Here is a 60,061-nt window from a genome sequence, read left to right as displayed (position 1 = left end):
ACCGATAGTAAACAGTGCTAAAGAGGGTGCTGCTTTAAAAAGTCATCAACTCAAGGCAAGTGCTTCATCAGTTAAACACACCATCAAGAGAGCTGGGCTTTGTGTAACTGGATGGATTACACCTTTGTCATACATTTAATCACAACCCATCTCCTTAAAGAGCCATTCAAGCCTGTATTACAAACTGGGTCTAGAAGAATAGTATATTTTAAAAGTGCATGTAAAAAACATTTTCTAAAATTATTTTGAATATAGCAGAAATCATGAAACTGTGTACCAAGTGCATGGAGTTCAGCTGGTTTAAGCCAAGAGAAGACATGCACAATGTCTCCCCTCTGCATGATCGTGAGCCAGTTCATCTCATGGCTCTATCCATCAAAAATAGCAATGGAGCAGCAGTTCTACAATTCATCACTGCATGTGGGAGTGTTTCAAAAGTAACCTGGGAAGTAGTAAACTCATGGCGCCTTAAATACATTTGAAGCTGTAGTTGGAAGCTGCAGTTGTAGGTGGCTTCTAAAACATCCACACTGCAGGTTGAAGGCAGGGTGCTGAGAGGCTGCAGTTGACAGCTGATACAAATAGCGGTGATGGGCTGTAGTCAGATGCGGGGGTGCAGATGGCTGTCAGAGGTAAAAAGCTGAAGTAGGGACACAAGCTGTCCCCAAAAGATGGGGATGCAACTGGCATGGATGTGCTGGGCAGATGGTGGTGTTAAATTTAGAAGCAGCAGGTGGACACTGAGGTCAAAGGTGGATACCACTCAACTGCATGAAAACACTGTAACTACTGCCAGTGAAGGCTGTATGTGTATGCCTGCAAAAGACCATTAAGGTGGTCGCTGGCTGGTGTTGGAGCTGCAGGTGACTGGTGAAATTTGCAGGTGGAAGCTGAAGTCGGGTGCCAAAGGTGAAAAGTAGGGCCGGAAATCGCAGCTGTAGATCGACACTGGTCTTGGCAGTGGGGTTGGCTGGGGCTTAAACTTTTTCCATAAGCATACAGGCAAAAGCTTATGGTCAGAGCATGCTTGAAACCAACTTGTTTGTAGTTTGTATGAAAACGTTGTTTGACTACATCCTGAGACAAAGTGCTTTGGGGGAGGGGGTTACTGTCAAGTCCTTCATTTGAAGCACACTGATGCCGTGATACTGCAGCTGACTTGCTGTCAGAGACTCCAAACTGATACGAACTGCTGGTTTGTTAAATAGTAGCATGTATTGTGTTTGGTTACATTTTGTTCCAGTTCATTCATGTAATATATTTGTTTATAGTTATCTATTTGTTTATTTGTGCATGTTTATTTATTGGTGTCATTTGTATCTGCACTATGCTCAGTCAAATGCATCGTATAAATATGTCGGTTCAATACAGAAAAAAACTGCTTGACTAACGACCAAGCTAACGCTAGCTTTAACTTAGCCTTAGTACTTCAGAACTAAAATTAAATCTGAAATTATGAGTAACAACACATTTAATTCTAAAGGCAACAAACAAAATCTAAAAACGAATAACGTTACTTGCTGACGTGTAGTCAGTCAGTCAATCAATCGGTACAACGTTCGTTGCTACGGACGCCTGACTCGTCGCTAACGGGAAAGAAGGGAAACTACTTCCGGATCAAGAAAGCAACCAGGCGTCCACGTGAGTTATCAGAGGTTGCTAAGTAAGTAAAGCGTTCATATTTCTAACACATTGTGTACGAACAATAAAAACAGTCTTTCTCGTCTGGCGGAGTGATTAGCATGTTTCTTCCTCCGTTTGACATTTTGCTTGATATTTAACGTCAGCTGCTGTTAACTAGCTAGCATGGTTTACCAAGAGTGTGCTATGAATAAACTTGGTCAGCTTCTTCTGCATGAGACGTGTTGTCTCGCCTCGTTGTCATTCATGAAGTTGTCGGTACTCTGCAGGTCTCAAGTGTAGGTGCCGCGGACACGTTAGCTCACTTATGAACATTGTATTCGTCTCATGTTTCACGCGGATTCCGACGAGGACGTGATCTTTGGTACTGAAAAGTGTGCACCTAAATCTAATGAGATCTCCTTTTGACCAGGTAGTGATTTGCAACATCAGATATCCAACTTTTAATCGGAAGTATTTGTGCTGACCGGTAGACACATGCAAGGCAGATCTAGGTGTTTTTCTGGATTCAGATCTAAGCTTCAAGACCCAACAAGGTGACGAAAACTTGGCTATTCCACCTTCCACACATAGCTAAAGTAACTACGACCATTTCTAAATCAAAGAGATGCTGAAAAACTGATTCATGCCTTTATTTCAAGCCGACTCGATTACTATAAAGCCACTGAGAGACCTCAGCTCATTCAAAACTCTGCAGCTCATATTTGCAATTGAATCTACTATCAAAAGGTACTGGCGTGCAGTAATTGTATTTCTCTCACCAGACAAGCCAGACATCTGTTACTGTGCAGAGGCCGGAGGAAAGGGTGAGAATGAAGATGGAGGAAGACAAGAGTGTGGAAAAGAAAGAGAAGAAACCTAAAAAAGGAAACACCTCTCTGACTAAAAACAAAAACTGTACTGCTGATGATGGGAGCCTAATGGAGGTGAAAAAAGAAAAGAAGAAGAAGTGCAAAAAAGTTGATGTTGTGGTTATAGAAGAGGACTGTCGGGATGGAGGTGTTGAAAAGGAAGAGAAGAAGAAAAAGAAGAAGAGGAACATTTCTGAATCTCTGAGCGATGCCAATAGTTCTGATGTCAAGAATGAAATTGACAACGAAGTCAGCCAAAAGAAGAAGAAGAAGATACCACTGGCTGAGCCTGAGAATGAAGAAGAAACTCCACAGAGTTCAGTAAAAGAAGAGGAGAAGAAACAGCGAAAGAAGAAGAAAGTAACAAATGTAAAGATAGAGAAAGAGGAGGAAGAAGAACAGGGTGGAAAGGATAAAATGTCAGAGAAAGCCAAGAAGGGAAAAAAGAATACTTTATTGGTAAGCACGGAGGAGAATAAAGAACAAGTTGAAGTAAAGAAGAAAAAGAAAAGCTCTGATGAGGAAACCACAGACGCTATGGATGGAACCAGTGTAAGAAAAAAGAAAAAGAAAACTAAAACGAAGGTGGCAGAGAATGGTGTGGAGTTAGAAACACTAGAGGGAGAGACGGGTGAGGTTAAAGAGGTGAAAAAGAAAAAGAGTGTGACAATGAAGAAAAAGACAGAAAATGGAAATGAAGTAGCAACACCTCAGGTCATAGACGAAAACACAGAGAGCAAAGCAAAGAAAGACAAACCCACGAAGAGCGAGAGTGTTACAGAGAAAGCTGAGACGGAGCTAAAGAAAAAAGGACATAAAGAAAAGAAAAGGAAAGCTTCTGTGGAGGTCAGCGAAGTAGAGACAGAGCCGAATAAGAAGAAGAGGAAAAAGGCAAAATCAAAGGGAGAGGAGGAAGAACCACTATCACTCAAATGTAAAGAAGCTAAGGAGCAGAGCAGGGAAACTCTTGTCACAGCAGCTGAGGTGGAAACGCAGGCGGAGAACCCGAGTTTTGAAACTGGTGCAAAAAAGAAGAAAAAGAAGAAGAAAATTAAAGAAGAGGTGGAGGAGCAGCATGTGAGTGTGTATCATCAGGGGCGACTGACACTGTGCCCGGATGCTGTCTTTTATTTGTTGCATCGGGATTGAAACTTGTTTGTGTTTCAGGAGTCGCCTCAAGTGGACGTGGTGTTCCTGTCAGAGAAATCTGGAAACACTGATGAGGTCACCATCAACCAGGTAAACATGGCTGTCATTATTACTCCATCACTGTGGGTGTGATACTTAATGTTTATCTTAAGCAGATTTAACAAAGGAGATGTAACCTGTCAATTGGCGTATTTCCCAGACTGTTGAACTGTTCCTTTAATGAACATGTAATTGTCTGTTTTTTTCCCCAAATAACTTGCATTACAATGACATGTACAATGTATGTACAGTGAGTATGTCTGCTTTCTGCAGCAAAGCTTAACAAAGCGTGTTTTGGCTTGTCACAGGAGAGGAGACAGGCTTTACAAATGGAGATTGACCGGGCTTCTCAACCTCAAAAAGCAGCCAAAGCAACGGTCAGTATCAGTGCCTTTCACTGTATTAGTATTACACTGACAAAATTGGGGGACTTGCAGCTGACAGATTAAAAAAAAAAAAAAAAAGTCAAGATTGACGCACCGGAGGCTGCGAGATCCTGACATTTCCCACAATGCAACTCAGTAGCCTCATTAGACCCACCGTGCTTGCGAAATGTCCTCGTCCACAGACATTATGCAACTGTTTTCACAGACTGAGTCACAGTCCCTGTGGCGAGTGAACTGAGCTTTGTGTGTAGAACCAGCAGAGAGGTCCTTTAATGCACCAAATTTCTCGTATTTGTCTTCATTCCTCAGGGTTTCGGCCAGTGGAGCACCGCCCAGTTCAACAGCTCCGACCAGCAGCAGAAGTTCCTCCGGCTAATGGGCGGCTTCAAAAAGGGTTTCCAGCCTGCTGCGGGGAGCGCCGGAAGAGCAAACATGGCACTGGGCAAGGACGCACAGCAGCAGTTGCAGCAAGGTCTCCTGGGAGAGTTTGAACGTGCTCAGTCGCGCAGAATGGACTTCAGTAACAGGGGCGCAGGACTGGGATACGCCGCACCGTCCAATAAGAAGTTCTCCATTGACATCAGCGCATGCCGATCAGTTCGCTTTGATGATTGATCGAAGTGTGTGTGTGTGTGTGTGGGGTCTTCAAGAGATGTGTGTATTTATTGTATGTGTTGTTTTTAACCGTAGATGTGCACATGATCACTGAACTATCAAAAACTCAAAACAGACTGTAAAAATAGAACTGGTATATCAATGAATATCAGAGAACGAGCGCATAATAATACCATTTGTACATACTGTGATTTAATCGTCCTTCGCTGATGCATGTAAAAACCATAACTGACTCAGTTTTGTCATGTGATTTCAGTAGGTCACTGTTTACCCTGAGTTGGCTCTGCCAGTGCAAATAAACATGCTTTCAGTCCCAGCTTTTAAGTGAGCCAATGCGTCCACAGTGCCTACGCCTGAATGAAGACACGGTGGGTTAAGTTGTCAAACACTTTCCTGAGTTTTCGCAAGTCAGTTTTCTCTGTTAAAGCAGTTTCAAAGAGTATTTTTCATGAAATGAATGATACTAAGGATTTTAAGTACTGTGTGCACACCTCTGAGGCTAAAATCCCAATTTATCTCAAAGTCTCATTACTGAACACGAGCACATGCAGTAAATCAGTGTGGATAAAAGGAAGAAACACACTGATGGTTCTATCAGTCATTTTATACCAACGTTGCACATGAATGGTGTCTGCTGTAAAGTAAAAGAACAAGGAGAATCAAAGTACATTTTACTTCAGATGAAACCGGAACATTTCTGCTTGCTTGTAAGCTCATAATTGTTCAGTTTTAAAAATGTGCTGGAAAACAAAAAAGAAATGTTCCACTATCACATGTACTTCAATATTCTGTGCATGCTGGCAGTGTTGTAATTCAGATCGAACATTCGGCTCCTTTAGTCATATTCATTTTCCTTTGAAATTTGTCCAGTAGTTTACTTGGTACTAGAGAAGTTGGAAGGGGAAAAAATGAGCCTGAGATGAAAATGGCTTTCAACTAAAATGTTTTTGTCACTTCTCTGGACAAGGTATTAAAAAAACAGGTGAGCCTCCTTCATGACATCATGCAAAAGACACTTTGAGGTGCAGCGTCACTTTTTGCTCCTTATTTCAGACCAAATACAGCTGCTGCCCTTTGAATGATCTCTGTTACAAAATGTAGAGTTGATTTTTGTCTTTACATGAGATGGAGTCTGAACCTTGTCTGAACCAAGTCTCACATTTATGCACCCAGCAACGTGCACCGACTGCTTCATCCTGCATGCGACCTGATGATCTGCCATCAGGCCACTCATTAGCCAAACTAAGTGAATCCTGCATCTGTGAAGAAGGCCTTTCTTTGCTAGCTGCAAGATTCTGATACATTTAGCTTATCAACATAGTGGTCACTGAGGAAGTTTTGGCAGCTGCAATGTAACGTCCTGAGAGAACTTGGTTAGTCCTAATCAGGTTTCCATCTGGCAATTTAAAGGCAACTTTAAAAACCCCACGTTCCTGCTGCATGCACTAAGTTTAGTTTAAAGGGTTTTCACAACAGTCGCCACATTCTTTAGAGGACGTCTTCACAATTTTGCAGTTTGGTCTGACGGTGCTTCTGTGTGTTCAAGCCGGCACAACCAAATGATGACAATGTGCAGAGGGAAAGCTATTTAACAAACACACAGAAATACACGAGCCACAAGTAGCCAGTCATATGCACAATGTCTCTCAGAAAGCGTCGAAATAGATTTGGGTAGCTACTTGATGACGAGGAGGGAGGGGAAGCTGTGTGTTCCTTGTGGAAGAAAGACGTTTCAGGGCTCTCATGCCTGTAGATACTCCGGTTGCACTCGCGCCACTTTGCGGAACTCTTTGACGTGCGTCTGCGGGCACTGCATCTCACACCAGCTGATGGGAACCATCTGGACACCTGATTCACAAAAGCAAACATGACAGAGATGTGATACAATGGAGACAAGTAACATGACTGTACGGTGACAACGGTCTACAGGAGCCATTCTTTCCTCTTCAGTTATCTGGGCAGTTACTCTGGCACCACCCTGTGTTCAAACAGGATACTATCAATCTGTGCAGGGCTGTGCTCCAATCCTCTTGATGCTTTACATTAAAAAAGTAAACTTGTTTAATTGTGCATTGAGAGTTACCTGATTCACTGTGTGCCACCACCACCCCCAGTTCATTCTCTGCTGTTGTCAGCAGGTAGTTAGACTGCACGTCACCGAGAGAGATCTGACATCTCAGGTCAAGGAAGACACAACATATACCCACACCACAGAAGTGCATTCAAACTAATTGAATGGTAGCAGATGCATGAGCTGAATTGTTTTCGTAGTCAATGAATTGTTCATTTATTTGGTTATTTGTCAGGTGAAGGATACCACTTTTGCCAAGACGATGTCGCCAGGTCTGAAGCTTTTGTACGTTTCCACCTGTAACAATAAAGAGAAAAGCTTTACGTCGAGCATGTGATCAAGCATTAGTTAGCAGGATCTGCAGAAAAAGCTGCTGATAATCTGACTGAATATGTGGAGTCAAACACACCTTGTCTTTCTCTGTTGCCCGCACATCTTCTTTTCTGTGGAGTCAGAGGGAGTGCGCTCAGCTTTGGGAATGACACAATATGACATAAAAGTACTGTTTCACTGCAGACAGTTTCTTTTGGGGTTACCTGATTGTCCCTCTGAAGCGGTCCTTCAGCGGTGTAGAGCCTACATAAAGGATGTGGACCTTGGCGAACCTGGGGTTGATGCTCGTCACCTGTACAAGCAAAGAACACAGAGGTTCAAGGCAAACCAAATCTGAACTGATCACTTCATCAGATCAACCAATTCCAGAAGAAGGATAACGGATTCCACTGCATACCTTACAGGTGACTATTGCTCCTACATCTGGTAGTAGTTGTGTTTCTGTTTCCCTGACCACTGAGATCACTGGTAACTAGAAAGAGACAAAAAAGTCAAGCATATTAGTATGCGCGCACACACACACACACACACACACACACACACACACACACACACACACACACACACACACACACACACACACACACACACACACAGAGGTCACACAAAGTAGAATGTGTATTTCATCACAGGCGCTGAACAAATCTATTTTAGTTCCATTCACAAATGTTGCGTAACACCCTCACCGCGGCACTCCTACATGCCTGACTGCTGCTGCAGCGTTCCCCGCCCCACCCCTCACCTCCTCTCCCTCGTTTTTCCTCAGCACATAGCCTGCTAGTGACGAGTATATGTAGCCGTGCCGCGGGTACACTCCTGTGCCGGGTATACAGTCTTCTACACTGCATAACTTGTCACCTGGAGACAAACAAGATGAGAACGTAGTGATGAATAGTTGTACATGCTACATATCAGTGTTATGTAGTGGAGGTGGACTGTCTCTGCTAAAAATCTGATTAAAATAACACACTTTGGTGATATAAAACATTAACGTTTGGAGTAAAAGACCATCGGCTCTCTTTCACCCACAGAACACCTCGTATTTATGAGTGTGGCTTTTATTCAGGCTGCCGTCTGCTGAAGATCTGCTCATGGGACGAGTTACAGAAGGGTGGATTACGCCTCAGCAGTACAGTTTCTCAGGGTATCTCTGCACACATTCCCAGACTTTTAACAAGATCAGTACACAGCCGCGGACTGGGGACAGGCTCATACTCTGAAGAACATTATTGGGACGTGAGGAACGAAGGGGGAACTTACCCGAGCCACTGTCCTGTCTGCACAGAGAACATGATTTAGCTCATGGTGCTTCATCTTAGGAGGACAATGATTACTCTACACTCACTTTCCTTTAAGTGATTTAACCTCAGCTTTTACGTGGCATGAAATTGTAATCCTGCCAGATCTGAACAGACAGACTACCAGCAAACCGTGTTACTGCTGCTAAGAACAGGTGTTTCTGTGTAACTTCACTATCACTGCTCAGACAGCTGTTCGGTGACAGGTAGTTTGTTGACATTTCCTTCTGCTCCTCACACAGTAATTACAAGCCATGACTTCTGGTGGGTGAGTCAAAACGAGTGAGACAAGGAATGCTGCTGTCCTGCCTGGGGCGATGGGCAGGGCTGGAGATGAAACCTGCCGTGGAAAGTAAAAGTCCATAGCTTCACAGCCCTGCACACGGACGGTACTTACCGCAAACACAACGACAAGTAAAATCCCTGAAAACAGCTACACCTTCTTATATTCACCTGATACAACTAGCCGTTTACTAAAAAGTAACTGAATGTGACGCTAACTTTGCTAGAAGCCCAAAGCCCACCTCACGCATGGTAGCTGGGACTCGCTTACAGGGTTTCACGCTGTCAGACTACAGAGTAACGACACTTTCTAGCAATACAGCGACGACTACAGAAGCCAACAACAGCACAAAAGGGAACAACCGGTCTAAAGTCTGGTTTAACTCCATCCTAAGTACGAGGAACTTCTATTTTACGGTACTCACCAGGAACACACAGCTTCATGGGCGACATGTTTACGAGAAGAGCAGCTTGTTATCCGATTGGCTGTGACGAAGGTATTAAATCGATTCTGATTGGTCGGTCTCAAGCTGAGAGGAAGTTAAAGAAGGAGCGCTCGTTCCGCCATATTTGTTGAGGCACACATGGGCACATGTGCATTGCACAAACATCCACACACAATTTAACAGGTTACAAATGTAAAATTACTTACTTCTGCTTCTACAATATCATCAACAACAACCAGCAGTAGTAGTAATCTTTATCATCACAATGGACTGTATTAAAATAGATATATTTATATCTAGCCTTACCTACCACTCAAAGCAATTTACAACACCATCCTGCATTCACACGCTCATATATCAGTGGCAGCGGCTAACATGCAAGGTACCAGCTGTTCATCAGGTGCAGTAACCATTCACATTCACACTCATGGCATGGCTTCAGCAACAATTTGGGGTTCAGTGTCTTGCTCAAGGATACTTCAACATGTAGACTGCAGAAGCCAGGGATCTGACCTATGACCTTCTGATTAGTGCACGACCACTCTACCTCCTGAAAGACAATTTATTGATTCTAAAAATAATTATTTAATTATGGAAAATGATCAAATCAATTAGATGCTAACTGGGCCAGGGTTTGCCTATTAAGTATCAGTATTTGCTGGATGATGGAAGGTATGTTTTATAATCTAGTGAGATATTGTCTTTTGTCAGTATATTATGACATGCATAGCATTAACACCTATAATCAGGTTGATGGAGAAATAATTTTCAACTGCTGAAGTCATGCAATAAATCAACACGGGAGAACGGCATATGTTGTACAGTTTAACAGTTTACAGTGATCTTGTGGTACTTTCAGGTGCTCACTCTGTATTTTTAATCCCATGTGGTGTAAGTATAACATCGCTCTAAAGATACATTAAGACACAGTGGACAGTTATGCCAGAAAATGATGTCAGACACTGACAAAAGATTTCATCACATAATAGTTCACAACATTTATTATGTTTCTCACAATGCCACAGCAAACACAAATCAGCAGTGCAGAGCACATCAACTTGCCCCTTTGACAACAGCCAGTGTTACCTTATAGGTCATACTGTTCCCACTGGATTTCACCTACATGATCCTAAATAGGAAGGAATACTTGGAACGACTCTGCTGGGTTAGTGTGTGTTTGCTCCTCTTCACTGGTCCCTAATTTTGAATTTTGGTCAGTGCTTAAACTATATTACAGCTGATATCCAATGTCTAATGATGAAGTATATATTTCAGAATACCACAAGTTGAAGACCAATCAAATCAAATTCTGTGTGAAAGCTGGATATTATCAAAATAAAGTGCACATTGAGTGTCTGTGTGTGCGAAATTCTGTGATGACAGAAACAGTACTGATCTATACTCTATCCATGGGTAGGCTGAGAGGGGTCTATTTCTTGGCTTTGCCCTGAGCAGCAACAGCTTCCATGGCCTTCTTAACGGTCTCCTCATCTCCTAGGAACTGCATGGGTCCTAAAGGCTTCAGGTTCTTGTCCAGCTCATACACGATGGGGATACCTGTGGGCAGGTTCAGCTCCATGATGGCCTCCTCTGACATACCTGGGAAGCAGTAACAGACATGCAGAGTTTTAAACGCATTTGCAGAATATTAATTCTCTATTAAAACTCAATGATTTAGTGCTAAATCAAATAATCAACAAATGCAAAATTTTCTGAATTTAACATGAGATCAACACCCTGAAGTCTCCGCTCTGTCTCTTACCCTCAAGATGCTTGACGATGCCCCGGAGGCTGTTTCCGTGGGCAGCAATCAGCACCCTCTTTCCCTCTTTGATCTGTGGGACGATCTCTTCGTTCCAGAAGGGCAGTGCCCTGGCGATGGTGTCCTTGAGACTCTCACAGCTGGGAAGCTGATCCTCGGTCAGGTCAGCATAACGTCGGTCCTACAATGAAAGCAAAGCTTAATTTTGTCAGTGCTGGCTCACACTGACGTAACAAACACATCTGAAAGACACAAAGCCTCACCTTGCTTATGGTCTGATAGAAGTCATGCCCCTCATCCATGGGCGGGGGAGGAATGTCAAAAGAGCGCCTCCAGATTTTGACCTGGGCCTCTCCATGTTTAGCTGCTGTTTCGGCCTTGTTGAGCCCAGTCAGGCCACCGTAGTGACGCTCATTGAGGCGCCAGGTCCGATGCACAGGCAGCCACATCTGGTCGATGCTGTCCAGAACAAACCACAGGGTGCGGATGGCCCTCTTCAGTACTGAGGTGTAGCAAATATCAAATTCATAGCCAGCATCTGCAATGACGAGTCAGAGCATGAAAAAGGCGGTAGGTGTAAATATTCAGCAGCGTGCAATTCAAATGCAGTTTTTGTTACAGACAGGAAAAAATACATTACACTCAACCCAATGAGTATCTGCTTTTTTATTGCCTCCCTCCCAGTCCATATATTCAGTTGCTTTTGCTTAGTCAGTGGCAGTGCTACATCATGACACTCTGACAGACTGTGGGCTCTGCAGAATGTGTCGGCAGAGGATTTCTGGGTCACACAGAACCAACAGGAGTGTGTGCATGATGGAAAAAAACACGTCAAATAATGTGGAGGACTGAGAGGCCCTGGCCAAACGGTAGCTTTTTAAAAGTTGATCAAGTATTTTTCTTTTAAACCTTTTCTTATCTTATCTCAGTCATTTCCACTGATAACAGAGGATCTCTGTCTGTCTGACTCCATCATTCCTCAGATCTAAATGACACGTCTTTACATTTATCATCCCTGAATGTAGTGAGTAAGTTTTGACAAAATCAACATTTTATTCTCCAAATAAAGATAATTTGCTGTTTGAGTCCTGACATTTTTTGCATCAAATGGCAATATGCAGAGTTTATCTTCTGATGGTGAAGTCGTGGCTGAATCTGTGGGCTCATTCACTTTTTGTTCAAGCCATTACATCCAAATGAGGAGCTGAGGAATATGAAGATCATGGATATCTCTGCTGTTAAATCAACTTTACAAATTCACTACACAATTATATCATAAATGAAAGAGACAAATCAGGATTGTTGTCCATTTCCCTGAAGTGGAAATGGTTGGTGGAAGGAAAACCTAAAATATGGAGTGTGGATCATCAAGGCTGGTGGTGGAACTGACAGATGTCTGATCAAACCATTTGCAGCATCTAAATTCTCCTATGAATGGGATGCTACTCAAGTTTTCAGTTCAAAAGCTAAATGCAACCTAATAAACAATGATTTCTATAATAAACAATGATTTCATAAAGAATCACTTCAAGCCTTCTCTCTCCCTGCTGCTGGCTTGTCTTGTGTCGCAGTGGGCCGACTACCTGTTTCCCCATCCGGCAGAGTTGCATAAGCTTGCAACGGCTTAATCCAATGACCGAGGGAGAAAGCGCGATTAGGCCCTGAGCCATTATCTGGTACCTTTCAGCGCCTGTCCTCCTCTCTTCGCCTCATGCTCCCCGGTCTCACTCAAATCCGCGTCGAACCAGCCGCAGAAGCGGTTCTCCTGGTTCCAGCAGCTCTCTCCATGGCGGATCAGGACCAGCTTGTACGCAGCCATCCTCACACCGATGCCCTCTGCGCTGTATTTCCGGAATATCTGGAGTGAGTGACTCTTCTTCAAGCGCGGCAGCAACGACCGCAGGTGTGTCCCGATTTCGCCGCAACCCCAAAGACTGCTACAAAGACACGGGCGCAGTATTTCTGGGAGCGTGGACGGAGAGTCTACCGCAGCTGCAGCTTTGAGGAATTGGCCGACCTGCCCGAGCTTGACAGATCTCACGACCCGAGCTCTCTTCCTGCTGGTTTCCACCAATCAGAAGGCGAGCTGTGTGCGCCGGAGGAGGAGAGAGGCAGGAGGATGCGCACAGCGGCACGTCCGCAAGCTCAGCAGTGCGTCCTGCAGGCGGGCGTCAGAGCATCATGCGGGGACGTCAACAAACCTCCTGAATGACCACATGAATCACTATGGTAAGTGGAAAAAAAGTACTAGCATGCACATCTTCAGAAACCAATCAATCACAACACATTTTGGCAGAAACCAATGAAGGAGGACTGAAAATAATTCCAACAGGAAGTTTATTGTTGGGCCAATAAAGGAGAAACGCCATTAAAAATTTGAAAGTAGCATATTTAAACTTGGTATCATTTATCATTAATGGCCAGACACCTGAAAGACTAGCTTTTATTTTGCAGTTTGCTCATGAGGACTTATGAGGACCTCATGGACTTGACTGGCGGTGAGGTTTTGCTTGAGTATGAAGTTCAGATTTTACCATCCCTGACCTTTGATCTTCCAGTGAAGCACCTGCACTTCTGTTCTGTTGATATCTACAATGCCTCTCGACAGCCAGGTACACAAAGTCCAAATTTGATGTGGCTGCAAACAAAGCAATCTCACAAGTGTCTTTTGGATTGATATTATTTAATCAATGGATAATTACATTGCATTTTACCTTTGAAAAACAATACTCTTCCTCTACGGTTAATGAAGACATGGGCTAACTGTTGGCTGAGGCCTAATTACTAACATTGAACAAAATAGAGTAAGACACTTACTTTGGCACTGGACAAAATGTATTGTTATCCACTGAAAAATGCTGAAGTTAAATGTGCATTTGTCAACACAGTGTGTGTTTCTCACTTGTAGGTTAATTTTGAAGATATGATTAATTTGTTCTTTCACAGGAAAGCAAGTGAAAGAAAACTCTAATTTCAAATGAAAAACACTAACAGAACAGAAACATGTACATTACATTATTTCCAGTATATTGGTCCACTGATTTTTGATGTTGACACTGACAAGTACAACCACTCTGTCATGTGCTAATCTTAACATTTTTTGATTACATTTTGTCAAATTTAATTTGTGAACATTTTATTATGTGGTTTAAAGGCCTGTGGAGCTGAATTTGGCTTGCGTATGCCTTTAGGCCGACACAGCGCTGGGCCAACCGTATTTGTCAAAGGCTCTATATGAAGTTAATTGATTGGGTTAACTACTGTGTCATGTGTCTTCCGTAGGCGGAGTGATTCTGTCCAATCAACGCTAGATATCAGGTTGTTGACAGGGAACGTTGAACGCTGATTGGTTAAAGATCAAAACACTCAAGAGGTTCCGCCTTTTCCCGGAAGCTGACAGTCATCTGACTTTTCTTTTTTTTTCCTGTGTTTCCTTGTTAGCCAGCGTCAGTACTAGCCAACAAAACAACAGTCCCACTTTCTTTCCCTCTTCTTTTTAGTCTTCTTCTCTCTTTCTTCGCTCTAACCGGGAGTTAAAATAACTTCTCTTCGCCCACCTCCAAAACAATGGACGAGACGAGTCCGCTTGTCTCTCCCCTCCGGGACTCCGGTGATTTCAGCTACTGTCCCACAGAGCCCACCAGCCCCCGGGGCGCGTTTGGAAGCACACCGGGCTCGGTGGTGCGCATCCCGGCCGGCAGTCCGGGGCGCAGCCGGGAGAGACAGCCGCTTCTGGACCGGGACCGTGGGAGCTCGCCGCGTGAGCCCCACAGGAACGAGTTCCCGGAGGATCCCGAGTTCAGAGAGATCATCCGAAAGGCCGAGCGAGCCATAGAGGAGGGAATATACCCGGAGAGGATCTACCAAGGATCCAGTGGGAGCTATTTTGTCAAAGATTCACAGGGGGTGAGAAGAGAAGCTGCTAACTTTCACCTACCGATTACCAACCGTTGTTGTACTGCTAAAGAGTCCGTGAGGTGTTTCATGACTGGTCTGTGAAGTCTGAAGTGTGTGTGTGTGTGTGTGTGTGTGTGTGTGTGTGTGTGTGTGTGTGTGTGTGTGTGAGAGAGAGAGATGCAGTGTCTGCAAGACTGTCTTGATATTGTGTTAGTCGCTTCCAGGAAGGGCCTCTTCTAACTAGCCTGTGTGATGACTTGGCAAATAGGCTGTCAAGCATGTTAAAACATGACCTTACATTTTCCATTTTCAACTAATTAACAACCAAGTCGTAGTCGTATTATCCGTCAAGTATTTCACACGTTTTAGTATTTTTTAAACTTCTTGATCCAGTTGCTCAGCTCCTCCTAAAACACTTTCATCATCAGTGTGACTGAGGCTGTGCTGGCAGGTAGTCTGTTAGTGAACATCCGCCTCTGGCCAGCTGTCACAATGATGTCACAGCACAGCACAGGCACAGATAAGATGCTTGTCACCCATTATTTCAGGTAGCTTTCCTGTATTATTGCTTTCCACATGTATTGGAAATCAGAACATAGAACAAAGTCTTAAATATCAATCAAAGAGAAGATGCTGAGCGCAGACATCTGATTTGCTGCAGCACTTGTAATCACTTTATTTCTGCAAGTGTTCACGAAGTGCAATGACAAATCAAGCAATCATCACGTTGACCATTATAGAGCATTTCTTCACTCAACGACGTCTCCTGACACTCTCAGATCACACCAGATTAATGACTGTAAACTTTGATCAGCACTGCTGGAGCCAACCAGGAAAAATCTTGAGCAACCTGCAGACACTGTCCACCCCCCGTGCTCCCGTCTACAGTGTTGCGTTCAGTCCATATTAAAAAGCAAAAAAAAGGAAGTGCGTCTTTGGACTTTCAGGGTGGATCCTTACAAATTTCCCTTGTTGCATTTTCAGTCTGTTCAAGACAACATGGTCCAGACTTTTTTATGTGCCACTTTCTCCACTAAAGGCTTACAAACCAGAAATAAGTATTCTAAGCTGAGTGCATGAGGTTTTTATCCAAGGACCCACTGCCTCCCCCACCTCTCCAGTTTCTTTAGTTAGTCACCAGTGTGCTTAGTAGTCATGTGCTAGCTCCCTGTGAGGATGTAATTCTTTTCGATGACCAAGTTTCACGTTGTAATCGCTGTATGTGTGTGTCATACTAGCATTATGTAACATATGAGTGAGACACCACACCCATAATCTATCTTTTGCGTATCAAATGCTCATCCCCTACATGCTGTAAAGACTGTTTGAGGTTTCACTTCTTACAATTTCAATTCACGGCACCATGGATTTTAATAGTGAGTAAAGTAAAGTTTTCACTGCATCAAAAGTGTCTGCCAGCATGGTCCACCTTTCCACAGCCTTGAATTTTCAAGTTTATGAAGGAGAACATTGCCCTCAAATTTCAATATTTTCACCCAACCAAACCTTTATTTCTTCTCTGTTCCTAAACTTAACTACAAAACTCTCTTTGGATTTTGAACTTCTCTGTCTGCTCTCTCTCTTTCCTGATTTCCTCACTTTACCCCACTCTGCCTCTCGCCACAGAAAATAATTGGCGTGTTCAAGCCTAAGAATGAAGAGCCCTATGGCCAGCTGAACCCCAAGTGGACTAAGTGGCTCCAAAAACTGTGCTGTCCCTGCTGCTTCGGCCGCGACTGTTTGGTCCTGAACCAGGGTTACCTCTCAGAGGCCGGGGCCAGCCTGGTCGATCAGAAACTGGAGCTCAACATTGTTCCCAGGACCAAGGTGCAGACACGCTCACTATTGCCTCCTCATTACTAAAGCAGCAAACCGTCTGGTGTATACCCCCCTCTCTGAAACAACCTTTTGATTTCTAGGTGGTGTACCTGGCGAGTGAAACCTTCAACTACAGTGCCATAGACAGGGTGAAGTCTCGAGGAAAGAGGCTAGCCCTGGAGAAGGTGCCTAAAGTGGGCCAGCGTTTCCATAGGATTGGACTGCCACCAAAGGTAATCTGATGAATCACTCGGTTACACAGGTGATGGCATTCAGTGGTGAATTTCTGTGTGACATTGACCAAATAGGCACAATTCATCCTGTGACTGGGAAAGGAAAATGTCACCCTCAAAGGTCTTGCCATTAAAACTACTGGCTTTTCTTCTGAATGACTTTCAAAAATCTCAGAAGAAGATGGATGAGAAGAGTTACAAGCATGAAATGTGTGATATTTACTGTTGATAACTAATTTCTGGCATCAAATATCATTTAAGCTTCAGCAGAAATACACAGACCTGCTGTCACAATGTTTGAGCTGTGATCAATATGAAAATACACTCAGGTTTAAAGGTCATTCTTAACCTTAAACAATGGTTAAAACAAACTAACCACAGGCCCAATGTAGAAGCTTTTCTGGGGCAATGAATCAAGAAACTACACATCAAAGCAACAAAAAGTCCCAGACATCTGTGTCTAACATAAATCTGTCGCTCTTCCATCAGGTTGGTTCCTTCCAGCTCTTTGTTGACGGATACAAGGATGCAGATTTCTGGCTGCGGAGGTTTGAAGCGGAGCCTTTGCCTGAAAACACCAACCGTCAGCTCCAGCTGCAGTTTGAGCGGCTCGTAGTCCTCGATTACATCATCAGGAACACAGGCATGTAGTCAGTCTGCTCGGCACAACGTTTGCACCTCTGCTTTGAGTAGGATTTTTGAATTCGAGTCTGTCTTTTGTTTGCCGGTTTATTCTTCTAGACAGGGGAAATGACAACTGGTTGCTGAAGTATGACTGTCCCATGGACCCTGTTGGGAATAGGGTGAGGACACACAGACATGCACACAGACAGTTTTTTTAAATGCTGGCCCCACTTTGTCTTTATTTTAACCTGTTGCTTTCGTTGTCTCTGTAGGACACAGACTGGGTGGTAGTGAAGGATCCCATTATCAAGCTGGCAGCTATAGACAACGGCCTCGCCTTCCCCCTCAAACACCCCGACTCCTGGAGAGCCTGTAAGCACCTACATTGACTTGTTTTTAACCAATCATTGCATTCTATTTTGATTGCACTCAACGATTCTCCCCCCCACTGTTTCTTCGTCCAATCACCAGACCCGTTCTATTGGGCGTGGCTTTCACAGGCCAAAGTTCCTTTCTCCCAGGAGATCAGAGAGCTGGTGCTGCCCAAACTCTCCGACCCAAATTTCATCAAAGACCTGGAGGAGGACTTGTACGAATTATTCAAGGTGCGGAGGGACTCAGATTGAGTGTTCAGCTATGTTTCAGTGAAGGATGAAGTGGTAATTATGTGAAAACCAGTCTGGCTGAGAAATGGATGCTGAAATTGAAATATGGGAAAATGCGAGATGGAGAGGAGGAAGACTCAGTTCTGTGCCTGTGAATGATGTGTCTCACTGGTGTGTATTGTATGCTGTGTCTCACAGAAAGACCCCGGGTTCGACAGAGGACAGTTTCACAAACAAGTAGCTGTAATGAGGGGGCAGGTGAGTTTTCTTTTCTCCCAAAAGCAGCTTCCAGGTCTGAAAAGTAAAGCCAATGTGGAAATGCCTTAAACCTGCATTCTTTCTAATGGCCAGCAGGGGGTGACTCCACCAGTTGCAAAAAGAAGTTTGATTATATGTAAGCTTATGAGAAAATGACTGTTTCTCACTTGATTTATTACCTCTGTAAACATTTCCAAATGAGTTCATGGTCTCAGTCGCTAGTTTCAAGTCTTCCTCCGCACAGCATGATGTTCAATGAGTAAATTTTGGTCCCATTTAGAGAAAATGGACGATAAAGCAGGGTGTGCTGTTCATACTCCTGAAAGCAGTTTGACATGCCTGTCTTTGTCCCGTATTATCCCAAGATCCTGAACTTGTGCCAAGCCTTGAAGGATGGTAAAACACCCCTTCAGCTGGTCCAGATGCCTCCAGTAATCGTCGAAACAGCCAGAGCGCCTCAGAGGGCCAACAGTGAGTCGTACACACAGAGTTTCCAGAGCAGAAGACCCTTCTTCACCTGGTGGTAGGCCCAACTCAGTGAAGAGGAAGCGGAGGAACAGCAGGAAGCCAGAGGACTGGACAGAATCTGAGAGCACCAGTGTCGATCCTGGAAATGGAAATATCCACCCCACCCCCCACCCCCCCACCCCCTCATTGGATATTTTGGTTACACAGAGTGAGTGAGTGGGTGGACAGATGAGGCCAAAAGAGGAGGAATTTGATAACGTAGCTTCCCTGTCTGCCTCTGTGCCTTGTGTGGATGTCAGTGAAGAATTAACACCTAAGTGATGAAGATTCTGTACCTTCCTGCGAGAGCGAAGGGTTTCAGGGAGATGTCAGGCTTTTCTTTTGGACTCCTGGGTGCACGTTATGTTTGCTCACAGTCAAAAGCCTCTCACACTTTGTTTTGGATGAGAGATGTTCCATTCCATGATGTCTTTTTTTTTTTTTTTCTTCATACCTCTCTGCCTTTTAATATTCACCCCCCCCCCCCCCCCCCCAACAAATGCAATTCAAAGCCCCGGTCAGCATTTTAACAAATAAGAGAAGTGTTTATTTTGGTTAAGTCTTGAAGATTTAGGAACTGGGCACTCAGTGGTGAGTATGTCTTTATATGTGAAGCGGTTTCACAGTTCCTCACTGCAACTGCTTAGATTAGGATCTGCAAGTCATCTGGGGTAATGTTGGAAAGCAGACGCACTTCTGATCAAAAACACAAACTCTTTAAGCTTATGACTGGCTCGCCTAATTCTTCTTTCACTGATCAGTGAAATCATGGCGAAGAAGACAAAATTATCCCACCTGCAAACCGGCAAAGGGGGGCTGCTTGTCTCAGCCATATTGACTTCTATTCATGTTCTGGCTTGTGGGGTGGAGCTAAGTAAACAACAACGTAACTTCCTGCTGTACTGAACTGACATGAAATGTATTGTGACAATGCACTGTATAATTTGTATGTAATATTTAATGATAGATTATAATTAAAACATATTACATTAATACAGATGGTGTGTTTGATTTGACAGTTAGATGCAGTCACACTACACTCCAGTGCTTTACTGTAGTCTGTCCATGTGCACTGGGTATAATTACAACGACAGGTAATTTTAGAAATCTTACAGTCCAACAATAATATGATAACAGTCAATTAAAGCAGCTGTCATTTACATCTGTTTTTATATTAATGGATTGAAGGTGAAAGGAGCTGCTTGTAATCACAGTTTGTTCCAGAGAGATTTACAACATTCTGCATCCTCAAACCCTCGATATGGCTGTAGTTCCTTTCAGGTCATTGTTTTGGTTTTATGTATATGTATATTATTTATTTATCATGATAATATATCATGAGTTCTCTGGTGCAACACAAACTGTCCTTTACTCTTTAATGGATCCTCATTAGTTTCCACAAGGTGGTTGTGTGTCTCCTTGGGGTCCTCAATAACACAACAACAAAAAGTACAAATTAAAATTATGCTGCATCAATAAGACGAAAAAAATGCCGATCATAAAGGTCAGAAAACGAATGATAACTGTACACATGAAACAACAAACAACAGCAAACCATAACAGACACAAAAGCAAAGATTTTTGAAAAAATCTGGCAGCTCTGTTTTGTACAATTTGAAGTTTATTTTCTCAGATATTTTTCAGCAGCACTTGACCAGGCGGTGCTCCAGGTGTGACAGAACAAGTGACCTGACAGCATCGATAATAACAGAAAGACATAAACATATGCAGAACATTTCCTTGAAGTAGCAGCAGCATCTTAGTGTCTTAGAGGCCCTTTGTGTGTAATCAATGTGGTCAGGCTAAGACAGCATGTTATCTAATTTAACACCCAGTAATTTGGTTTTTGGTGATCTGCTCTACTGATATCCCATCTGTGGCATTAGCAAGAACATTCCTACCAAATATAATACATTTAGTTTTGGCAATGTTCAGTGCTAATTGTTCATTTTCACACATTTAGTAATGGCATGCGACTCACCATGTGGATCCTCTGTCAGCTCTGCTAAAGTATGTGACGCACAAAGCAAAGTTGTGACATCAGCATACATAACCATATCAGCTTCTTAAAGACATAAAGTACATCATTTATAAAAATTGTCTTTATGCTGGGGTCTAACAGAGTACAAGTTAGCCAAAGGCGCTAACAGTGGTACTACAGTATGTCCTTTCATGCAGAATCAGTCCGGTATTTCATTACTTCAGCGCTGCATTGCAACCACAGTGTGTTGATCAGAGCTCCAGTCTGTTTTCAGTGGAGGATGCGGTGAAGGTAGCGTTCAGAGTGTCTGGCACACTCCTGTCTCGCCACATCCAACCTCCATGTGGAGGGTTTAAAGGGATTTTGGTTCTCCGGGATGTCTTCCTCAGTCGCTGGCAGAAATTCTCCCTGACTGGCCTCTATGTTGGCTTCATCATCCTCAACAGCGTAGCTGGATAATGGCTCCTCAATCCTGGAAGACAGAGAAGCAGCTGTGGTTTGGCTGAGCGATCACAGGTCTAGTGTACATATCATACTTTGAGGACATTACACTACCTAACAGTACTTTGCCCCTTAAACATACTGTTGTTGACTAGTTAATGCTTAAGTTCAGGTTATGAAAATTATAAACCCTTTGACCCAGAGAACATCAGACAAACACAGCACCAAGTGTTGTCTTGATGTTATTAGTGTGGAGATTAAGACAAAGACACAAATGCATCTTTACAGCCTTAATACCCCTGATGCAGTACTGCACTTAAGAACAAATGAAAGGTACTTGTACTTTACTTGAGTATTTCCATTTTATGGCACTTTGTATTTCCACAAACTTCCACTACATCTCTGGGGAAAACATTATTATTAATATTTTAAACTGCACTTCATTAAAAACATGTGAAGACTATGATGCATTGCTGTAGATTAAACTACCCAACAAAATATAAAGTCGTTAAATGAGCTCGTCTTTAAACATTTACAGCAGGAACCATTTGTATACTTTTACTTTCCATACTTAAAGTACATTTTCCTGACAATACTTGCATACAGCACTTTTACTTAAGGAAGGTTTCGAATTCAGAACTTTTACTTATAATGGAGTATTTTCACAGTACGGCATTAGTACTTTTAATTAACTCACGAATCCAAGTACTTCCTCCACCACTGCACTAATATAGAAATGGCTGTTGGAGAGCCGGTTGGCTGACAGTTGAAAACGACTCTACAAATTTAGATCTAGATCTCTGGCCAGAGCTTGCAGGAGGCAAAAGAGCCATCTGTGACTCCACCACAAGTGGTAGACTGAGCCTCACGATGGCTGGGGCTCAAGAGTGGCACAAGAAGAGACAGAAGCCAGCTGGACACAAGCTGACGTCTGATTAACCTTTGCTTGGTTGCCTGGAGTATGATGGGTATGATGTTGAAAGACCTGAAACACCCAGTGATTCCAAGATCACCAATGAAAACCATACAGTAGGATAGAAAAAGCTCAGCCTCTCATTATTATACAACAAGACTAAGAGTCTGCAGCCATGCTAGCAGCTGTGAGGAGGCCCAGCGGTGCTTTGACCTAAATGCTCACACGTCTCTTCGTATGAATCGATATTGTACAAGAGAAATAACTCAAAGGAAGAAGGGAGGTGAAAGTTTCAAGTGCAGTTTGAAGTCACTGTGGAGATATCTCAATGCCTAAAGTCAAGCAAACTGCCTTGCCTGGAAAACTGAAGGCATAGGATTCAAGGACTATAACATTAGTAGGATATACTGTAAGCTGTAGGTGGGTGATTGAAACATTTTGACCCAGGAAAAAAAAACTACACTGATCATTTGATCTTGGCAAAATCATTGCTGAGAACATAAAACCTTTTGGAAGGTCTCCTTAATGTGTCTGAGAGGGAATTTGGTGAATGTCTGCACCAAATTTTGTGGCGATCCATCCAAAAGTTGAAATATTTCAGACTGAACCAAAGTGGCAGCCCACTGACCAACATTGCCATCTCCAGTTCCGTGCTGCTAGCTTTCCGTGCCGTTGCACCTCCATTTCATTATTACTACACCACCATTCACTAATGCAACAAATCCAATTTCATCTTAGTGAGGAATGTCGAAAGCAAAGCATGACAGTTTGTGTGTGTGCGTGCGTGTGTGTGTGGAATGCAGCGAGAGGAGGACACAGTCTTGTGAGGTCACGCTGAGTTTGTTAGGGACATGACAATTTACACACTGCATTTCAAGACTCAGAGGGAATCTGGACCATGAGGGTCAACAAGCTCAGCTGAATGGTTACACAAACACTCAAAGACAGTAAACAGAGAACTGCTCTGCCACTAAGACCAAGGGATTCAAAGAATGTTTCATCTTTTCTTTTCCTTTTAACAGCCCAACTTTCATCACTTTTCACATCCATTCTTGACTTTTTACTGGCCTCCCGCCATTTGACACTGTCACACCTGAGATAGCCTGATGCTTTGAGCCACTTGAGGTCTCTGTGTCCCTCTGCTCTGATGCCTGCTTTGTTCCTGGCTCGGACTCGGAGCCCCACCAAGGCCTGGGCCAGGCCCGCCTCATCCTCTCTCTCCTCCCTTTCCTCCTCCCTCGCCTCCTCTGCTCCCTCCATATCTGCATCCATCCCTCGCCACACCAGCTTCGCCCGATGTTCAGCATCTCTGTCCCCCGCTGTTCTGAACAGCCTGTGCAGCTGGTGCAGGTTAACTCCTGTAAAGATGTTGGAGCATCCTGACTTCCTGCTTTGTCGATTGGAAAATTTCCATTGCACAGGCAGACCCTCCTCAGAGGAGGTGGATGCTGGGGCCTCCGCCATGTTACAGGGGTGGAGCGCTTCCAGGTGGTGATATAAGGACAGGAGGGCAATCTCAAGGGGGAAGGTAAGGTAAGCTGAGAAGGCTTGAGAAAGGAAAGAGAGGAAATTGGTCAATCTAAAGAGATCACAGCCTCAGGAAAGCATTTCCATGGCTGCAGCCAAAAAACCTAATTACCTCAGCCAGGGTGGCTGAGGTAATTAGGTTCCCGTGTGATAAAGTCTCATCTCATTATTTATAAGACTGCGCAGTGAGAGCTACCACACATAATGAACAAACACACTGGTGTACACAAGCAGTTAAGGATAATTTTCATTACTGATTAAACTGTCAGTTATTTTTTGGATTAATTGTTTGGGCCATAAAATTTTAGAAAATGGTCAAAAAACATCAATTGCAGTTTTCCAAATCCCAAACTGTCATAATGGATTTTCTTGTATTGTCCAAACAACAGTCCAAAACCCAAAGAAATGTAATCTAATGTCATTGTAGACAAAGACAACAAGAAAATATTCACATGAAAAGCTGAAACCAGAGTCGGGATTTGTGCTTTAAATCCAATTTGAGAGATTATGAGACTGATTGAAACAGATGCTGATTAATCTTCTTTTGATTGATTAATTGACACATTCAAATCTGATTATAGAATTCAGTTTAGGTGTTTCAGCCTCGATCCTACCACACACATCCTTCTAAGAAGCCACGCCCCTTCATGAGTGAGGGAGTCTTTTTCAATTCAGTGAGCCCCCCCCCCCGTTTTTATGTCATATTGAAATATCCTCCTGTACCAACTCTTTTTGATGTAGTTTCCCGTTAACATCTCCATCAATTCAACTGTTTCATAAAAAAGTATCCTTGCTGATACTGTTCACTATAAGGAGCCCAGGAGTGGCCACAGAGAGAGATAGAGGAAATAAAAACATATCCAGGGCACATTTTATTACCACAAGCGCTCCAAATATTACTGCGTGCACACGACGTATAAGTAGTTTCAACGTTCTGTTCATTGATGCGCACGAAATATGTGTGTATACTAAATTTAATCCATCCAGCTATTGTAAAGACGCACACATCTTATTCAGCCACACCGCCAGCTGTCCCCTGAATAAGAGAGCTATGTGCCAGCTGTTTCTAAGATCAACCTGACATAAACTCTTCACCAAAACGAACACGTTGTGTGTGTGACGAGACACACTTCACAGTTTGCAGAAAAAGCTCAGTCCAACTTGCCAGACAATCAAAGCCCTGAGCATACATTAGGTCTAGTTAAAACAATGCAAATACTACAGTAAAGGTCCAAGGTTAAAGCATGGACGTGGTGAACTAAGACTGTAACTGAGACAATGGCGGCGAGTCACTGAATGTTTAAGAAACATTTTGATAACATAAGATCAGCACACATAACTTTTTTTTCTCGTTAGGGGATACAAACAGCGCTGTTGAACGAGGTGAGTGCGTCTTTACGCACGGGATGAGGACCGCGTTGCATGTTGGTGTGAGTTCAGCGTAGTATAAACACGAACCTCACGAACGCAGTAACTTTTGGAGCATATCTGTCTGTCATAGCAACAGATAATAAGTTTAACTTCCACTGCAGCTAAACACTTAAACAACATTTGAAACACTTGTACAATTCAGTATGATGGTTGTTCTTACCTTGTCGCCTGCAGTTTGAATGAGACAAACTCTCACCGTACACCACAGGCAGACACCTGATTATCTAACCAGCATCCAGACTCCAGACTACAACCTTCACACCGGCTAATGCCAGGCCGACCCACTTCCGACCCGGCGCGTCAGAGGCGCTGCCAGGGAACGTAAAGGAATAATCAAAGAGTAATCCATGAATGACGTTAGTGCCGAGGTGCTTACCCGACGACAACAACAACAACAACCAAAAAAACAAAAACTGGTCCGACATAATAGAGTAGACAACACCAAAACAAACTGTAGGACATGAGGCACACACACACACACACACACACACACACACACACACACACACACACACACACACACACACACACACACACACACACACACACAGATGTAGAGAAAGCATGTAAAATTTTAATTTGCAAAGCAGGCCTACCACAAACTCAAACTACTAAGTCTCTATAGCTCTGTATGAAGTGAAATATAGTAGAGTACAGTAAAGTACAGAGTAGCATAAAATGAAAATTCTCATGCGCAAATACATCAGAACTGCACCGACTGCAAGTACATTAATTGCAGTAAATGTATGTAACTATGTATGTACATATATGTACAATGAGCACATTGTAAATGTACACTGAGCAAATGTATTCTGTTATTTTCCAACATGAGTGTTTAAGTGAAGTCTTATCATGTTTGTTGCTGTAGTAATACAGTGATGTAGACTATAGTTTGCATTACATGTGATTCAACAGCACTCTGTGTTCCTGACACTATGTCACTGATTAATTGATTTTATTATCAGAGTTTGCATAAATTTGAACATACACTATAAAACATACACACCAACCTAGACTGCTTGTATAGAAGGTACAAGAATTTGTTGCCTGTGCTTTTTTTATTGCCTTTCCCTGTACTTGAAGTACTATAACTACCCCCACCATAACTTCAGAAGCATAAAGAGCTCTGCTGAAAAGTAACCAGCTGGTCAGAAATGAAACTGTCCTGTAGGAACAGACCCCTTTGATGTGTGCAGAGCAGCTTTTTCCTCACACTTTCAGTCAAATTCTTCAACTGGATACCTGAAATCAGTTCAACTAACTGTCTTTATGTCTGTGTCCTTCGACACTCTAAGGGCTGTTAAATGAGATTAATGGAGTGAAGTGATTTAAGTTGACTCAGTCTGCACAGTGAGTGTGTTGTGTAACCATGGGGCCCAGTGTTAATCAACTAGCTGCTGCTGATATCCAGTGCTTCTTGCCTATATTGCATCATGTCTTATGTTATAGGTTTTACAGATTTCTGTTTAACTAATGTAGCCATGGACTGAAGTAAGTTTCACATCATTAACAAGACGCTATGTAAAGTAAGTGCTGATCAGATGTGTCACACAGAACCTCAGATAGGGACACTAAACTCATCAACGCTTTTGTCCTATGGTACCTGAAGGCAGCCTAATTAAAGTCAGACCCATCAGCAGGTGTGTGGCAGACAGCTACATTTAAGCTCGCCTGGCTCCTCTCAAACATCTTCTGTGGTTTCTCCTGTTCAAGCTGACTCAGTCTTTTTCTCTCAAAGCCAAACATGTGTGGGCCTTTTGCTGCGCTGCTGAGGGCTCGACGGGCTCTTGCTCCCAGAGCAGGTGGAACGATTCAACAACGAGCAGGTTACATCTACAGCAAGCCACCCAAAGAACACGTCGGCCCAGCGGTGAGTGTACAAATATTCAAGTTTAATTTGACATTCATCCTCAGTAAATGTGTTCAAGTGAAAGGTTTTATACCGTCTCTGGCAACTCTTTCTTAATAATGAAGTATTTGAAGTAAGTGGCCGGTTATGTCCTGCAGGAATCTGCTTTGGTTCTGACGGTGATGACTCTGGCCACCCTCGGACCTTCTGGTTGGATACTTGCCCACGTAGAACATTATAAAACCCACGGCTGAGGGATGAGGCCTTGAAACGCTGTTTACACGAGTCAAAGCCAGCATATTAACGGTGCCATTTGAAACCTTTTGTCAATAAAATAAACTCTTTGAATTAACATTTTGCCTGTTGTCTATTTCATGGTGCTGGCGCAGTTCCACTGCTCCACCACCAGGTAGCAGAAGCTGTTAGCGGAAGTGAAACCTCTGGCTTTATTATAAACCGGGTGTATCGCCCCAAGGCTCCCATAACAGAAACCCTTGTACCTGAAAAGAGTGCCTGATATTACCGAATTTTTGTGGAGCTTGTGCCTCTGCACGCACCATGGAGCTGCAGCCGGCCGGGAGAAAAAGATGTCCTTCAGGGACAAAACAAGCCGCAGATGAGGCTGCGCTGTCTCTGAAAGAGGAGCTCGTTGCAGCGATACATGGAGCATTTGAAGTGGCCGTGGAGATCGCAGTTCAGGAGGTGACAAAGCTTGTGGGTCAGGCTACAGGAGACGTGTACGAAGAGATGCGGCGAGAGAACGAGTCCCTCAGACAAAGACTGCAGAGAGCTGAAGCTATGCTGGACTGTGCGCGTCAGGAGGAAGCAGGTGGCAGCTGCGCTCTTACAAAGCATCTGCTGGATGCCACCGACCAGACAGATCTACCGCTCCACCGTAAATGCACCCAAAAAAGCCCAGATCGCGAACTGGGCAATGTGCACAGGAGCTCGGAAGTCAGAGGTGACGCGGGTGGGCGCAGCCGTGCAGACCCCCATCAGAAACATGTGATCAGAAATGAAGAGCAGAGGACGCAGCATGTCAGTGACGCTGCTGTAAACACAGAGGAGAATAGTGCTTGTGTAGTAGCTGCTTTGACTCTAGGTATGTAACAGCTTTTTTTTTTTTTTTTTTTTTTAAATCTGTGGGGTCTCTCTCCTTCCTTCCCCCATGGAAAGAAGAATACCCCTTGCTCAAATGGAAAGTACACACAGACACACTCCATGTTCATATATGGTGCCCACATGTTTTCACACATTTTGCAGAAACGTCCGAGTGTGAAATTGGAGTGACAAACAGGAATTGGTACTTCATGTGTTACCAGCAGTCAGGATGGCTGCAGTGTACACACAGGGTCACTTTATTAATTTCTTTCCAAAACTTAAAGCTATTATAATGGGTGAGACACCTATGTTAGCTCATGGTTGTGTATATGACCCACCAAAATATAATTTTGGAGCAAGAATCCACGACACATAGTACAATCATCAAATCATTGCTTAATGTACACTTCTTATTATAATGGGTTTTCTTTCAGTTGTATCTTATTTTGAAAGCTCAGATGACTTCAGTGCTTTAAATTCCATTTCAGTGTAAAATCCTACAATCATTAAGAGCGGAATGAGGAAGATCAGCAGCATTTTATGACTACCACTGGTCTTTAAGTTATTAATCCTTAAAGTAACTTGATCCATGTACACCAGTGGAGGGGGCCAACGCCAGCAAAGACTTCTCATGTTCACTTGAAAGGCATTCACAGAAAATGTGTGCAGTTCATGAGAATCAGTACTACTTCATATCATCCATTTTCACTGTCTAATGTTACCTTTCTCACAGCGTGCACCTGCGGTCTTTTTGTTTGCAGAAGTCAGTGACAAGATGTCCCATGCATGTGCGGTGAAGGTAGAAAGCACAAACCCGCCATGTCGAGTGGCAGCTCAAGACCACAGCATGCCACCGCCTCCCAGTGGGGATGACAAGACCGCTTCAGAGCAGGTCACAGTGAAGCAGGAGAAGCCAGAGGAGGGGAGAGATGGTTCAGCTTGCTGTTCAGTCTCGATCAAAGTGGAGGATTTTAGCTCCGAGTGTATGTTAGCGGCCCAGTCCAAAATGCTGGAGGAGTGGAAACCAGAAGTGCTGGATATTCAGAACCAAGACTCGAACACTCATGCGTCCCGCACTGGGCTGTCTCAGGGTAAGAAGGGAAACAATGAGCAAGTAAAACAAGCACAAAAAGTGAGGTTCATCAGACTGAGCTTAATTATAATGTGTTTGTTTTTCGTAAGTAATAATAGGAGATGTCTGTGCTAATGCTGAATTTGATCAAATGTCCATTCAGACTTAATTCAGACAAAGGTCTTTCATTGAATGTCTTTGTAGTGTTGATCAGTTTTACTACCAACATCAAACTGCGTTGCCTTCATGCCATCAGGTGCTGATAAAGTGTGTTTATTATTGTTGTTGAGGAACCTCTTGAATACAAGATGGTACATCCCCTATTCCTCATGAGGAATTTCCAAATCAATTATAATAAGTATGGCACAATACTGATGTACTGCTTGGAAATATGTTTGCTGTTTATTCTTATGGCTGACATTAAAAGTTTGTAAATGGCATTAAGGTGAAAAAGTTTTCAAATTTTGACCCCTGCATGTGTAATTGTCTTTTTTTTGTTTTTTTTACATAGCTCATCCTCAAAACGTGACCTCCAACATCCCACCACCCACAGATCATCCATCCATCTCCTCAGAGTTCCCAAACATCTTCCAGCTGGCAGAACCAGCTCCCATCCCAGAAGCCTCTCCACAGGTTTATGGAATGCATGCACAGAGCAGCTGCAACCCCGGCCATCCCGTCCTCTATGCCTGCAAGTCCTGTGGCCAGACGTTCCACTTGCCCAGCTTGCTGCGGCGCCACTACGGCCAGTGTCAGCAGAAGCTCCAGCAGTGCTGTCGGCAGCCCACGGCAGGAAGCAGGAGGACCAGACTGCAGCTTTACCCGCCGGGCTGCAGCCCCTTCCGCTGCATGGAGTGCAACCGAGAGTTCAACCGCATGGAGAACCTCAAGACTCACCTTCGCATCCACACGGGAGAGAGGCCGTACACCTGCTCGGTCTGCTCCATGTGTTTCCGTCACTCTGGGGCATTAACCAGGCACTTCCGTATCCATACCGGAGAGAAGCCTTACATTTGCGGACAGTGTGGGAAGTCTTTCAGAAACTGTGGGGGGCTTAAATTCCACCAGCGGTCACACAGCAAGCAGCTACAGGAGAGTGGGACTCAACAGTGTTGAGGTCTTCAAGATTACATTTTGTATTTGAGATGGAAAATGCTGATTTTATGCAATGCTCTATAGGTTTAATGTTTTGATATATCCGTTACACCTGATAGACTGCCCATGTCTGTAGCATTCACAGTCTTTTGAATTATAGTTCCAGCTATCCATTTTAAAAATAAGGAAAGTACAACATTCCCTCGATTTGGCTGGTATGAGGAGGAATTAACATTTCAGAGTAAGATAATACATACTCACCAATATGAAATTTTTGAAATATGATTGGCCCACACAAACCAGACTCACCTTCACTGATCTCTCTGGCTTTTACATAAACCATCAGGTAATAGCTGATGTTGTGGAGAGAAATGACACTGACAACAAGGTGCAGCAGAGACAGCCAGAGCTCACATATACAGATGTCCAGAAGCAAAGTCCCCCCATATCTTGTCTTACATTCGTTTATATACCTTTGCAGGCATACATACACCCACACGGAGCTTCTGTGTCGATGTGACCAATATTCTTTCGTTTTGGGAGGATGCCCAGCCATCATTATTTACATTACATTGGCTCACATTAGTTCACATCCTGTATCCTGCTGTTGCAAATATGTTCAGCCGTCATGACCTGAACAATCACAGGACACCTTACTTACTGTCTAAAGCTTCACTTCCAAGAATTGTTAGCACATGTTGCTCAAGCAAATCGTACACACAGTCCCTCCTGTGAGGGTGTAAACCCTCATGCAAAAGAAGCTTGATTAGTTTGCAGGTGAATACAGCAAATCGAGCTTTGTTGTTTAATGTATAAGATCATGTTTGAACCATATTGCTAAACTGAGGCTATATAATTCAACCAAAGACGTGCGTTAACAATGCATAGCATAATCACATTATTATTAATGATACTGATTAATTAACCCAGACTAATAAGTTCACAGTGAATAGGAGCAAAAAACCTGTTGGCTGTCTCTCCTATGGCCCCACTCGCAGGCGACAGTCCTCATGGACACGTTTTGAATAAATAGCAAAGTTTGTTACACTGATAAATGTGCAGAGAAGTGTGAGGCCTACTGCATAACTGTCTTGATGCATAAATCATGTATAATCAACATAATGTGAATAAATGACTTAGCTGAGTAAAATAATAGAACAATAATAATAGAGTAATACAATGAGATGAATCATATGAAATACCACAATGACCAAAACTGAAAAACCACGATGAAGAGGACATGTAGTTATCAAAATGCATGGAATACATGGAACAAACTTGTTACAACTGATAAAAGATTATGCAGTTCATAACAATGGTAATATGTAGTGTAGGGTGCACAGTTCTTGATTCACCATGGACGTGGTTTGTTGTTGACAACAGTGTTTCAAACCTCTCAGTCCCTGTCAGAGATCAGGCTCAACAGCTCTAATCCATCACCTCCTCGTCTTCCAGCCTCCTCAGATTCCATCGGTTCAACCTGAGTCAGTTAGGTAGGCAGGAATTGGGAACAGGTCTGGATGTTTGTCCTCCATTTGAGTGAGGTGACGCTTCGCCACTTGGTCAGGCGACAGCATGTTCATCATCAGAGCCATTTAGAAACCAGCCTTGTCTTTCATCTGTTTGTCCATCGTCGTCACACACTGCTTCCTCAGCATGGGTGCAATGCAACATGCCAATAGAAAAACTAAAACCATTTCCCCCAAATTTGGTCTACAATTTGGTCCCACGACCAGTTGTTTTGTGTTGAGCACAACGGGAGGTTGTAATTTCCTGTTGTGCGTTAAAGTCATCTGGAATTCCCGTCAGCTGGCCAGTGCTATAAATGTAAACATTTTCATCAGGAAAGTATTGTCTTCTCTGTCTGTGGATCCCATCTGACGTGCCTTCCACCTTATGTCACTTACTCCATTATATAACACAAACACAGGCAATCTCCTTTGTACTAATGCACAAAGTCCAATCCATCTAGCTGTCAAAACACTGGGCAAAACATTATCTCCACACATCCAATAAGTATCATCATAATGTTTGTTCACTTAGCAAGTTAAGAGTGGGAATGGTCATAGTTATCTCTCACAGCTTTGATTTATACACTGGATTTTCATACCATACTGGTGTTTCCATAAATATGGAATCATATTGGTGTGATGAAACCACGATATTGCCCAAGTCACTTTACTCACTCGCATACACACACATAATTCTGACTCACAACACTTTATCAGCTACTAATCAACGTATGCTTTGTCAAATCCTTCCTTTTCCTACCAATAAATCCAGAAATTACTCAACTAGTAAGGGGAGAAAGATGGGCACCAGCAGAGTGTCTGTTTTTCTTTTTTACACACACACATACTCACACAATCAGGGCGCCCATGCATAAGCAAATTCTACCAACCCATAAAAGTCTGTCCTCTGTCTGCACTGTTTCCACCTTTTTCGACCAGGTCACCCCCAGGTATTGTTTTCAAGAGCTCTCACCCATCAGAAAAACAAAGTATAGATACTATAGCTATGTGATCAGTACTAAGGTAGCTGTTTAGCTATACTGTATATCATGGATCAGTAGAACTTATTGATTTGAAATTTGTAATTCCAATTGCTATTTTTTTTAGCTTGTCATATGATGGTTATTAAAAATCAGTTTGTGTTTCTTATTCATGGTAATCTGGTTTAATTGGTTGTGTGCCTAATCCTCCCAAATATGCATCTTATTTTGACTGCACTGTACGGAACATAATTTCACTTGATGAATAAAATGCACTGAAATACCTCAGAAAGTGGCCAATGACAGCTTTGGTAGACTGTACCAGTATCCATATGACTATGAAAGCCTGCAGGCTGAAGCCTCATTTTAATTTGATTTAATCTGCGGAAAGTAACAAAGCACATCAGTAGAGGGTGACAGAGATCATATATCATTATATAAGCCAGTGGAAGGCTTGTAAAGAAATTCAGTCACCAGACATTACTGTCAGACACGAACAGTGGCTCCTGAAATCTGCATATAGCCAACCTTCTCTTATCCATGCAATAGCCACTTATGCAGATATACTGTGAAGATGAGCAGAATAATAGTACGTACAATGGATTTATTAAAACCCTCAAAGGTGACTTATTTCATCTCTCCCTGTCTCACTGAGAAAGGGTTACTGCGTGTAGAGCTGCTAAGCAGTCCCATTAAGGCTTAATTAAATCATATCACTCTTCCCAGGAGATAGTCTGATCCCATCACATCATACCTGTGATGATACTCAGTAGTTTGACAAGGAAACAGAGGCAGTGTGTGTATGTGTGTGTGTGTGTGTGTGTGTGTGTGATCAGTGAACTTCACAGTGCAGCACAGGCCATCAAAAGTTCTGCAGCCAAGTTGCTGTTGTTTGTGTTTACTTACACTTCTGATTTTTTTTTTTAAATCTTTACATTATTATTTAATTATCTCTGCTCCCTCTCTCTTTCTCGCTCCCTGTCTGCATGATCTGGTGTGAAAACAAAGCTCAAAATTCCTGGTGAGAACACAACTGTTGTCAAATACCCTCCAGCAGCTGCAGAACACGTCTGTTCACTGAATGACTTAAACTGCACTTTAACTGATGAGTTCCACTCTAAATCTCAGTGACACTTCATCCAAAGCCTCTGTTTTGACTGTCAAAGGCTCAACTTTGTTGGCTTGACAACGGGCACTTGTCATAGAAAAGCTGCCATTTTGCTCAGTAATGAGGCCCTATTAGCAAGTAGAGGCTCTCACTTCACACTTGTAAACTGTAGATTGAAGCTTTCACTGACAAAATCAGTGTGAATGAATTATTGCTGTGTGGGACTGTGTGGCCGGCCTGTGCCATGTTGAGGTGTCCTCCAGCTGAGCTGTTTTCTGGCTGAATTGTTCCTTGTTTTCAACAAGGTGTTTCATGACTGCCAAGTCATAATTTAAGTCCCTTCTAGTCAAAAAGTGTTTTTCTTAATGTTAAATCACTGTGCAGAATGATGGATGTATAGAAATTGACACTAAAAGGCGGTTTTCACATTCTTCTGCTGGAGAGGAACATCTCTCTCTGTGCTCACCTTAAATCATACATTAATGCAAGATTTTGTGAAATCACACACACACACACACACACACACACACACACACACACACACACACACACACACACACACACACACACACACACACACACACACACACATATATATATTAGACTATGAATCCAGAAAGAGTAGCCTAAAGGCAGTTGAACTTTTTTTGGTAAAACTATATATGACACAGTTATTATTATTATTATTATCATTGTTCAAAACAGAAACTCTCTTTTAAAGAGCAGTTTTTCTTTTTCTTTCTTTCTTTCTTTCTTTCTTTCTTTCTTTCTTTCTTTCTTTCTTTCTTTCAATGTAATTTTAGGATGTCCGCAGATCTTCCTCATACTCTGTGCTCGATTGTATCGGACATAAGCCCCTTTTCTGTTATCAACTATTCGGCCTTAGTTAAACAAGGAAGCGGACGTTCTCAGAATAACACAGAGCTAACAAAGCTAGCTGAGACCACCATTGGCAAACAAAACGACTGATTCAACCGCTGGGTTTATTCGCTGACAGCTTGGCAGGTTTAACACCCGCCTCGTTTCGACAGGTTAACGCTCATGGTGAAGGACAGGCTGCTGTCATGATGACCGGACCGCTTGAATTTGGAGGCTCTTCCTTTCTCCGGGTTGATGATGTCGGTGGGACTCGCTAGTTACGTCTGAGCTCCTCACAGCGCGGCAGCTGCTTCACAAGTTGGCTGTTGTTGGACAGTCTTCTCGGGGTAACTCATCTCCTTCACATCCTGCAGATTATATTAGCTGGGCTGAGGTAACAGTAATGCATCTTCAGTGTCCTTCTGTTAGCAAGCTAACTTTGCCGTTTGACAGCATCTCACAGGCCACAGCACGGAGCGCTGATTTAAGGAGGTAGTGCTCCATCCGCTTGTTCACGGTCACCAGAAACAGTTTAGTTTTACACTGAACTGCTAAAGGAGGATGATCAGGGATGCAGTGCTCTCTAAAAAAAGTACCCGTGCAGTTACATTTAGGATTACTGGTGTTGATAACAAACTATTGAAGGAATAGTACATGTATGTACATGTATACATGTGACAGCTGTACCTGAAAAGATACTGATAGTGATAATGTGGTCATATCGACCACAGTATGTTACATTCAATGCACTGATGCTCTTAGATCTACGCTCACAGAATTATTAGAGAAGTTTCTCTCAGATCACTTTTGAAGGAGAAGAGGTTCAAATAAACATGTGTGACCATTTACAGTACCATAAATAGTTTGTGTTAGATATCATCCATTGCTGAGAGTAACGTAACATCAGGCTGAAAATACCTGAAACCTTAGGTGCCCTCTGGAAGGTTTAAGTGTGTTGCACCTGTTTTGGGTGGGGTCAGAAGTGTACTGAGGCTGTGCTCCTAAAATCAATATTTCATATTTGGACACACAAAGAGACACTTGCGGCTTATTCTCATGGCAGCTGACTGCTCTTTGTATGTTTAAGTCGCTTATAAACTGAGCACAATCACATAGACTGCAGGCTGTGTTGCACCTGTAAGCACACCTGGTGTACACTTCACTCTCTGCAGCAGCATTCTGTTAAGTTGCCTTTCAATGGCCGTTTCAGTCTGGGTTTAGGGGGCCTGTGACATTAACAGGTCAGAAATCGTTTTGTGTTTTCACTCTCTGAATCCTGATTCCTGTCCTGTGTGTTTCCCTCAGTCTCCGCACAGGGATGACAATGCACAGTGTGTCCCAGGACTCCTCGCAGGGTGCAGGAGAAGGGGGGGAACTGGTGCACACATTATCTAAAGAGACCCCCGGGTCCCCAGATGCCTCTGAGCTGGGGAGCCCACGCTGTACACCAAACTTTGACCTCTTCAACATGGTGGTGTCCTACAAGAGAATGGCTCTGTTTCTAGAACCAGTTTCAGATGCAGTGGAGCTGACCCGCTTCCTGCTCGGGTGTGTATGTGTGTTTGTTCGTGGCCTGTTCGGGCATCGTGCCATATAATTGCTTTCTGCCTTGAGTGGTATTAGCAGAAAGACATATTTGTATTTTTCAGCATTCAGTGTCATCTGTTTTTCCCCCTCAGATGGAAGATGCCTGTGTGCTCTCTGCTCGTCTGTGTGTTTCTCAATGTCTTCTTCTGCACCGTTAATGAAGGTAAGATGAGGCATTAGGCATTGATATTGATCCAGCTATTGCTTGGTGTTTTGAAAGATGCTTGAATAATTGATTAACTTGCTGTCGTGTCTGCCTCTCTGGTATCAGTGGGTTGGTTCACAGTGGGTGTGATAGCTCTGTGTGTGCCAGCTGCCCTGGGTTACCTGCAGGACAGGTGTGGGGGCAGAGCCTCAGAAGCTGAGCTCCAGAAGCGGCGTTACCACGCCGTGCACCGCAGAGACCTGCAGACTGTTCACCTCAGCAAACAGGAGGCCATGCTGGAAGTCAAAGACCTGTAAGATGCACACTGCAGGGATCGAGATTATATGCTGCACGGCTGCAGCTAATGATTGTTGTCATTATTGATTAATCATCTGATGACTTTCTTGATCAGTTGTTTTGTAGGTTTCTGAAATATCAGCAAAAAGTGGGAAAAAAAAACAAAAAAACCACAACAATTTCCTGAAGCCAGACTTAATGTCCTTAAAGCTATCGTCATTTATTGTTTACTGTTAGTAAACAAACAGTTTTGCTGCTACCTTTTTTATAAAGTCCTGACCTCACCTGCGCATTGTTATTGGCTGGGGGCTACACACCCACTACCCAACGGTTGAAGCCTAGAAACGTCCTGACCACGGCAAAATAAGAAAATCAGGAAATATAGATGCACAAATGTGCCACAAATTTAAACTGAAACTTGTTGGGCACAGCTTCGCCATTTCTTGGGTACTCTCCACAACATCTAATCGCCTGGAGGCCTTAGAAAATTGTTTAATTAATTTCCTACATAAAACATTCGCAAGCTGTTAAATAAATAACAGCTTTGGGTCCTCGATTATCAAAACAATGTCCTACAGCTCACAAACTTCACAGGATCTTTGTTTTATACCATTGTTAAGTAAATGATTCATAAATAGATCATTTTATGAATGGATTAAAGATAATGACTAGACTAACTGAGGTAACTGACAAAAATATCAATTAGTTTCCCTTTTGAGAGCAGGTTTACAGACTGTGGCCACATGCGTGTGTGACATTTGTGCACAATGTTTGTTCATGTGTGGGTTACACCGTATCTTTTGTTTCTTGTCTTCATGAGGTTGAAGCACCTGGACGACATGCTGTCCTCTGCCTGCCTGTCAGCAGAGGCTATTTACAAGGTCCTGTACTGGGATAATCACAGCAAGTCATCAAGGTCTGCATGAGACACAGACACACAGTAAACGGCCTTTTTTGGAGAATGCATTTTCTGTGATATTGTTATCCATTTCCGTGTTCACTGGGAGGCTGCTGAGCTCAGTCCTGTTTCCCCTGGGTCACCGAGCTCTCAGTCAGGCAAGACTTCAGTCAGCTAATAGAGCCACTTGCTGCACCTCACTAGCTAACGTCAGCTAGTAACTACAGCCACAGATAACTCCAGCAACAGTTAGCGCCAGTTTGCCCCCTTTTTGTTTGGAGAGGCCTTCAACTGGTGGCATAATTAGAAACATGCTTTAGATTCATGTTGGGACGTAATTGGGTTGTGTGCTGTAATATGTTTTTTGGAATATTGGTGGAATTTCCCTCAGAAAACCAATGCAAGCATCTTCATTTAAGTACTGTTTTATGCAAGCCTTGGTCAGTAGTTTTAGCATTAACTGGATTAAATATCCGCCTACTGTGCTGTCTGATCAATCACTCTTATGGTTCATCTCACTGTGAGCTGACCTTTGTAATGTCTCCATCCAGGTTCTATGGAGGTATGTTAATATTGGTGTGTCTGATCTACGTGGCTCCAGTGGGGTGGGTGCTCGCTGGGCTCAACAGCGCCATCTTCCTGTGGAACAGAGACTTCTGTAGAGGTGAGTTCATCCTGTCTGGATGAAGCACAGGATAAACACGCCGTCTGATTTAAGAAAATATAGCTGAAGTAAAGTGTTGTTCCAGTTTTGTTGGACCTCAGGAAGCTGTTCCACATGGGCCCGGCCCAGGCCTCAGAGGGGGTGAGTGAAGAACAGGACCAGGGCAACTTGTTGGACAGGACGCCCACACCAACTAGTCTGGAGGTGAGAGGAAGGACCATGGTGGAGACAAATGCATGTGCATTTTTAATGCTGAAGGATTTATTGGTTGTGATTTACATTAAAACCAGACATGGCTGTAAGCTTCTTATCCACTTTATCCCATGCTCTCAATGTATTTATCCAGTACCAGTAATGTCAGTCCATGCACAGATTTGAGCCATCCATCCACAGAGCCACTTCTGCGGCACTGATGGAGCTGTGACTTCATTCTCCAGCAAGGCTCAGATTAATGTGGCTCTGTCTTGTTGGAGGCCACTGGATCACAGCAAGGCAGCAGCACACTGCAAAATAAAAAATAATCAAAGGGGATCATGGTTCAAGAATATGAGTTAATCATCCCACAGTTAATTACATCTTCCTGTTTACTGAGTATCTCAGATAGATGAGTCAGGTGCTGATCCTGGGACAGCCAGGATTCAGGAACTGTCTGGAGTGTACTTGTCAGTGCAGTATTTATATATTAGTGTGTGTGTGTGTGTGTGTGTGTGTGTGTGTGTGTGTGTGTGTCTTTGATGACAGGACCTGTCTCCTGGCAGTGTGGAGGAAGCTGAGGAAGCAGAGCCTGATGATGAATTCAAGGATGCCATTGAGGTAAATACTCCTCTAAACTTAACTGAACTGGAGGTAACGAGCGACAAAGTGACTCGTTCCGGTAATCACATTACATTTGTCTGTAATGCAGTAATGTAATGACAGAGATAACAAACACAATGCACTGAGCTCAACTTGGAGAACCATCACAAACAGTTTGAATGCTAAGGTGAATGAGAAATTTCAGCCAGAAAAGTACATTTTATCAAATTTAAGTGAAATCTATAGCAGGATAAAGTGTGTAACAATTCCCAGGGTCACAGCTGTCGGAGCTTACCGTCATTGTGTGAATAATCCTCCTCTCATGACGTGTGTCCTGTTACTTCCTGTTTTTTTTCTGTGCTGTCCTCTGAACCCAGGAGCATTCAATATCCCTGCAGGTGAGTGTCGCCCCCCTCTGTTTAGAAGAGACTAGTGCACTGCCACCCAGTTAACTCTCACTGTAGAGCTACTTGACACATGAACAGCAGCTTCATGCGTTGTAAGCCGGTGGCCCTGTGGTGGAGTTCTTGCTTTGCTCTTTGAAGCATGGTTCTGGGTGTGCTCCTGTGTAATCACACTGAATATCAGTGTTTGTTTGTGGGTAACGTTGTTCTCATGTGTCGCTCTGCTTCCTGATTAGGAAACCCCTCTGGTCTTAGTGGTAAGTGGATTTCCCGGTGCCTCCCATCAATCCATCCATCTGTTTGTGTGCTTTTATCATTTGATAGTGATAATGATAATCCCATCATGCGGGGTGCTCATTCATTTCTGGTCTGCATGACTGGCATTGTTCACGAGACATGCTGCATTAGTGAAATCAGCTTTTCTTTCCTCAGTAAGATGGACTCATTCATGTGTTGCAGTGCTTGCGTGTTTTGATCAAAACACATTATGAACTAAGTGTTTTGCATTGAGGCCTGTTCTTTATTTCATTACAGCATGTGTTACATAAAAGAGTTACTGCACAATAGCACGTATGTTTTAGAGCTTGTGATCGGCAGACTTTACTTTTCAGTGTAGCTGACTGCTGTCTTTTCAAATTGGCTGTCTGCAGCAAGCAGAAACGAGTTGTCCTGTTCCTTGAAAGCCTCGTTTGTCAGGGCTGGGTCGGATGGTTTTCTGTGGCAAAACAAATTGCTTTCTCTTCTTCCTCCTCTTTCTACTCTTACTCTCTGTTCCACGTGTACCGTCTTAAAAAGTCATAGTTGTGCCTTTCAGTGGTTTAGGTTGTAGCATAGCCAATGATCACCAGAAAGTGTAGAACAGACCCTTTTACTAAGTCTTTTGTACATGTAGGTACATATAGATATAAATGTAGGTAAATAGATAGATTAGGGTGTAATGAAGGGAATTCTTTTTATCTCAGCTCTTCGTGGGGGTTTGGTGTCTTTATGTTTGGCAAACAGATGAAATACAGTTGTATACAGTATGCAGTACATGTGTTTTTCCTGTTGATACAGGAATACCACCTTGGTTTATCTCCCAAGTAGTCCCATCATCATCATCATCATCATGTTGCCATCACCATGATTGATTCTATTAATCAAACTGGCTAAAATCATCCAAGTGAATGTTCTCCGGTGCAGCCCTGCTGCTGAGCTTGGCTCTGTTTCTTGGCCAGGTTTTCATTCTCCAGTTACTGGAGCTTACACAGCATTTAAATGCCTTTTTCTTTGTCCGCCTCCCCTCCTTCCTCCCTCTCCCTCAGGAGGATGATGACGGGCCTCTCGGAGCTCCCGAGTATGACACCATCTCTGAAAATGGACTGTTGAGCCGCAACGAACCAATACGCAGCAAGGTGTCCAAACTGACGGAGAAACTGCGTAAACGCTACCCCACCACCAGCACAGGTCAGTCTGCTCTGACTCATCCGCTGGTTTATTTCCTCTTGTTATACGTCAGCGATGAAAGAGGAGTGTTTCTTAGGCTTGTCTCATATGTTCGCTCTGGACTGCTGCATTTTGTTTTACACCTCATAATCCTATTTATCTCTGTCTTTTTCCTCCAAAGGCAACTGCTCTAGCTGCAATGCCGTCTTCTCCGTGCTGAAGAAAAGGGTGAGACTGAAAACTTGTGAGAAGAGTTGGGGATATATTTAGGCATCACATCATCATCATGTTTGATTTTGTCTTTTATTGGCACAAGCTTCAAGGCGGCATCTCTTTGTATTACAGAGGAACTGCAGTAACTGTGGCAACAGCTTCTGTTCCCGATGCTGCTCCTTCAAGGTGCTGAGATCTTGCATGGGAGCAACAGGTGCCAACTTTTTATTTTTACACAGATTGTTAAAATGTTCTGACAGCTGCATCGTGTCACATCACAATACCCTGCTTCTGTTTCTCTCACTCATCTGTTCTCTGAGTTATGATCTCATTCTCTTGTTGTTTCTCCTGCAGCTCCAGAGGCCCAGAGAGAGACTGTGTTTGTTTGTGCTGCCTGTAATTCGTCTCTCATCAAGCTGCAATGAGGTGGCGGGCCAGTTTTGTCTCCCAGTGGCCACCAGGAGGCCATTCACTGTTCGCCCCAGAGGCCAACTCCAAGTTACTGAAACCCTAACACATGCCTTGGTTTTCAAGTTAAGCACTTCTGTCTGTGGAGATACCTCCCGTGTTAAACCCCCCATGTCTTTACCAGTTGCATCCCTCTTGACCTATTCATGTTACTTATGGGACTTCTACTATAATATGTTAAATGAAGAACTGGACCTTGTCAATCAGTGAGACTTTCTACAGAGCACAATGGCTCCAGAATCAAAGGACCTTTCCCCTTTGCTGTGCAGAGGGAGGTGTAAAGCATGCAGGGTAGAGGTGAGATCGGGCCGGTGCTGTCAGGTGATACAAATAAGGTTATAGGTCAGTGGCTTTGCTTCTACACGCTTTCCCTCGCCACAAAGTTGATTCCACTTGAACGTCGTTATCTTCAGCCCTGTGTAGCAGTTTACCTGTACTGTAATGCTGAGAGGACTTCCCTGTATGAACAAGACTGAGGCCAGCACTGTATGAATTGGCCACATTCTCAATGAATGCGATGGTGTGAGCAAAGGCTCGCAATGGGAATTTGGTTTGTTTAGACGAACAAAATAATGGATGTACAACCAGAAGAAGAAGCTCTACGTTTGGCTTTGATTGCCACAGTGTGCACAGGCTGGTCAGAGTCTTTGCCTGTTTGCTGTCCGCCAATCCACTTTGACCCGCAGCTGGTCAACAATGTCACGTGGTTAGCACTGGCTGCGTCCATGTCTTTGGGGACAGTGTTTTTGGTTTAATTCTTTTTTTTACCAGTTGCGTCTGCTGCCACTACAAGCCACATGTTCCTCCTGTTGGTAAGCACATTATTTACCAGCCCTCGAGTTGATATAAATACAGGCTTTTGTTCATTTACCTAAAAGCTTTGATTATATATGCGGTTCTGCCACTGAAAAAAAAAAAAAAAAAAAAAGCTTTTTTAACATGGCGTTGCCACCAGCTGGAGGAACTTAGAAGACATAAGGAGGAGCAGATATGACATGCCAGGAAACAATAACTCTGTGGCAGTAGACTGAAAATGCCTGACCTGCAGTGAATCACAGTGTATTTTTGCCAGTCTTGATGTTCTGGAGGCTGGTGAATCAGTTTGTTGAGCGGACCAGCTTGGCGTACATGTATTGATCAAAGTGATGCTTCATTCTGGTTGTCATTTTTCCTGTGTTGATATATCAGATAAGCTTTTTTATTTTGCATAGAAGGCAGGAAGTCCAAAAAAGCTGCTTGAGGTCCCCGGAGCCCGTGCTTTTCCTCTAACTGGATCAGAGTCGACCCTACTGGATTAAGGTTGTTTGAATGGACTGAGCAGCCAGCTGAAATTGTCATCAGAGCCTCACACTCTTGAAAGCGGGACTTCAAAGAATTCATGTGGAGGCATTACAACCCAAAATGTGGATTTTGGTGGTAAAATAATTTTAACCATGATTCAGACACAGATGATTGTAATGATGTTCGCTTTGCTTTTACTGTAATCATGTATAAACTGTCACTATAAATTGTTCTATTATATCTAATATATTTAATTTAAAACTCCAGAAAGTGCAAGTTATTATTTGACCTAATAATTCAGACTGTACATATTGCCCTTATGTTATGGCTGAGATATGCCATTATTGAAATAAACTGTGATGATTTGATTAACTTATGGTCATAAGTGGTAAGTATGGTCTTTTTGACTGGACTGTATTGACTATTTGGTCCAAAATTGACTAATTTACTTTGAATATAGTTTTTTTTTAAATGGGACACTGCCTGATTGGAATTTGAACGACATAAATTCACTTTAAATATGAGCAGTTATTAAACTTAACAGAAATGTCTTCAGTTGGCAATAAGACACAAACCTTAAAGGCTGCTACAAACCATATTTTTATATTATGGATGTGTCACAATGACTGAAATGTGACAAACACACTGATTTCCACAAATATTGCCTGACTGCAGTTCCCTTCAGCTCTGCAGAGCGTTTTAGCATCTTTCAGCTTGTTTTGGTTTACTCTCAGGGTTTTCCTCAGCATCGTGTCCACATTAACAGGCAGCAGTTTTCACCCAAAAGACCTCATGATTAACCAAACCGCTTGCTGCAATTACACCACTACTGGTAGCATTCAGCTACTGAAGACAGCAGATATCTCCTCAGGAGTAGATAGAGAGAAAACAAAGAGTCAATATCAGACTCACATTCACCATGTGACCAGAAACAGGACTCTGAGTGAAGACTTCTGTTTTCAGTCTGTCTGTTCGCTGTGGAAACAGGAAACTGTGCAAACACATTTGACAATAAGCGGTCAGTGTAGCCAAAAAAAAAAAAAAAAAAGCTCAAAAACAAGTGATTTCATGCAGGTTTAATGCTTTTCCTTGCTCCCATGCAATGCAATAGCCGTGCACGTCACAGCAGGAAAAGCTGTGAATAATAACAAGAAATAATGGCTGAATTCCATTTAGCTGCTTGGCTTCCAGGGCTCTGCTGCTGGGCGCGTTAATGTTTTTAATGACTCCTTCCTTTGACACGCGAGCACATTTAAAGCAGCGTGGACGCTCGTGTGAGGCAGCAGAGCAGCTGATTTAGTGGCTGAACGCTGTCCTTCTCTTAGCACCGCCCCCCCGGCTCCCACCCCGCCCCTCCCCCTCCAACCTTCCCCGTGTCCCACTAAAGCGATTTCAGCGCATGCAGGGACTCGTACCTCACGGCTACGGATGGCAACATGGCGACAGAGGTAAGCCTGGCACACTCTCTGTTTATTCCCCCTGCCAAGGTTTCGATTCCCAGCACAAACAATTGAATGGCTGTCTGAACAGAGGAGGCGCGGGGGCAGATAACATGGTCAGCGAGGGCATGGAGGCTGCACACGGTCCAACTGTGCCACACTTCAGTCACCGCTGACGGCTGTGTCCTACATTATCATGCCAGGTCCGTCTGAAGGTTGGCTCGCTTTGTTTTTCTTTTTGTGCTTTTTTTTTTTTTTTTTTTGAGGGGGGCGGTTTAAAAGGGAAAACATGAATGTTGGAAGTCAGCTGTGCTTCATAGGAGCAGAAATGAGGCAGAAACAGCGGGAAGCGACGCGGTCCTCCACGGTGTTCAGATGTGGTGAAAGCAGATCTGTTTTTATCTGTGGGACGCCCCGTTAATCCGGTGACAGGCCACTGTGTGGACACTGACCACACACACACACACACACACACACACACACACACACACACACACACACACGCACACGCACCCCGCGCGCAGGGACAGCGTTCAGCACCATGGACAGAAGCCATGCCGCCCTGACCTTCCTCACTGCTTTTCCAGCCTCCGTCCGAGCTTTTAGAAAGGCTTAAAGAAAGAATGCTGATGACCGGAAACTGGTGTTTACCCAACACACACACTTTGATGCAATCAACGTTTCCAGCGTAAACACGAGGGATTACAAGAGTTTGGATGCCCTCACATCAGTCTGCCTCATCTTGTTCTGCCTGATCGATCTGTTGTGAGCTGTAGTGAAACGTTGTCCTCTCCTCCTGCAAGCTTTACTCTCCTGTACCAGAGAGAATCAAAGTGTGTGTGTGTGTGGGACAGATAGTATGTCCAATGCTGGGCTCTGCTCCAACAGACAACAAGGCAGAAAAGAGCGCAGACACCGAGCCACAGAGTGATTGATCACATCTCATCTGCGTCTCCTCTATCATCCTATACTTCCGATTCAGCCACTGTTTGGAGACATTACGAGTGAACGGGTGCGCAGAGAGATGGAGCTCCCTCTGGGGACTCATTATAAACGCGTAACTATCGTTATATTTGTCTCTCTGTGTGTCTCATCCTCCTCAGTTCCACAATCTGCAGGAGTTGAGGCACAGCGCGTCTCTGGCGAACAAAGTCTTCATCCAGAGAGACTACAGCGAAGGAACCACCTGCAAGTTTCAGACCAAGTTCCCCTCTGAGCTGGAGAGCAGGGTGAGGAGACGCCAGCATGCATTCAAATGTATATTTGTAGTCATCATAACACTGTTGCTTGTGTGAGGAAAATACTTCAAGAGCAACACCTGATAGAAGCAACTGTAAGGCTTTGATGTGTCTGTTAATGTGCGGTGTGAGACATGCAGAGATGTCTGCTAATCAAACACTAATGGAGGCAGCACGCTTTGAATGAATGAAAAAAAGACAAACAAATTGGCATGTTTCCAGTGTTCTCCCAGCTGTACCCCTGCACAGAGGATTGATGCGTTTAGAGTGGTTAACAGTTTAAAAAACATAATATTGGAGGGGACATGACTGTGCAGACTAATGCTTATGTCAGTTTTATTTATTATCTCAAGGACAGAGCTGGTAATTGTAACGCCATGGTGATCCAGAAACATCTCGCTTTGGTGATAGCTTTAAGACTGTGAGACATAGTTCAATATAAATTACACATTCAGTACACATGTGTAGTAGTTTATGATGTTTTTGCATTATTTCAGGTTTTTATACAAAGCATAATGTAAAATTATGGCACTCTGGATATTATAAGATTTATTCTAATTACATTCATAGTTCAAAGCACTGGTTCATTTGGCTGCATGCTGACAGTCGAGGAGCTGTATGAGAGCCCAAAGAGACAGCTCGTACCGCTGAGCTGAGCCAAATGAGCTGACTCACTAAAAAGAGCCAGAATTCCCATCATTAGTCTGTCTGTCCTTTGATTTTGTCAACAACCGATCATCCGACTGACTTTACACTTGGCGGGTGTATTGCTGAGGACCTAAGTGTGAATTAGAGTGTGAATTAGTTTGGCTGAGCGGTTCTCTAGAAAGCTGAGAAACATTGCCTTGCAGAGTCGGGGAGGCCCTGCAGTTCTGGCATGCATGAGTTTGCGTTATACCCAGAGCCACAGCGAGAGGGCGCTGTGAGATCGAATTCGGCATCAGCTAGCTTCAGTTTTAATGTTAATGTTTTGATAACCCCACACGGTGGTTAACTTAATGTTGTTAGGCTAATGTTAGAAGCTACCGTCAGTGAATAATGTTGGCTTGTCCTTTGTAACAAGCTATAACTGGGGATAGCTGGCTAGCTTCAGCATGAATTCAGACATTTTATCAATAGTAATGATATAGCTATAAAGATTTCACTGTTCCGCCTGGATGATAAACTTCTGAGAGTTAGAGTTAAACAACAGAGCTTTTCTTTCAGCATCTCCCGCGAATGCTGACATTAGTCCATAAAGACATGTTTTAATGGCCTAGTTTGACGTTTTAATACATAAAATGAGTTTGCTTTTCATGTGTGCTGTGTGCTTTTGGCATACATTCAGTCAATGAAATGACATTTAAGAGGAAGAAATAACAGTAATGATTTTTAATAATTAAGTCATGGCTCATGTTTTGGGAAAACTAAAACTGGTGCTATACTGTTGTATTGCTGTGTTGGTAGTAAAGTTTGAAAAGAAAATCTGACTTTGAACAGGTACAAATCCAAAAAATGATCCTCACCAATCCCAACCCTGCTTCTTGTGACTCTTCATGCGTCCCCAGATTGAGCGGACACTGTTTGAGGACACAGTGAAGACGCTGAATAACTACTACGCCGAGGCAGAAAAGATAGGAGGCCAGTCCTACTTGGAGGGCTGTCTGGCCTGTGCTACTGCATATCTTATCTTCCTCTGCATGGAGACGCGTTACGAGAAGGTCAGACTGGGGATCTCAATGCATTTTAATGGTCTGGGACAATAACTTGCCTCGGATTCCTTACCAGTTCTCCTTATTTCTTCTGTCTGTGAGTTAGGTGCTGAAAAAGATAGCTAAGTACATTCAGGAGCAGAATGAGAAGATCTACGCTCCCAGAGGGCTGCTCATCACAGATCCCATAGAGAGGGGAATGCGTGTCGTATCCTTACTCTGTGTTTTTGGTTGCATGCGTACAAAAGATTCATCTTTTCTGTTTATGTAACGCACTCTCCTCAGTAAATTCTTGGTCCCTAACTACTCTCCCATCAGATAGAGATCTCCATCTATGAAGACCGGGGCTCCAGTGGTTCCAGCTCAGGGAGCAGCTCCGTGTCCGGCAGCACTGCTCGATGACCGTGTACTTCCTAACTCCTGCGTCCCCGTGATCTCACAACCCTGGAGGACAATTTAGGACAATGATGCTACTCCTGTTCCAACACTTAGCCCACACCCGCTCACACAAAGGGTTCACTAGCTTTTAACAAAGAGAGGTATGTTGCTCCTGACATGCTAACATATGCTGAAGTTGTTCAAGCTTTTTTTTCACGGTGAACGCTTAAAACACACTCTTTAGTAGTTTCGTTTTTGCAAAGCAATCTGCATGCGCTGACACGGTCCCGATCCTGTAGGACACAATGTCTCTGTGTAAATTTTGTTAGCGATACTTTGTGTGATCGTACCGGTACCTTCCTTCCTATCCTCGTTGAAGTTACCACAGCTGTGTGTAATCTGGTCGATGAGAAAAGAGGGAGGAAGGAAGTGCAGAGGCTGGAGTGTAGACCACAAGTCTCACCAAACCTCATACCTTAGCCACCGCAATTGCACCAATACAGTCCATATCAGCCACAGCTGCACCCTGACAGCACCAGACCAACCAAGAAACTGGACTAAGCTCATCACCATCAACCCTTCACACCAGACACTGGCTGTTAAGATTCTGGCAAATGTAAGTAGGATATACAAGTGTTTGAGTGGAACATCACACAGTTTCACCTCCCCAGAGCCCAGACATCCCTCTTCCTCCTTCACCTCTGATATTATTTGTGCTGTCTGATAGCAGATGAATGTCATTCAGCCCGTCCATGTATATGATGTAGCAGATCTTCCATTTTTCTCATGTGAAGCCTATATTTTATTTGTTAGGCACACGAACAGACACGTGCACAAAACTAAGTTCTAACCTCGTGGTCTCAATGAGTGAGACCAATTCTTCCTAAATTTTGATTATGCAAGGTCATACTGTACATTGAATGCAGTAGTAAGTAGACAAAGGATGGGTCAAAAAGTCTTCCTTAATCTCACCTGTAGTGGTTTAAAATACACCAACCCTTCCTTGATTTCCGAAGAATCTTCCAAAGAACGACTACCAAAAAACTGGCTCACAAATGTGAATGTGTCTCGTATTTTGGTGACATTTTGTGCAAGAACAAACTTTCGTACTGCTTGTTGTTTGATACACATGGCAATGAGGTATATCTGACCGGTGTCAAATAAATACTGTTTCATCACAGCCACACAGAGCTCATCTTTCTTTATTGGACTGTAAATCTAGAAAATTGACCTTTACTGAGGCTGACATTTTGATTTGTCACAGCAGGAGAGGCACAGGTGATTATAATGATGATAATAATCAGTTTCATTTCCACTCAGAGCAAGCAGCTGTTAGGAATCCAAAAAGCAATGATTAATGCAGTGAACATGGCCGACACAGCACCAAACAGCAGACGGACACAGTTAATGACTAGATGGTGAACACAATGAAGGATTTAACAGCTACAGAGCAGAGATTTCCTTCAAGAGATGGTGGAGACCAAAAATAGAGCTAAAAGAGACTCAAATCCCTCATATTGCCTGAAACATGACCATAACTGCCTGATGTAAATAAATGACTTTGTTAGGTTATAAAATATCAATGTTGTGGCCAAAAAACAAACAAACAAAAACAATCATGACTGCTAAAACGTTATTACAGATGTTTGACGCAAACAACAGCGCTTTGCTTACTCACAATTGATTAAATGTGAGAGGTTTGTCACCTTGGCTGGAATATGGAAATGTTTTCATTTCACAGGGTGAAATTTACTGTAAATTACTGACTGAAAAATAGGCCCAAGGATATATATTTTATGCACAGAAGGCCTTTCTCAAGACATTTTGTAAATAATAAAATGACGGCTGAAAGCCATTTAGCTGCTTCATTTTAAAGGTCTTGGTATTGTGCATGCTGGCTCACTGTCACACTGTCATGACTTACTGGCACGACAGACACCGGTGCTGTTCCTGTATGACGAGCCAAAATAAAAAAGGCTTTAGCACATAATGATGATACCGGTTTAAAAGTGACTACTCATGCACTAAAAAGGTCAAATTAAAAGAGCCTTGTTAAATTTGATGTTGTGACAAGCTTTGGTCAGGAAAATTCCCTCATGTTTGGATGCATGCTTGACTGGATATATGACACTGCAGCAGCTGGGTAAAGGGCATAGCACTGATCCCAGTTTTTCAGCCTTCATTTGCTACATGGGGGGAGTGCCGCATGCACCAAGCTCAAATGTCCAAACTGTAAGGTGTCCACACACTAAGAAATGCATTCTGATAAAATTCACTCCCTATTCCTGCATGTTACCAGAGGTCAAGTCCTATAGCAAATACTTGCATGCAGTGCTGGATAAAGGCTGTCTTACTGTATCATTGTTACTTTCAAGGCTATCGTCCCCTGAGATCCGCCAGTGCAGAGAGCACCATGACACACTGTAGTAAAACTGTTTTAAAGGAGCAGGCTTGAAACGTGGAGACAGAGGTGGAGTGGACGCCATCATAAAATGGAGCTGCATGAATGGAAAGACAGCACAGAGGACAGCAAGACAAAAATGGAAGAGGGAAACAAGGAAAGGCAGCCGTCAGATTGAAACAGCACAGTGCAAACAGTTGAAAATGATGGAGATGGCACTTAAGTGGAGGAAGTTGAGAAAAGGTGGAAGAGAGGTGTGCAAACACGGGACACTGGGGAATAAAAGAACTCAATATCTCTTCTTTGTACAGGAAGCTAGTCCTTTCTGATTATTCCAGTTAGTTTGGGTCAGCCACACACTTCCTGTCTTGTTCTGCTCACTCATTCTAAACTGGCTGCTGCTGTTTATGACAGATATGATTTATTTGTACATATGAAATAATAATCTGACCATACTGATTTGTCGTAGTTTATTTAGTTTGCCATGGCACACAGTTAATAATCATAACCTAGCAGTAGCAGTGAAAATAATTCATGATCAGCTTAAGAGACAAATGAGAAACACAAAAATATGTAAACTACTCATAGAGTAAAGAAAACAGCAAGGCTCCTGTCTTACAGCACAGGCAAAAATCCAAGTATTTTAAAGCCATGTGTTTGCTAACATTATTGTATTTTCCACAGCAGTTTTGCTGCATCTCATGTGATTATCCTCACAGACCTGTAGAAACATAAACAAGGAAGAAAATCAAAAAGAAAACAAATAATAGGTGATTTTAAACGCTTGTATTGACTCGGTTCATTTAAGAAATAAGTGAAAAAATTGGCTTACCTGCACAGCGGCCATCCTGGACAGTAAAACCTTTACCACACTGAAGGAAGAAGAATGAAATTAATTATTCAAACCAAATATTTGAATTTGTTTAGATTTTACAGACAAAGAGCAAAAAATGATGATCTGTCACTGACAGACATGATGCTATCAGAGGCTGGCTGGAACATTACCGATGTTCATAATTCATGCCGTGGATCCGGTCTGCGTACCTGCGTGTCATTGGCAAGCACAGCCCTTTCCCCTTCTTGGGGATAAGCGACTTCCACCACTGAGTTCATTTCACCAGGCTGAAGGGTTCGCGTGAAGGAGCTGCCATCTGGCCAGGAGACCTCCAGCACCTTCACCTCATCGTTTCCTGAGAGTTGTGGGTAGAAAAAAAAAAATCACTGAGCATCAGGGTTCCAACACTTTCTGAGGGTGTTAGGACAACCTGTGCTATTGCACGTTGAAGGAATAGTTAAGAGACTTTGGGAAACTCTTGCTGTCTTGCTGAGACTTAGATGAGCGGTTTGTTACCACTTTCATGTCTGTATGTTATGTATGATGCTAAAGCCAGGAGGCGATTAGCTTAGCTTAGCATAAAGAGCAGAAGCTGGGGAAAGAGGTCGCCTGGCTCTGTCCAAAGTTAAAAAACATGCCTGCAGTGACTTCTCAGGCCAGGTTACTGTGAGGTCTGCAGGGGACTAGCAGAGACGCTGCACATAATAATGGCAGAGAGATGTGTGTTTGAGTGTCCCATGTTCTTTCAGCGTCTGCAAATGATAAATGTATGAAGAACGTTACCTAATCCAAAGTGTGCGACAGGCTCCATCTCACACAGGTACCCTGAGCCTCCGTCAATGATGCGTGTGTGAGCTCCACTCTGACCGGTGAAGGCCGTCACTTTGGCTCCCCGCGCAAAAGAGCCAAACTGGGTGCGAGGGATGACCCGCAGCCAGTTGTTGGACGAGCCCTGATGAGGTTGGATAGTTTAGGTTGTGGATCTTTAGGGCTCAGTTCCAGTTACTCAGAGTTGAATACTTTTACGTATATTAAGCTGATAGATTATTTTTACATTGTTGTATCAATACTTCTACTTAATCGAAGGATCTGAATACTTCTTCCACCACTGACAAACAAAGACGTGCACATACACACCTGTGTGACCTTGAAGACCGAGATTGGCTGCTGGGCACTCTCTCCATGTGCCAGCAGCAGGTCCAGCTGTCCGTCCCCGTCAAAGTCTGTGACAGTGCCACCTGTCCAGAGCAGACAGAGAGCTTTCACTGCACCAAACTACACAACAACTTCACCGTGGTGTGTATCTGACAGCTGGGTCTCTCTAAATCTCAGCCAAATAGTAGCAGAAAATTGTCTAATGTTGCCTGTGTTGAGTTTAAAGAGATGGCTGACCTGTTCCTCGCCCCTGTGGCTCGGCCGCATCGCCAACATTCAGCTCCTGGATCAAAGGGTCTGCATCAGTTCTCCTTGATACCCTGCAAACACACATGAAAGATTCTAAAAAAATGTGTTTTACTGCCAGCTGTTTGAGATTTTTTAATGGATGCTTCTCACTGGACCTTGGGTTCACATAATAACTGAAACGTTACCTGAAAAGCCTGTTAGGGGCATTGCCTCTGTAAGCTATGTTGTTGAAAAACACGTCCAGCTCTTTGTCGTTGTCTAAGTCAGCAGCGATGACTGTGCGAATGGGTGAGGAAGCAGCAAATCCTCCAGCAGCTATGTTCTGCACAAGGGAACATGGTCAGGGCTCGCTTCATCAAACTCTTGGCATCTCACAGACTTTTATGTGTCGCCCACTCATTCGTTGTCTGTCGCTGTTCTCTGTCCTTACCCGGAATTTAGAGTCGCTGCCCTGCAGGAAAAGTCTATGTGGGCCGTTCCAGTTGCCATAGACGATGTCTGTCCTGCCATCACCGTTGAAGTCAGCCAGTGCTACTCCTCGGCCATGCTGGTATTGGTCCTCCACACCTTCAGAAGTTGACACAATATGCAAAGCCTTAGTGCTGGAAAAATAATACACCATATTTGGATATGATGTCTTTAAATGAAAATTCTGTTACTGAAAATAACGATGCTAACATGCTGATGTTTAGCAGGCACAATGATAACTATGGTCACCAATTTAATTTGGTGTATAAGCCTAATAACATTTGCTAATTAGCATGAAACAAAGTTTGGCTAAGGGTGAGAGTAATGCCATCAGCTTTACAATTATCTCGTTTATTCAGTCATAAACAGAAGTCTCTTCATGGGAATCAATCCAATAGTCATCGAGACAGTGTCGAGACAGGGCCAAATCAACTGACAGCCACTGCGATCCCTCGAGCCATGTGTGATGTGAAGCCAATTAAAAGCATTTTTGCTCCTGACTATACCTGCGCTCAACTTCTTCATTCCCTGTTATACTCACCTGACTGTCTGGCCACATTAGCAAAAGTCCCATCTCCATTATTCTTAAACAAGAAGTTGGGTCCGTTCTCGTTGTCACAGAACACATCCGACCTCGCCTGGCTCAGGATCGGTCCGACCACCACACCGCGCCCACCTGCACAAGCGAACTGTGAATGCTTCAGTTGATTCAGCACACTTCAAAATATCAAAGCCTTCACTTCTCCAACCCGACTCCTGACCTGTGAACTTGTTGACCCCGGCCTCTGCAGCCACGTCTGACAGAGCGACAATGCCCCTGGTCACATCACTGGCCGCTTCATCCATTTCCAACAGAGCATGGGGGCCGACGTTGCCACTGGCATAGTTGGCTACATAGACTGAGTAACGGCCTGTTCCCTGCAGAGCAACAACAGGCAACACTGTGAGAGGAAGGAATTGTGAATCAGTGAGAACTCAGTAGGAAAAAGAGAGGATGAATAGGTCTACTGACCTTTCTGTCAACACATGCCACCGAGCGTCCTGCCATGCCATTAGCGACGCCACGACGCACATTGAGCTCATCGCTCAGAAGATCTTCAAACCGGCCGTTTCGAAACTTGAAGAGCTTGTCTGAATAAGTTGCCCGTCCTGCATTAAAAAAGTCACCTATCATGAGGAGGAATCATTCAACTATCTGAAACGTTCTGAGGACAAATCATAAGAATGTACCATTTACCAGAGAAAGCATTGTTTGTGTTGAGGAAGTAGATCTCCTCACGTCCATCTCCATCCACATCGCAGGCTGTAACGCCAATAGCATTTCCTGCTCGGTCCCTCAAGGCGTAGTATGGAGAGTTACTGTCATCAATAGCAATGTTTACCAGTCTGTTTTGAGTGTGATCGTACTTCAGCACCAGGTTGGGCCCGTTGTACCTTAGGGAGAACATCACACAGGTCTGTGTCAGCTCACAGATGAACAGATGCATACCATCACACCATCAGCAGTTCACACTCACCCTGCCACAACCACCTCCAGGTCGCCATCACCATCCACATCGGTTACAGCCATCCCATAGTTGAGTTGTGTGGGGTTGTGCAGACTGTCAGGAGGAAGCACCGTCTGTGTTACAGCCTGAAGCATGGGCTCTGAGCTCTGGGCGAGGGTCTGAGGATGCCAGAGTCCGACCAGGAGGAGCAAAAAAGCTGAACCCCACATCACTGCAACCTGGTGCAACACCGGGAAGGACTGTGTCATGCATTTCAATTCAATATGGGATAAACATAATGCATCATGGGCAAAAAGTAATGCTCAAATATACAGTTTGTTCATGACATGATAGAAAGCATATTTAAATCCCTCAGTCAGCCTCCACCATGAGGAACATGTATTTATAGGGGAACTCCAACACACACGTTGCACATATTGACTATTTGCTATGTGTCTCTTGTGAATCTCTCATCTTTATGAACCACAAACACTAAATCACTGGAGTGGCCAAATCATGTATGAATGAACATTAAATCATACACAACTTTCAAAACAAAGAGATAAACAACATAAAATATCGTGAAACAATCAACGTGTAAACAACAGTCTGAAAGGATTCAAAGAAATCACCAAAAAACAAAATAAAATATAGAAGAAAAGGAAAAAAAGTTAGTTTCTAAAAACAATAAAAATAGCCATAACAGAAGACTGATTTAAGCATGAGGTGTCTATTCAAATCCACCTGTGAACATCTTAGTTTTCCCATTTTGAGAAAGTAATCCTACATTTGAAGATGGATCATTTCTTGATGCTTACATACACCTCCCAGAAAATCAACATATTTGTAACTACAGTCCATGATCTGCACACAACCATACTGTTACTGTTGATTTAGGAAATTTTCTGTATAAGTGATGAATTCTTGTTAAATTGTTGCCAAAAATGATGCACGAAATAAATAAATAAGAGACTACCTCTTATTTTCTCCAACAAGTAATTCATGCAAATTCCTCCTCACTGCTTGTTGGAAAAACGTCTTACCTACACAGCTCTATCAGATATAGATGATCCGACTTTGTTGCAGCGTTATCATTTAGCACTCCACCTACACGATTTACCCTTTCTAAAGTTTACGAAACAGCTTGTGTAACGTAGAAGATCGGCCAATCAGCGAAAAGCTGTGTGAATAATTAGACTGTTGACCAATAGTTGACATGTTCCTCTGTACGCATGCCCATTAGATGCGGAAGTCTGCACTGTTTATAGGAGCCGCATCACAAATACATCACAGAAAGACCACTATCGAGCGACAGCTCATTAAAAATTCATGCCGGGTTAGAAATCATGACATATAAAGACAATAAATATTCTGATAAAAACAAATTCGACACAAACAAACCTGCTCGCCGTACAGAAAGGTTCAGTTCCAGCGCCATACAAGAACACAGTCTCCCAGAATACTTTGCGTTGACCTGCGCCTGCGTCAGTTGTGCGACGAAAATCTGTCCCTAAACAGACCAAACACTGGTAAGATGAAACAGTTGTCCTATATAATTCAGTTAAAATGATTCAAATGAAATGAAATGAACAGAGTGCGCTTTGATATATATTGATATGAACTTAATGTTCTTGGGTTCAATAAACAATCATTACAACCTCAACGAGAAGGAAACTAGCTAAATTGGTAAGCTAGCTAACGAACGTTAGTTAACAGCAACGGAACTTAATCGTTTAGACGCTCTTTTTTTTTTCATTTTAAGACTTTTGTCGGAGCGATGAACTAGTTCAACTCGTCAGAATAAAATATAATTCATACTGTAATAACCTCATTCAAGACTCGCTTGGAAATTTGTTGACGTGGTTAAGAAAGATTTCATATTTGATATTACCTATTGTCATTGCATTATCTCTTATTCTGTTTCTTTTCCTCTATGATCTAGATTTTTTAACATAATTTAATAATGGAGTCAGAACAGCCAAAAGAAGACTCTGCTCCAGCCCAGCCAACACCCACACCTCCATCTCAGTCAAAAAGGCCAAGTCAGGCTCTGTACGTCCCCAAGCAACGACTTCATGGCTCCAAAGACAAAGCTCAGACTGAAGGAGCAGTAAAACCAAGAACCAGGCCTCGCTACACAGACAAGGCAAGGAAAAATGCCAAGAACAAGAAGGACAAGGCTGGAGCAGCGGGTAAGGGAGTGAATGTTGGAGGAGAAAATGGAAGTGAGATCCGGGATGGTGACAACAAGACTCATGTAAAGGAAGAGCGGTTACAGGACACAGAAGGGCAGGTCAACGGGCACTCTGACGCAACCAGTGTGGACGCAGATGCTGCCACACGGCTGGAAGCGGCATCCCTTCAGGAAGAGCAGGGGGAGGAGGAGAGTTGGGACACCTTGTTCAATGATGATGGAGATTGTCTGGATCCACACCTGCTTGAAGAGGTGAGGGCGTGGTGTAGGTCTGAGTGATATTAGAAATAAAAGTCTAGATAACCAGAAGAACATTCCCAACATTCAAATACACTCATTTGCCATTTTGTTTGCACATCTAGCTAAAATATATGTCTAATAATTATTTGATCAGCTGATTTATAGTTCTGCCTTAATTCCCCTTTTCTCTTGTCTTCTCTTGGCTTTTACTTCTTCCCCAAACTATTGTCTCATCTGCTCTTCCTCTTCTCACTTCTTCACCCTTCCAGCTCGCTATAAAAGAAGGTAGAAAGAAGGAGTCAATACAGCAGCCCAGGTTTGATTACTACAACATGGACGGAGATGACGATGACGACATCGACCTCAGAGACGACGAGCTTTCTCACATTGTAGAGATCTACGACTTTCCTGTGGAGTTTAAGACAGAGGACCTCCTCAAGTTATTTCAGTGCTACCAGTATGTATAATTCAGTATTTATAACTGTACTACTGTTAGCCTGCATTTTAAGATCAGCATTGGAATCCTGTCTAAAGTACAATGACATCTGAGTGAGTGTAGGATATATGTACGACATCTGAGATCCTCAAGACTCTGAATTATCAGTTTTAATTACCTGGTTATTGCAACAGCTTTTGTGTGTCTGTGTTCTCAGACAGAGAGGCTTTGACATCAAGTGGATAGATGAATCACACGCCCTGGGCCTCTTCTCAAGCCCCATAGCAGGTTAGTGAAGCGCTGCTGCTAATTAAAGGCAGAAAGAATAAAGAGGATTAGTGAACATGAGTAGACCCTGACCAACCAACTCTGACTGAAAAACTCAACATGATCAACATTAAGTAGGTGTTAAGCTGTGGTGCTGAGCTATTTAATATTATTGTAAGTTGCATGAGGAAATGTGTTTGAATCTCTGTGACATCATCTTACAAATGTCCTTTTTTTAATTCAAATATTAAACAATACTTCCACATTTGCATTTTGTTTGTTTTCTGTTTTTTAGCCCGTGAAGCTTTAAGATCCAAACATCCGCTGATGAAATTGCGACCGCTTTCCAAATCCTCCTCTGCCACAAAGGCCAAAGCCCGAAGCTGTTCAGGTACAAACACAGCCGCTTGTCTTCTCTGTCTCACACATTTAAAGGCCAAATACTGCCTGCGTTCCTCTTTATTCTCCTTTCCTCTCATCACCCAGACTACCTCTTGCCTGCTAAAGAGAGACCTCAGACAAGTGCAGCGCTGGCTCGCAAGCTTGTGATCGGTGCCCTCGGTGTAAAGAGCAATCTTACAAAGGAGCAGCGTGAGGCTGAGAGGAGGAAACTGCAGGAGGCGAGAGGTGCATTATTTAGAGATGTTATGTTCAGCTTATGATTGAGGTTTTCCGGAGCAGAACCCTTTTGAAGTCAGTCCTTTCCACTATTAGCCTTGATGTTTAAGAAGCAGACTTTGGACTGAAACACTACAGATCCTCGTCTTGGGCCGGCTAATGCATTGACTAATGGAGTGTCAAGCAGGGTGTCATTAAGAAAGAATATGGCGTCCCAGTCTCTCTTCCCGCATTAGAAAAATATAAGAAATGCAGAACAGCTCTCATCTGCCTGTTTGAGTTTTTGCATGGCAAGGTTTCCACCACAAGAGGGAGCTGTTTTTATATTTTACAGACGACAAATGCAAGTCGATGCCAAGAGCAGTTGCTCTCCATCCACTGCTGTGCAGATCGTAAGAGGTCTATAATCAGCAGAGCAGCCATTTCCCTTCACAGTTGGAACATAAGTATATAGGCACAGAAAACCACACATGACTGTCCACTGAACAACCAGTCAGAAAGTCAGGGCCTTTAGTATAGAAAACTAAAAAAAGCACCTTTGTTCTTTGCATGTGCACCCTGCTGTGCTCTTTATTTAAGATCACAACACACACAGTCACTGTCAGTGCAGAAACGCATCACGTGTTGAACATTGTGTCCTTGGAACAGATGCCACATATGGTTGCATCCACATGCATTCACCGCTGGCTCCTTGGTCTGCCTCAGCTCTTCACTCCCCTGCATGTGGCAAAGACAGGGATTCAAATTTAGAGCAACAAATCACATAAGTGTTGTTTAGTTTCGGGCCTTCGCTGATTGATATGTTGAACTGTGTCTCTGTGATTTACCTTTCAGAACAAAAGCGCCTGGCAGCCAAACAGAAGGAAGATGCTTGGGAGGGGAAGTGACTGGACAGAAAACTCCCCCCCCCCCCATCTGTTTTTTTGTTTGTTTGTTTGTTTGTTTTTAGATTCCTTGATTCAGCAGAGGCTAAAATCTCCTCTGTTTCTTTTCCTGCTCTGCTGTTTTTTTTTTCTTCTGGCCACTCCTTCCTATCACCACACTGACCAGAAATGGATTCCTTCCAGGTCTTCACCAACTGTTACTAAACGTCTCATCGTGCACTCTCCGTTAGCCTGCAGCGTTACATCAGATGAGAGAGTCCCACTACTGTACCCTCACTTTGATGTTCGCTCTGTCCATGCAGGGACTGTCGCCTGTGTGTCATGGCCGGGGTTCCACTCAACTGCATTCATGTTTTTTAACATTGTAACTGTGGTGGAGCACTGAGTCTAATCATTGGTAATGATGGTGCAAGTAAATCCACCTGTTAATGTGAGGACAGCAAAGATTTCTGCTAAAGGTTCTGCAGTATTAGATTCAGTCCCAATGATGCAGTACATCCTGATCAGACTTAAAGGTTTTGTCATTTTCAGAATGTAAAGTCTTGCTTTTTTGAGGCTCTTTGATCAAAATTAATTCTTAAATATTTTCTGGGAAATTAAAAGCCCAAAGCCAAAGAAGCTGCTACAAGCAGAGCTGATGATGATGATGATGATGATGGTAATGAGGTTGTTGTTCATTCTGAAGCCACCATATAGGCTCTTTTGTCTTCATCTTATTCTCCAGTCGAAATGAAAGAAAGCGTTTTTGTTTGTTATGTTTGTGACTTTCCTATGATGTCCTCTTCTAAAACAACCACAGTAATGTGTTCGTCCAACAATGGAGGCAAAAGTTAATCCTTTCACAAATTGACCTTTTCAAAACAGTGTTAATAAAATTGAAATTAAACCATTATTGTATACATTTTAACTTGTCAAACCAGATTTTGTGAATAAAGCTGTTGAGTAAATTAAAAAAATTAAGGCACCATTTCAACTCCAACTCCAGTTTAGGTGATCTATTTCCATTTAAGTTGACGTATGGCATCATCCATTGAGAGGGCTCTGCAGCGTCAGGGTTTCATCACGACTCTCTCAAACCACTTTAGACTGAAAAACGTGGTCAATCTCAACATGTGGCTTTTCTTTAGTCCTGTAAAGTTCTTGACTTGAAAAAAACCTTTCAGTAGAGAGACAATGTTTATTGAAATGAATGTTTCATTTCCACCTCAATGTCAGTCATCTT

At 43.2% G+C, this 60,061-nt stretch overlaps 10 protein-coding genes across 19 annotated transcripts; 6 read left to right on the top strand and 4 right to left on the bottom strand.

Annotated features, from left to right (window-relative positions):
* The first annotated feature begins 1,577 nt into the window (after positions 1-1,577).
* knop1 (lysine-rich nucleolar protein 1) lies at positions 1,578-5,000 on the top strand. Of its 2 annotated transcripts, XM_070981387.1 has the most exons (5): positions 1,578-1,663; positions 2,406-3,569; positions 3,660-3,731; positions 3,989-4,057; positions 4,376-5,000. In XM_070981387.1, the coding sequence occupies exons 2-5, from the start codon at positions 2,454-2,456 to the stop codon at positions 4,679-4,681; spliced, it is 1,563 nt and encodes a 520-aa protein (XP_070837488.1). In that variant the 5' UTR covers positions 1,578-1,663; positions 2,406-2,453; the 3' UTR covers positions 4,682-5,000. The 2 variants fall into 2 exon arrangements, with proteins under 2 accessions (XP_070837488.1, XP_070837496.1); XM_070981395.1 differs by lacking the exon at positions 1,578-1,663 and having other exon boundaries at positions 2,011-3,569; positions 4,376-4,996.
* Positions 5,001-5,270: 270 nt separating this feature from the next.
* On the bottom strand, positions 5,271-9,134 carry exosc1 (exosome component 1). Its single transcript, XM_070979560.1, has 8 exons — positions 9,091-9,134; positions 7,828-7,943; positions 7,483-7,557; positions 7,289-7,377; positions 7,162-7,195; positions 6,999-7,049; positions 6,765-6,849; positions 5,271-6,529 (listed from the first exon to the last, which is right to left on the bottom strand). Exons 1-8 carry the CDS (start codon positions 9,116-9,118, stop codon positions 6,423-6,425), a joined length of 585 nt encoding a protein of 194 aa, XP_070835661.1. The 5' UTR covers positions 9,119-9,134; the 3' UTR covers positions 5,271-6,422.
* A 950-nt stretch (positions 9,135-10,084) lies between these two features.
* Positions 10,085-13,066, bottom strand: pgam1b (phosphoglycerate mutase 1b). Its single transcript, XM_070986433.1, has 4 exons — positions 12,554-13,066; positions 11,137-11,411; positions 10,874-11,054; positions 10,085-10,710 (listed from the first exon to the last, which is right to left on the bottom strand). The coding sequence occupies exons 1-4, from the start codon at positions 12,690-12,692 to the stop codon at positions 10,541-10,543; spliced, it is 765 nt and encodes a 254-aa protein (XP_070842534.1). The 5' UTR covers positions 12,693-13,066; the 3' UTR covers positions 10,085-10,540.
* A 1,235-nt stretch (positions 13,067-14,301) lies between these two features.
* Positions 14,302-19,812, top strand: pi4k2a (phosphatidylinositol 4-kinase type 2 alpha). Of its 2 annotated transcripts, none has more exons than XM_070990986.1 (9): positions 14,302-14,779; positions 16,397-16,597; positions 16,690-16,821; positions 17,311-17,464; positions 17,563-17,624; positions 17,718-17,817; positions 17,917-18,050; positions 18,249-18,308; positions 18,674-19,812. In XM_070990986.1, the coding sequence occupies exons 1-9, from the start codon at positions 14,441-14,443 to the stop codon at positions 18,833-18,835; spliced, it is 1,344 nt and encodes a 447-aa protein (XP_070847087.1). In that variant the 5' UTR covers positions 14,302-14,440; the 3' UTR covers positions 18,836-19,812. The 2 variants fall into 2 exon arrangements, with proteins under 2 accessions (XP_070847087.1, XP_070847095.1); XM_070990994.1 differs by having other exon boundaries at positions 14,320-14,779; positions 17,311-17,468; positions 17,567-17,624.
* Positions 19,813-20,422: 610 nt separating this feature from the next.
* On the bottom strand, positions 20,423-23,677 carry avpi1 (arginine vasopressin induced 1). The gene is made up of 2 exons (XM_070984645.1): positions 23,244-23,677; positions 20,423-21,268 (listed from the first exon to the last, which is right to left on the bottom strand). The coding sequence occupies exons 1-2, from the start codon at positions 23,612-23,614 to the stop codon at positions 21,067-21,069; spliced, it is 573 nt and encodes a 190-aa protein (XP_070840746.1). The 5' UTR covers positions 23,615-23,677; the 3' UTR covers positions 20,423-21,066.
* Positions 23,678-27,368: 3,691 nt separating this feature from the next.
* LOC139346507 (uncharacterized) lies at positions 27,369-33,003 on the top strand. The gene is made up of 3 exons (XM_070985576.1): positions 27,369-28,059; positions 28,820-29,149; positions 29,642-33,003. Exons 1-3 carry the CDS (start codon positions 27,516-27,518, stop codon positions 30,244-30,246), a joined length of 1,479 nt encoding a protein of 492 aa, XP_070841677.1. The 5' UTR covers positions 27,369-27,515; the 3' UTR covers positions 30,247-33,003.
* A 1,688-nt stretch (positions 33,004-34,691) lies between these two features.
* zfyve27 (zinc finger, FYVE domain containing 27) lies at positions 34,692-43,236 on the top strand. 7 transcript variants are annotated; one of them, XM_070971443.1, is made up of 14 exons: positions 34,889-35,000; positions 35,999-36,230; positions 36,362-36,432; positions 36,541-36,727; positions 37,532-37,627; positions 38,161-38,273; positions 38,359-38,477; positions 39,015-39,086; positions 39,446-39,466; positions 39,709-39,729; positions 40,777-40,918; positions 41,079-41,125; positions 41,243-41,324; positions 41,465-43,236. In XM_070971443.1, exons 2-14 carry the CDS (start codon positions 36,001-36,003, stop codon positions 41,533-41,535), a joined length of 1,272 nt encoding a protein of 423 aa, XP_070827544.1. In that variant the 5' UTR covers positions 34,889-35,000; positions 35,999-36,000; the 3' UTR covers positions 41,536-43,236. The 7 variants fall into 7 exon arrangements, with proteins under 7 accessions (XP_070827553.1, XP_070827588.1, XP_070827544.1 ...); XM_070971434.1 differs by having other exon boundaries at positions 34,890-35,029; XM_070971469.1 differs by lacking the exon at positions 39,446-39,466 and having other exon boundaries at positions 34,890-35,029.
* A 972-nt stretch (positions 43,237-44,208) lies between these two features.
* On the top strand, positions 44,209-48,791 carry golga7ba (golgin A7 family, member Ba). Its single transcript, XM_070971502.1, has 5 exons — positions 44,209-44,307; positions 45,402-45,527; positions 47,084-47,236; positions 47,334-47,435; positions 47,546-48,791. Exons 1-5 carry the CDS (start codon positions 44,296-44,298, stop codon positions 47,627-47,629), a joined length of 477 nt encoding a protein of 158 aa, XP_070827603.1. The 5' UTR covers positions 44,209-44,295; the 3' UTR covers positions 47,630-48,791.
* Positions 48,792-50,462: 1,671 nt separating this feature from the next.
* crtac1a (cartilage acidic protein 1a) lies at positions 50,463-55,366 on the bottom strand. 2 transcript variants are annotated; one of them, XM_070971413.1, is made up of 14 exons: positions 55,244-55,366; positions 54,231-54,439; positions 53,951-54,147; positions 53,726-53,862; positions 53,475-53,631; positions 53,255-53,389; positions 52,676-52,812; positions 52,431-52,567; positions 52,234-52,316; positions 51,979-52,079; positions 51,625-51,793; positions 51,051-51,196; positions 50,839-50,878; positions 50,463-50,727 (listed from the first exon to the last, which is right to left on the bottom strand). In XM_070971413.1, exons 2-14 carry the CDS (start codon positions 54,428-54,430, stop codon positions 50,720-50,722), a joined length of 1,647 nt encoding a protein of 548 aa, XP_070827514.1. In that variant the 5' UTR covers positions 54,431-54,439; positions 55,244-55,366; the 3' UTR covers positions 50,463-50,719. The 2 variants fall into 2 exon arrangements, with proteins under 2 accessions (XP_070827514.1, XP_070827522.1); XM_070971421.1 differs by having other exon boundaries at positions 55,177-55,282.
* A 295-nt stretch (positions 55,367-55,661) lies between these two features.
* On the top strand, positions 55,662-59,728 carry r3hcc1l (R3H domain and coiled-coil containing 1-like). Its single transcript, XM_070982487.1, has 7 exons — positions 55,662-55,729; positions 56,143-56,646; positions 56,904-57,091; positions 57,288-57,358; positions 57,633-57,728; positions 57,824-57,964; positions 58,790-59,728. The coding sequence occupies exons 2-7, from the start codon at positions 56,164-56,166 to the stop codon at positions 58,840-58,842; spliced, it is 1,032 nt and encodes a 343-aa protein (XP_070838588.1). The 5' UTR covers positions 55,662-55,729; positions 56,143-56,163; the 3' UTR covers positions 58,843-59,728.
* The last annotated feature ends 333 nt before the right edge of the window (positions 59,729-60,061 follow it).

This window comes from Chaetodon trifascialis, chromosome 2, assembly GCF_039877785.1.
Source record: "Chaetodon trifascialis isolate fChaTrf1 chromosome 2, fChaTrf1.hap1, whole genome shotgun sequence".
NCBI lineage: Eukaryota > Metazoa > Chordata > Actinopteri > Chaetodontiformes > Chaetodontidae > Chaetodon > Chaetodon trifascialis.
The sequence above is the reverse complement of the archived record's forward strand: the minus strand, read 5'-3'. Positions and strand labels throughout refer to the sequence as shown.

Excerpts from the sequence above, each read along its gene's own strand:
- golga7ba (XM_070971502.1), top strand. Across the intron at positions 47,237-47,333 it reads TGGAGACGCGTTACGAGAAG|GTGCTGAAAAAGATAGCTAA; the intron begins GTCAGACTGGGG and ends TCTGTGAGTTAG. Across the intron at positions 47,436-47,545 it reads TAGAGAGGGGAATGCGTGTC|ATAGAGATCTCCATCTATGA; the intron begins GTATCCTTACTC and ends CTCTCCCATCAG.
- exosc1 (XM_070979560.1), bottom strand. The coding sequence starts at position 9,118 with ATGTCGCCCATGAAGCTGTGTGTTCCTG. Across the intron at positions 7,378-7,482 it reads GAGCAATAGTCACCTGTAAG|GTGACGAGCATCAACCCCAG; the intron begins GTATGCAGTGGA and ends TTGCTTGTACAG. Across the intron at positions 6,530-6,764 it reads GGTGGCACACAGTGAATCAG|GTGTCCAGATGGTTCCCATC; the intron begins GTAACTCTCAAT and ends TTTGTGAATCAG.
- r3hcc1l (XM_070982487.1), top strand. The coding sequence starts at position 56,164 with ATGGAGTCAGAACAGCCAAAAGAAGACTCTGCTCCAGCCCAGCCAACA. Across the intron at positions 57,729-57,823 it reads CAAAGCCCGAAGCTGTTCAG|ACTACCTCTTGCCTGCTAAA; the intron begins GTACAAACACAG and ends CTCATCACCCAG. Across the intron at positions 57,965-58,789 it reads GAAACTGCAGGAGGCGAGAG|AACAAAAGCGCCTGGCAGCC; the intron begins GTGCATTATTTA and ends TTTACCTTTCAG.
- knop1 (XM_070981387.1), top strand. The coding sequence starts at position 2,454 with ATGAAGATGGAGGAAGACAAGAGTGTGGAAAAGAAAGAGAAGAAACCT. Across the intron at positions 3,570-3,659 it reads AAGAGGTGGAGGAGCAGCAT|GAGTCGCCTCAAGTGGACGT; the intron begins GTGAGTGTGTAT and ends TTTGTGTTTCAG. Across the intron at positions 3,732-3,988 it reads ATGAGGTCACCATCAACCAG|GAGAGGAGACAGGCTTTACA; the intron begins GTAAACATGGCT and ends GGCTTGTCACAG.
- avpi1 (XM_070984645.1), bottom strand. The coding sequence starts at position 23,614 with ATGGCGGAGGCCCCAGCATCCACCTCCTCTGAGGAGGGTCTGCCTGTG. Across the intron at positions 21,269-23,243 it reads AAAGCATCAGGCTATCTCAG|GATTGAGGAGCCATTATCCA; the intron begins GTGTGACAGTGT and ends TCTGTCTTCCAG.
- pgam1b (XM_070986433.1), bottom strand. The coding sequence starts at position 12,692 with ATGGCTGCGTACAAGCTGGTCCTGATCCGCCATGGAGAGAGCTGCTGG. Across the intron at positions 11,412-12,553 it reads AGGAGGACAGGCGCTGAAAG|ATGCTGGCTATGAATTTGAT; the intron begins GTACCAGATAAT and ends TCGTCATTGCAG. Across the intron at positions 11,055-11,136 it reads TCTATCAGACCATAAGCAAG|GACCGACGTTATGCTGACCT; the intron begins GTGAGGCTTTGT and ends CTTTCATTGTAG.
- LOC139346507 (XM_070985576.1), top strand. The coding sequence starts at position 27,516 with ATGGAGCTGCAGCCGGCCGGGAGAAAAAGATGTCCTTCAGGGACAAAA. Across the intron at positions 28,060-28,819 it reads AGTAGCTGCTTTGACTCTAG|AAGTCAGTGACAAGATGTCC; the intron begins GTATGTAACAGC and ends TTTTGTTTGCAG. Across the intron at positions 29,150-29,641 it reads CCGCACTGGGCTGTCTCAGG|CTCATCCTCAAAACGTGACC; the intron begins GTAAGAAGGGAA and ends TTTTTTACATAG.
- pi4k2a (XM_070990986.1), top strand. The coding sequence starts at position 14,441 with ATGGACGAGACGAGTCCGCTTGTCTCTCCCCTCCGGGACTCCGGTGAT. Across the intron at positions 17,818-17,916 it reads CCCCGACTCCTGGAGAGCCT|ACCCGTTCTATTGGGCGTGG; the intron begins GTAAGCACCTAC and ends TCCAATCACCAG. Across the intron at positions 18,051-18,248 it reads ACTTGTACGAATTATTCAAG|AAAGACCCCGGGTTCGACAG; the intron begins GTGCGGAGGGAC and ends TGTGTCTCACAG.
- crtac1a (XM_070971413.1), bottom strand. The coding sequence starts at position 54,430 with ATGTGGGGTTCAGCTTTTTTGCTCCTCCTGGTCGGACTCTGGCATCCT. Across the intron at positions 52,317-52,430 it reads GCCCCTAACAGGCTTTTCAG|GGTATCAAGGAGAACTGATG; the intron begins GTAACGTTTCAG and ends GTGTGTTTGCAG. Across the intron at positions 52,080-52,233 it reads GCCACAGGGGCGAGGAACAG|GTGGCACTGTCACAGACTTT; the intron begins GTCAGCCATCTC and ends TGCTCTGGACAG.
- zfyve27 (XM_070971443.1), top strand. The coding sequence starts at position 36,001 with ATGACAATGCACAGTGTGTCCCAGGACTCCTCGCAGGGTGCAGGAGAA. Across the intron at positions 36,433-36,540 it reads CTTCTGCACCGTTAATGAAG|TGGGTTGGTTCACAGTGGGT; the intron begins GTAAGATGAGGC and ends CTCTGGTATCAG. Across the intron at positions 38,478-39,014 it reads CCACACCAACTAGTCTGGAG|GACCTGTCTCCTGGCAGTGT; the intron begins GTGAGAGGAAGG and ends CTTTGATGACAG.